The 59,878-nt window shown below is 44.2% G+C and overlaps 1 protein-coding gene and 1 pseudogene across 1 annotated transcript; one reads left to right on the forward strand and one right to left on the reverse strand.

Moving 5' to 3' along the window:
* Positions 1 to 18,522: 18,522 nt before the first annotated feature.
* Positions 18,523 to 22,720, reverse strand: LOC135571438 (putative nuclease HARBI1; annotated as a pseudogene).
* A 6,777-nt stretch (positions 22,721 to 29,497) lies between these two features.
* On the forward strand, positions 29,498 to 57,673 carry LOC115128517 (probable ribonuclease ZC3H12C). The gene is given in 9 exon segments (XM_029658417.2): positions 29,498 to 29,814; positions 37,509 to 37,777; positions 37,780 to 38,320; positions 38,460 to 38,599; positions 51,395 to 51,629; positions 51,746 to 51,852; positions 51,944 to 51,986; positions 51,988 to 52,610; positions 52,613 to 57,673. Coding segments are annotated over 8 exon segments (2,640 nt in total). The 5' UTR covers positions 29,498 to 29,814; positions 37,509 to 37,638; the 3' UTR covers positions 53,425 to 57,673.
* The last annotated feature ends 2,205 nt before the right edge of the window (positions 57,674 to 59,878 follow it).

Consider the following 59,878-nt stretch of genomic DNA (forward strand, 5'->3'; position numbering starts at 1 on the left):
TGATACAGAGAAGAGCAGTCTCAGTTGAATGACTAGTCTTGAAACCTGACTGATTTGGATCAAGAAGGTCATTCTGAGAGAGATAGCGGGAGAGCTGGCCAAGGACGGCACGTTCAAGAGTTTTGGAGAGAAAAGAAAGAAGGGATACTGGTCTGTAGTTGTTGACATCGGAGGGATCGAGTGTAGGTTTTTTCAGAAGGGGTGCAACTCTCGCTCTCTTGAAGACGGAGGGGACGTAGCCAGCGGTCAGGGATGAGTTGATGAGCGAGGTGAGGTAAGGGAGAAGGTCTCCGGAAATGGTCTGGAGAAGAGAGGAGGGGATAGGGTCAAGCGGGCAGGTTGTTGGGCGGCCGGCCGTCAAAGACGCGAGATTTCATCTGGAGAGAGAGGGGAGAAAGAGGTCAGAGCACAGGGTAGGGCAGTGTGAGCAGAACCAGCGGTGTCGTTTGACTTAGCAAACGAGGATCGGATGTCGTCGACCTTCTTTTCAAAATGGTTGACGAAGTCATCTGCAGAGAGGGAGGAGGGGGGGGGGGAGGAGGATTCAGGAGGGAGGAGAAGGTTGCAAAGAGCTTCCTAGGGTTAGAGGCAGATGCTTGGAATTTAGAGTGGTAGAAAGTGGCTTTAGCAGCAGAGAGAGAAGAGGAAAATGTAGAGAGGAGGGAGTGAAAAGATGTCAGGTCCGCAGGGAGGCGAGTTTTCCTCCATTTCCGCTCGGCTGCCCGGAGCCCTGTTCTGTGAGCTCGCAATGAGTCGTCGAGCCACGGAGCGGGAGGGGAGGACCGAGCCGGCCTGGAGGATAGGGGACATAGAGAGTCAAAGGATGCAGAAAGGGAGGAGAGGAGGGTTGAGGAGGCAGAATCAGGAGATAGGTTGGAGAAGGTTTGAGCAGAGGGAAGAGATGATAGGATGGAAGAGGAGAGAGTAGCGGGGGAGAGAGAGCGAAGGTTGGGACGGCGCGATACCATCCGAGTAGGGGCAGTGTGGGAAGTGTTGGATGAGAGCGAGAGGGAAAAGGATACAAGGTAGTGGTCGGAGACTTGGAGGGGAGTTGCAACGAGGTTAGTGGAAGAACAGCATCTAGTAAAGATGAGGTCGAGCGTATTTCCTGCCTTGTGAGTAGGGGGGAAGGTGAGAGGGTGAGGTCAAAAGAGGAGAGGAGTGTAAAGAAGGAGGCAGAGAGGAATGAGTCAAAGGTAGGCGTGGGGAGGTTAAAGTCGCCCAGAACTGTGAGAGGTGAGCCGTCCTCAGGAAAGGAGCTTATCAAGGCATCAAGCTCATTGATGAACTCTCCGAGGGAACCTGGAGGGCGATAAATGATAAGGATGTTAAGCTTGAAAGGGCTGGTAACTGTGACAGCATGGAATTCAAAGGAGGCGATAGACAGATGGGTAAGGGGAGAAAGAGAGAATGACCACTTGGGAGAGATGAGGATCCCGGTGCCACCACCCCGCTGACCAGAAGCTCTCGGGGTGTGCGAGAACACGTGGGCAGACGAAGAGAGAGCAGTAGGAGTAGCAGTGTTGTCTGTGGTGATCCATGTTTCCGTCAGTGCCAAGAAGTCGAGGGACTGGAGGGAGACATAGGCTGAGATGAACTCTGCCTTGTTGGCCGCAGATCGGCAGAACTTCTGCACTCAACAATCCGGTCGCATTTCGCTTCGCTCCACAGGTAGTATCACATTTTTCATTTCATTTCATTACAGTACAACGGCTTGATTTGTTTGATCGTAGCTAGCTACATAGCTAGCTACATAGCCGTCTTTGCATCAAAGATAATTGTGTAGTCTAGAGCGATTTCCTAGGTTAGCTAGCCAGCTATTGTCGTTCTTTTAACGCAACGTAACGTAATCAACACTGCTAACTAGCCAGCTAGCCCCGAATAGCAGCACAGTAGAAACTATTACACTCAACGGAACGACTTGATTAGTGTAGTGTCAACAACGCAGCCAATGCCAGCTAGCCTACATAGTCAACAACGCAGCCTCTGCCAGCTAGCCTACTTCAGCAGTACTGTATCATTTTAATCATTTTAGTCAATAAGATTCTTGCTACTTAAGCTTAACTTCCTGAACACTCGAGACGTGTAGTCCACTTGTCATTCCAATCTCCTTTGCATTAGCGTAGCCTCTTGTGTAGCCTGTCAACTATGTGTCTGTCTATCCCTGTTCTCTCCTCTCTGCACAGACCATACAAACGCTCCACACCGCGTGGCCGCGGCCACCCTAATCTGGTGGTCCCAGCGCGCACGACCCACGTGGAGTTCCAGGTCTCCGGTAGCCTCTGGAACTGCCGATCTGCGGCCAACAAGTGTGTGACATTTGTTTTGATTTAGAATGGACCATTATCATGCACCTGTCACGAAACAGGGGGCTATACTCCTGTAGTAAAGATAAGTAATGTGCTTAATATTAGGAAAGTTGAGAATTAATTAATTAATATACTAGGCCTAGCCTATAGAAAGCTGATGGGATCCTCCTCTTTTTAATGGAGGCCATCACTGTTTTCTCGTGCAATTGCATTTGGTAGGCTACTAATGACGGGTGAACCCTAGTGTGGCGGTAATAAGGTCACCGCAACAGCCTTACATGAACCTTATTTCTAAGGCTACATATATTAATATGAGCTATTTTCATCCCTTTCCTGGGTAGCTTATCAGAGATAGACATAATATGGAAAAGAGCAAACAAAGCAAGACAAACAAATATACATTCAGCAGTCCATTAATCAGTTGGTGTGTGTGCTGCGGTGTTGAAGCTATGAACCCATAGGCTTGGTTCTCTCATCCCTTCCAGGCTTTTGGGAGGGAGGAGGGACAATGAGCCTGACATAGCAGCCACCATCCTCCAGCTCTATATTAGCCTTCACTGCCAAGCTGCAACAAGTCTTTAACCACCCAGTCGGCGGACGAGAAGCGGCAAGCCGGCTGTTCAACCTCTGCCAAGGGGCCAAACCAGTGGCTGACTTCGTCATTGAGTTCCCCTCACCCTCGCCGCCGAGAGTGGGTGGAATACTGAGGCACTGGTCACCGCTTTCCACCAGGGTCTGTCTAACTCCATCAAGGATGAACTGGCAGCTCGGGAACTGGGAGAGGACCTCGAGTCCCTGATAATGCTGGCCATTATGATTGACAACCGCATCCGAGAACGTGTGAGACAGCGCCTTTTTGACACCACCCCTGTATCCCGGTTTCTAGAGCCCAGGCATCTGAGACGCACACGTCTGAGCCCACAGGAATGTGACAGGCACATGCGATACGGTTGCTGCCTCTACTGCAGAGGTCTCGGCCATCTCCGTTCTACATGCCCAGAGTTGACGGGAAACTCCAGGGCTTGTGCCAGGACAAGGGGAGACCCTGACGAGCTGTGCAGTTATACCCCAGCTACCCGGTCACCATCTGACACTACCCGCAACCCTCCATTGGGAGAACTGTCAGCATCACATTCAAGCCTTCGTGGACTCCGGGGCCGCGGATAATTACAGAGAATTACATATCCCCTGCGTGGAATGTCCCATCCCTCTGCAGATTCAAGCCCTTGATGGACGCTCCGGCCAGGTGGAATATCAGGCCAAGCCAATCTACTGTAGGTTGGAGTGAACCACTCAGAGACTCTTAGTTTTATTTTGATCACTGCTCCCAAGAACCCCCTTATCCTAGGGTACCCCTGGCTAGTGCTACGTAACCCACTATTATCCTGGTCCACGGGACACCTGCTAGACTGGGGGTAAGAACTGACAGACTAAATGACTAAGACTCCCACCAAGAGCCTCGCCATGTTCCCCAGCTTCCATTGAAGACCAAGACTTTTCCGCTCTCCCCCCTGAGATCTTCGACCCGGGAGCCCTTCAGTAAGAGGCAGTCCGCCACCCTCCCTCCTCATCGTCCATATGACTGCGCCATAGAACTCCGCCCAGCTCCACCCCTCCCCGGGGCTGTCTGTACTCCCTCTCGACCCCTGAAGCAGCAGGGTGGCGGTTCCAAACAAGTGGCGGTTCCTCGGGTATGGCAATTGTTACAGACGTTTTATACTCAACTTTGGTGCGGGGGCAACACCTCTCATGGCCCTACCCACAAGTGTCAGAATTGGTTTTTCTGGACCCTCAAGGCTGACAGGGCATTCGGGGAGCTCAAGGAATCCTCCTCGTCCGTCCTTTTGTGGTAGAGGTGGACCCGTCCCTTTGTGGTAGAGGTGGACGCCTCGGACACTGAAGCAGGGACGGTCCATTCACAGCAGAATGATGAGGACAAGAAACTGCACCCATGTGCCTTTCTCTCCAAGCGGTTCTCGCCAGCGGAACGCAACTACGATGTATGCAACCGGGAGCTCTTGGCAGTTAAGTGGGCCCTTGAAGGGGAGAGTTTTGTCCCCCTCATACTTTATGTTCCACGATCAGCCCATTCCCGAGTACTACAATGGGGACACTCCTCTAAATTAACTGGCAATCCAGGGGTTAATTGGACACTGGAGTTCCTGAGGCAGAAATTCTGGTGGCCCAACATGATTGAGGATGTGAGATTTTTTGTTACGGCCTGCTCCACCTGTGCCCAAAGCAAGTCCCCACGACAGCAATCGACTGGGTTGCTCCAACCTCTGCTCATCCCCAGCTTGCCCTGGTCCCACCTGTCCGTAGACTTTATCACAGGGTTGCCCCCATCCCAAGGAATTACCACTATCCTGGTGGTCGATAGGTTTTCCAAATCAGCCCATTTCCTCACCTTACCCAAGTTGCCCTCAGTGAAGGAGACCGCTGATCTCATAATTACCCATGTCTTTCGACTACACGGACTTCCCCAGGACATTGTCTCAGATCGTGGGCCCCAGTTTTTCACAAGGTATTGGAAAGCCTTCTGCTCCCTGTTGGGGGCATCGTTGAGTTTCTCCTCGGGGAGAAACCCACAGTTGAATGGACAAATGGAGCTGGCCAACCAGGAGCTGGAAAGGTTCCTCCACTGTTTTGTCTCCACCCAGGCCAGCAACTGGAGCAAGTTCCTTGTCTGGGCAGAGTATGCTCACAACACACTGCTGACCTCATCCACTGGACTGTCGCCGTTTGAGTGTCAGTTCATGTTCGCCCCCCCATTTCCTGAACAAGCGGGCGAAGTGGGGGTGCCATCAGCCGAGGCATTGATTCAACGATGTTGCTGGAACAGAGCGCAATCCTCCTGGATCTGCTCCTCTGCCCGAAACGAACACCAGGCAAACCGGCACCGGAGGCCTCTTCGGCTCCTCCGACCGGGTCAATGGGTGTGGCTGTCCACCCGTGATCTTCCCTTAAAGGTGGACTCGCAGAAGATAGCTCCACTCTACATAGGACTATTCAAGATCCTGAGTCGCATCAACCCGGTCACGTATCGTCTCCAGCTTCCCAGGTCTATGAAGGTCTGTCCATCCTTCCATGTCTCCAGTCTCAAGCTGGTAAGGACCAGTCCCTTCTCTCTCCCCATTCCTGCCCCTCCTCCTTCTCGACTTGTTGATGGCCTCCCGGCCTACACTCTCCGGCATCTGTTGGAGGCTCATTGGATCCGGGGCACCCTGCAGTATCTGGTGGACTGGGAGGGCTACGGCCCCGAGATGGTGGGCATAGTTGCCTGCCCGGGACATCCTGGATCCGTGACTTGTTTGGGACTTCAACCAACTACGTGGTGGTCACCTGGCTCCGCGGCTGGAGCTGCTCCTAAAAGGGGGGTACTGTCATGGTTCCACCTGTCACCAGAGGTTTGCAGAGACCACCTTAGAGACATTAACAACACATAGGTGTGTTGTATTTACTCGTTATGCTTTCCCTGTGAAAGAGGTGTGCTTTCTGCCATCCTTTACAGAAGCTTGAATTGTTAACCGTGTGCGTTCGTTTCCTGAGTGAGTTCGAGACTTAGCGTTTGTTGTTTTTTCAAGTGCACTGTGATCCTGCGGCTACCGTTTCTCAGTAAATTATTAGGTTTATCCTTAACCACTGATTCCTTGTCTGGTCTCTTCTGTGCACCTGCGTTCAACTTCAACATGTCACATCCATTGATCATCTTTGAGATGTTTATACAACTTGATTGGTCCACTTGATTGGACTTTATTTGGATAGGCACACACATGTCTATATAATGTTCCACAGTTGACAGTGCATGTCAGAGTAAAAACCAAGCCATGAGGTCAAATAAATTGTCCACAGAGCACCGAGACAGGATTGTGTCAAGACACAGATCTGGGGAAAAAAATGTCTGCAGCATTGAATGTCCCCAAGAACACAGTGGCCTCCATCATTCTTAAATGAAAGAAGTTTGGAACCCCCAAGACTCTAGAACTGGCAGCCCTGGCCAAACTGAGCAATCAGGGGAGAAGGGCCTTTGTCAAAAACCAGTTGCTCACTCTGACAGAGCTCCAGAGTTCTTCTGAGGAGAAGGACAGCCATCTCTACAGCACTCCACCAATCAGGCCTTTATGGTAGAGTGGCCAGACAGAAGCCACTTCTCAGTAAAAGGCACATGACAGCCCACTTGGAGTTTGCCAAAAGGCACATAAAGACTCTCAGAGAAACAAGATTCTCTCGTCTGATGAAACCAAGATTGAACTTTTTGGCCTGAATGCCAAGCGTCACCTCTGGAGGAAACCTGGCACCATCATGCTGTGGGGATGTTTTTCAGCAGCAGGGACTAGGACACTAGTCAGGATCGAGGGAAAGATGAGAGCGCTCAGGACCTCAGACTTGGGGCGAAGGTTCACCTTCCACCTGCCAAGACAATGCAGGAATGGTTTCAGGACAAGTTTCTGAATGTCCTTGAGTGGCCCAGCCAGAGCCAGGACTTGAACCTGATTGAACATGTCTGGAGAGACCTGAAAATAGCTGTGCAGCAATGCTCCCCATCCAACCTGACAGAACATTAGAGGATCTGCAGAGAAGAATGGGATGAACTTCCCAAATACAGGTGTGCCAAGCTTGTTGCGTCATACCCATTAAGACTCAAGACAGTAATCGCTGCCAACGGTGCTTCAACAAAGTACTGAGTAAATGGTCTGAATACTTATGTATATGTTCTATTTCAGTTTGGTTTTTTGCAATTTGCAAAAATTACTAAAATCCTGTTTTTGCTTGGTCATTATAGAATATTGTTTGTAGATGAGGAGAAAACAAACAATTTAAATCATTTTAGAATAAGGTTGTAATGTAACAAAATATGGGAAAAATCAGGGGCACTGAATACTTTCCGAATGCACTGTATGTCTGATTATTACAAGGCATAGTGAACATATTGTAGCTTGAACAATAAATCTCCTTTCCTTCATATAGAACTTTGGGGAATGTATGTTCATATTTGGCAGAATCCCCAATTAAGCCACTTGATAGCTCACACCCCATTGTAAATCAAAGATTAGAACTTTCAGCTATCTCCCTCTCCAAATTCACACAGGAATGTGTATTTGTTTCACGGATGTTTTCACGCCAAAACGAACACATTCTAAAGCGAATACTGGAACAATATTTCTAACATAGAACGTGGGGAATTGTCAGAGGCGATCTAAAGAATAATAATGTCATTTTGGTTGTTATTTTGTGATGTCATTAAAAATGTTATAGAGGAAATACTGTTACTTGAAAAGTATATTCACAATATGTACGAAGTCTCCATCCTCTACCTTGTGTATGAAATATGAACAATTATTCAAGTGTTTTTGTTAAGAGATGGATGTGATCTTAGAAACTGTAAGAGGAAATTGTTTCTATGACTTTGTACAAGTGAGTAGTCATCACCCCTTGTGTGAGGTCAGAGAGCGTGTCAGCCTCACGAACTGCCCCTTTTAAATTAACTGTATAAAACAGTGGGTTAAGATTTAACATATCAGACCAGAGAGGCGTGTAGCTGCAGTTCACATCCAACGTGGTTTGAACTCTGAAATCTCAACACGAGGTAGAGACAATGAAGTCACCTCCCGGACAATCACTGGTATGGCTGATTAGCTGTCCTAAGTAAAGTATCTAGAAAAGCGAATTTATGTGGGACCACTCTACTACTCTTCTTAAATCACTATACTACGCTTCTCTCATCACCCCAATGGGAAACGTCGACATTGCTGGCTAGTCTGTCTTTAAAGAGGCCGCTTCAGGAGTGAATGGAAAGTAGAATCAACTCTGTAGTTCTGTTCAGGACTACACGACAAGTCACCGGATACTGGACGACGGCAGAGAACAATAGCAGAAGACAGGTGGGGACCCCTTTTGAACAATCAGAGCCTTACAAGCGTGCCGCAGAAAGGCCAAACCAACCCCTTTCCAACAAGGCCCAGTTAGGAGAAATACACGAAAAACCAAGGCATTTCGACATAAATACAATACTGAAGGTGCAAGGAAAGTGGGCTGTGGCTTGACAACTGCTCTGTCAATCTGCTCAGCATTTGATTTATTTGATTGAATTTTTACTGGGATAAAGAGACCTCAAGATATCTGCAGGGTCACCAATTTTACAAATAAAATCACAAACGTGGAAACACAAGCAGTACATTAGGCTACATTTCACATATCACGAGTGGCCTTTGCAGCAACCAACTTTTTGAAAGTATCCAAAAGTATCTGATTAAACTCTGTGTTTGTCTCCTTCAGCTCCCTCTGCCGCTCATCCTCCCCAGATCAACCTGCCTAGACACGGAAGCACAGAAAACACTGACCTGTGTAGGGATCCCACCTGGCTCAAATACTTATGTTGTGTGCTAGATTTGGTTTGCCCGGTATATCTCTGTTTTCACAGTATGTCTCGTTCTTCATAGGCGCCACTAAGAAGTTGAAGTTTGAAACGTTTTGTGGGCAGAGCATCGAAGACAACTGTCAAGTGTGGTGGGAGATGAACGGAGAGAAAGTGTCCTAGTAGCAGCAAGGCTACCAAGGGAAATTGAACAGGTACACACATACGTGGACTCATTGATGTAGGCACATAACACGCACACACATACTTGTTTTTTAGAACAAGGCAACAGAATTGACACATTTCTTAGAAAACAAGACCGCAGATTCATTATTGATAATTCACTAAGGTGTGAGTTTTCTGTATGTATTTGTTATTGTAGCGACGTAGAGGTATCTTCAAGGCGGATCATCGTCACGGCTATCTTGACCATAGACACAGTGACTATGAAGGAACTCCAGTCAGAGTTCAAGTGTGGGGCCATGAATGGATATCTGCAGTGGTGACTCTCAAACCAAAAGGTTAGCGGAAACATACACATGCGCACCCCAACCCGCGCACATAGGCTACACACACGTCAGGGAAACACACTCAGACACACATCCACATGTCACACAAACACACACATTCTCTCTCTTTAACTTTGTTTGTGTTTTGTCTTCCTCCCACAGAGTCTATGCTGATGGTGGATGTGTGTGGTCTGCTGCTCTTCCTATTGTTGGCTGCTGTGGTCTTCATGGTGTTTGCCATTGATCTGGCTCTCCTCTCCCGTGGGGTTTTCTAAACACTATGGTCGTTCTGAGGGTTCACAAACTGAAGTTTACTGATGCTATTTTATATACAAATTACGTTGTACAGAAATGCTTATTCAGTCAATGCCGGTATGGTATTGGGAACCATGTAGTTCTTAGTCACACCACACAGAGGCACTATTACCCTGTACTGTACAGTAAATGTCTCAGTCGGTCCCTTACATTGTGCAGTGCAGTAGTCTGCGGTATAATTAGTCTTCTCAGCAGGTCCCATCTGGGGTCACTCCCACTGCTATTGTAGAACTAATTTATAAAACAAACAAAAAACTCAATTTCAGGTAAAATATTTAATTTAATCTCTAGAATCCACTCTTGACAGAATCCTCCTAGGCAAAGGCATGGAGGAGAGAGTGTCACTTTGTGAGCAGTGTTCTGCCCACTGTCCTGGAGCAGAAGTGTGGTTTAAGACTCTTCATCCACGGCAGAGACGACTTACCTGTTAAAGATTTGTTCTTTTAGACAGTGCCCTGCCCTCTAAGAGGAAAATGTAGAAGTAAAACTCAGGAAAAAAGGAAACGTCCTTTCTAAGTCAACTGCGTTTATTTTCAGCAAACTTAACATGTGTAAATATTTGTATGAACATAAGATTTTAACTAGGCAAATCAGTTAAGAACAACTTCTTATTTTCAATGACAGCCTAGGAACAGTGGGTTAACTGCCTTGTTCATAATGACAGATTTTTACCTTGTCAGCTCATAATGCTGTGACACACCGCCCCAGACCATGACGGATCCTCCACCTCTATCTCGCTCCAGAGTACAAGCCTCGGTGTAACACTCATTCCTTCGACAATAAACACGAATCCGACCATCACCCCTGGGGAGACAAAACTGTGACTTGTCAGAGAAGAGCACTTTTTGCCAGTCCTGTCTGGTCCACCATCTCCTGTCTGGTCCATCGACAGTGGGTTTGTGTCCATAGGTGACATTGTTGTCGGTGATGTCTGGTGAGGACCTGACTTACAACAGACCTACAAGCTCTTAGTCCAGCCTCTCTCAGCCTATTACGGACAGTCTGAGCACTGATGGAGGGATTGTGCATTCCTGGTGTAACTCGGGCAGTTGTTGTTGCCATCCTGTACCTGTCCCGCAGGTGTGATGTTCAGATGTACCGATCCTGGGCAGGTATTGTTACACGTGGTCTGCCACTGCGAGGTGGATCAGCTGTCCGTCCTGTCTCCCTGTAGCACTGTCTTAGTAAGGACATTACAATTTATTGCCCTGGCCACATCTGCAGTCCACATGCCTCCTTGCAGCTTGCCTAAGGCACTTTCACGCAGATGAGCAGGGACCCTGGGCATCTTTCTTTTGGTGTTTTTCAGAGCCAGTAGAAAGGCCGCTTTAGTATCCTAAGTTTTGCTAACTGTGACCTTAATTGCCTACTGTCTGTAAGCTGTTAGTGTCTTAATGACCGTTCCACAGGTGCATGTTCTTTATTTGTTTATGGTTCATTTTACGAATCTTTTACGGTCCTGATTAAGGGACTTTTCTTTTTTTGCTGAGTTTAGTACTTAAGTAAAACATAAGCTTCTCCCGCTCTTCTGTTGTGTCCCCAGACAGCTTGGAGCTGGTAGAGGCCTGCATGCAGCTAAACAGGAGGCTGATGGTCATCCTGACCAAATCTTTTTTCGCACTGAGCAAATTTCAACACTGAGTGCAAACTTGAACATTGTGAAGATGTTGTGCAACTTCCAGTGCACGTTTACTGTGAACACTGAGGCAGTACCCACTTTAAGTTATAGTTTCAGACAGTGGTCAAGTAGGTTACTGTGGCTATGTGATCATAATGTAGGCCTATCATCAAAAACAATGGAGAAAATGCATCCCATAACATTTTAACACGTAAATAGCTGTTCTATCATTCAGCCTACAGTAGCAGCCGATGTGTGGTGTTCAATGTAGGCCTACATTTCATGACACTTTTGAGAAGAAAACATTCAGGGCTTGACAATAACCGGTTTACATTTACATTTTACATTTAAGTCATTTAGCAGACGCTCTTATCCAGAGCGACTTACAAATTGGTGCATTCACCTTATGACATCCAGTGGAGCAGCCACTTTACAATAGTGCATCTAAATCTTTTAAGGGGGGTGAGAAGGATTGCTTTATCCTATCCTAGGTAGGTTTATCCACTTGTCCTTCAGACAAGGAGGTGACTGAAAATGTTGTTGTGTTGTTTGATGCAAGATAAAGACAAAAAAGCATTACTATTCCCATGCAATTATGACAAAGAATCAGATCAATTCTGCTACCCTCTGCCTATTGGCTACTTAGCTTCAAGCCTGTCTCAAAATACAACACTTCCCCTTCAAGACAAAAAAAACTCTTTACCTGACTGACTTTTCAAAGATGTCTAGAAATATACAGTACATGTTTTGTTCTCTTGTAGGAAGCAATCACTCCCTTATTGCTGACTATAAATGATCTATAACTAATAACTCACTAGCTAGCAAAGGATATGAACAAAATGTGCACACATGGCTACATGCAGCTCTTGCTTTGATCTCAAAACAAGCACCTCTACTCACGACAGCTTATGCTGTAAACACAGTCCAGTTCAAAGTAAATGGCACAGATCCATATATGGCAATGGTCTATTTGCATATGGGCCTACTGTTTTGTTTTGGTATGTTGTATTGAAAGTGGCTAATATTGCGTTGATTCGATCCTAATTGCCACAGTAAATGGAAGCGTTGATAGTGTTAACAGGGAAACTCTAGAACAGTCAATATCACTTTGAGTCAAAATGCAAGCCAAGATCTAGCGCTCTGATTTGGTGTGTGGTGGTCTGGAGCAATGAAGCTGTGACGCGGGGTACTCTAAGTCCCACGGTGTAAGCTCACAACTTTTAAAGGCGGAACCACTGTAGGTCCTGGATGGCAGGAAGCTTGGCCTCAGCGATGTATTGGGCCGTATGCACTACCCTCTGTAGCGCCTTACGGTCGGATGCCAAGCAGTTGCCATACCAGGCAGTGATGCATCCACTCAGGATGCTCTCAATGGTGTAGTTGTATAACTTTGAGGATCTGGGGACCCATGCCAAATCTTTTCAGTCTCCTGAGGGGGAAAGGAGTTGTTGTGCCCTCTTCACGACTCTCTTGGTGTGTTTAGACCATGAAAGTTTGTTGGTGATGAGGACACTAAGGAACTTGAATCTCTCAACCTGCTACACTACAGCCAGGTCAATGTGAATGGGAGCGTGTTCAGCCTTTCTTTTCCTGTAGTCCACAATCAGCTCCTTTCTCTTGCTCACGTTAAGGGAGAGGTTGTTGTCCTGGCACCACACTGCCTGGTCTCGGACCTCCTCCCTGTAGGCTGTCTCATCATTGTCGATGATCAGGCCTACCACTGTTGTGTTGTGGAGTTGTGCTTGGCCACGCAGTCATGGGTGAACAGGGACTACAGAAGGGACTAAGTACGCACCCCTAAGGGGCCCCAGTGTTGAGGATCAGCATGGCAGATGTGTTGTTGCCTACCCTTACCACCTGGGGGCAGAACGTCAGGAAGTCCAGGATCCAGTTGCAGAGGGAGGTGTTTAGTCCCAGAGTCCTTAGCTTAGTGATGAGCTTTGTGGGCACTATAATGTGAACGCTGAGCTGTAGTTAATGAACAGCATTCTCACATAGGTGTTCCTTTCGTCCAGGTGGGAAAGGGAAGTGTGGAGTGCGATTGAGATTGCGTCACCTGTGGATATGTTGGGGCGGCATGCGAATTGGAGTGGGTCTAGGGTTTCCAAGGATGTTGGTGTCGATGTGAGTCATGAGCAACCTATCAAAGTACTTCATGGTTACCGACGTGAGTGCTATGGGGCGGTAGTCATTTAGACAGATGGTCTGCTTGAAACATGTAGGTATTACAGACTCGGTCAGGGAGAGGTTGAAAATGTCAGTGAAGACACTTCCCAGTTGGTCTGAGCATGCTCTGAGTACACGTCCTGGTAATCCGCCTGACCCCACGGCCTTATGAATGTTGACCTGTTTGAAGGTCTTGCTCACATCGGCTATGGAGAGCGGGATCACACAGTCATCTGGAAAAGCTGGTGCCCTCATGTATGCTTCAGTGTTGCTTGCCTCGAAGCAGCATAAAAGTCATTTAGCCCGTCTGGTAGGCTTGCGTCACTGGGCAGTTCGCCTCTGGGTTTCCCTTTGTAGTCCGTAATAGTTCGCAAGCCCTGCCACATTCGATGAGCATCAGAGCCTGTGTAGTAGGGTTCAATCTTAGTCCTGTATTGACGCTTTACCTGTTTGATGGTTTGTCTGAGTGTATAGCAGGATTTCTTATATACATCCGGATTAGTGTCACGCTTCTTGAAAGCGGCAGCTCTAGCCTTTAACTCGATGCGGAAGCACAGCTGAGTCAGCATACATTTAAATAATTTGGCAGAGAGCCATGTCCTGGTCATGCGCATTTCACATGATAGCGACCTGCATTCCATGGCGTTTCTACAGACAATGGAATTCTCCGGTTAGAACGTTATTGAAGATTTATGATAAAATCATCCTAAAGATTGATTCTATACTCAGTTTGAAATGTTCTACAACCTGTAATATAACTTTTTGAAGTTTTCGTCCGACATTCGGCTGGACCTGCACGAGCGTTTGGATTTGTGTACTAAACGCCCTAACAAAAGTAGCTACTTAGACATAAATAATGGACATTATCGAACAAATCAAACATGTATTGTGGAACTAGGATTCCTGGGAGATCATCAAAGGTAAGGGAATATTTATAATGTTATTTCTGATTTCTGTTAACTCCAACATGGCGGATAAAAAAAAGAAAATTCTGAGCACTGTTCACAGATTATTGCATTGTTTGCTTTTTCCGTAAAGTTTTTTTTAAATCTGACACAGCGGTTGCATTAAGGAGAGGTATATCTATATTTCCATGTCTAACAATTGTATTTTCATTGACATTTATAATGAGTATTTCTGTAAAATGATGTGGCTCTCTGCAATATCACCGGATGTTTTTGGAACTAGTGAACGTAACGCACCAATGTATACTGAGATTTTTTAAATATGAACTTTATCAAACAAAACATACATGTATTGTGTAACATGAAGTCCTATGAGTGTCATCTGATGAAGATCATCAAAGGTTAATTTGATCTCTATTTGTGCTTTTTGTGACTCCTCTCTTCGGCTGAAGAGTTGGTGGTGTGAGTTGGTGGTGACCTAACATAATCATTTGTGGTGCTTTCGCTGTAAAGCCTATTTGAAATTGAACACTGTGGTGGGATTAACAACAAGATTACCTTTAAAACGGTATAAAATACATGTATGTTTGAGGAATTTGAATTATGAGATTTCTATTGTTTTGAATTTGGCGCCATGCACTTTCACTGGCTGTTGTCATATCGATCCCGTTAACGGGATTGCAGCCCTAAGAAGTTTTAACATGATGAGTTTAATCGATTAAGATCTATAATCATTTTAAATTAATGTGTGCTTCCCGTTTAACATTATTATTATTCTGCTCTTGCTCCTCATTATGTTCCTAGTAGTGGAACACTAGCTAAAGAACACTGAAAATGTGTATGTGTGTGTGTGTGTGTTTAAGAGCAGATGGTAAGTATTACAGATGAGATAACTGAATGCAAGTAGTCACTTGGATTGACTGCTTTTTTGACCAGGTCCCCTATAACCGAGATTCCTTGTAAAATGAAATATTAAAAAAGTCAAAAACATGGTGGGGATGTTTGGCCTAACAGCTGGCACAAGGCCATAGGGGACCTGCTTTGTTTCCTTCTGGCCCCAGTGACATGGCACTCAGCCTGCTGTCTCACCACCCACACCTCTCTCCTCCTCCTCCACACCCTTCTCTCTGGACTCCTTGAACCCAACAACCTCCCGTCCGAACCCCACCCTTTCAGGGGCTAGACCAGCAGGGGCCGATCCATCACGATTTAATCAGAGTGCCAAAAACATACACCAGACGCATAATAAATGATCACTATATAGATACATACTGTAGATAGCCCAGGCAGGAATCGGTGATATGAACCTTGTGATACACCATGTAGTCATTACCACTACTAGGGATAGTTAAGGTCTGTCCACCACAACCTATTTGAATGCATTGTGTTTAATAGAGAAAGTATATTGATAGTGGTTAAAGTGAATTTATGGGAATAGTGTGGTGGTGGCACACTTGACCTTGTCTCTGTGTCATAAACCATTGTGGTGACGGCAGCAGCACCATAGAAATAACTAGGGAGGTCAGTGTAGGACTTGTCCTGCCAGAGTCTCAGTTGATGAGTAGGCTATACACTGTGTGACGACCCTCCCACTCTGTCTGCCGTATTCTCTCTTTGTTCTTGTTTCCTTATTAGGATGCCAGTGGGCGGAGTTGGGAGGGTCGTCAGCTACATGGGAAACACCTGGGCCCGGTGTGTCCCAGGATAAATACACCACTTCCCCATTCATGGCAGAGACTCTCTCCATGCAGACACCTTTATAGATTTGGTTGTGTTTCTTAGTGGTTTTTTGATTGGTTGCTTTGGCACCGTTCAACACCCTGCATTATCACATTCATGCATGCAAAACACTCACACTTACACTACTGATTACACACACCATTGTATATTATACTTAGTTACTGTATTTAATAAATATATGTTTTGTTACTCCTTATCTCCATGTTGTCCCCCTTTTGTTACGGGCTTTGAGCCGGTTCGTGAAAACTGGGATTCCTATTGTGCTAGTCTGGCTGCCACATTGTTTCCTGGATGATAATGAAAGCGTAGGTGAGTTAGACCAAAGCATCTCAGTGAAGTTTTTCCTCATTTCCTCAGGGTTTGTATGGGGAGAAATCCACTCCATCACTATTACCCAACAGTTCTGAGTGAACAGCAGGTGGTTAGGGTGTGTGTGAGGGGGGGGTTACAGAGGACCTAGGGTACAAAGGACTGACTGGCCTAAGGATCACTTAAAGGCAATGCGTACACACACATGCGCACACACACCCACCCACCTCCCTCACACAATACTAACAGCCCTCACACATGCTCCCCCCTATGGTGAGGACGGCAAGCCTGAGGAATCTAACAGGGGCACATTCTGTGTGTGTATATATATATATAAAAGTTGACCTATAAGGACAGAACATAAGCTGGGCTCCTGGACTACCTCTTCCCCTTTCGAGGCCTGGGACTCGAGTGCAGGCCCAGTAGCCTGGGGCTGAAGTAATCGCCTTTGCCTTACAAGGTGTTGACACAGTGGGGTTGAAGAGGAGGCATTGCCTGGCCATAGGAACTATTCTTTTCAGGCAGTCTTTTGGTCAATAGGATTAGAAACTCTATCCCTTTTTCCTACCCATCCCCCCTATGTCCACTCCCTTCCTTCCCTCATTGACCACCAGCTCTCTGTCCATCTTTTTTTGTATCTTTTTCTCTGTCACTTTCTTGTGGCTAGTCCTTCATTTATGTCAGCATTGATGGGATGGAGCATCTCTCACTTTCTTTTTCGCTACAGTAGTTTGTTTCGAGAAGGAGCTGAGTCTAGTCAGTTATTGGGCTTTACAACAAGTAAATAGTTTCACTTCCTTTTATTAGCACCTCAAAGCCAATGGTGCTTTATTTCTACTGAAGTAGCTGCACAGCAGCCCATTATTATTAAAAAAGCTCTGTCAAATTGGTTGTTGATCATTGCTAGACAACCATTTAAGTCTTGTCATAGATTTTAAAGCAGATTTAAGTCAAAACTGTAATTTGGCAACTCAGGAATGTTCACTGTCTTCTTCGTAAACAACTCCAGTGTAGATTTGGCCTTGTGTTTTAGGTTATTGTCCTGATGAAAGGTGGATTAATCTCCCAGTGTCTGGTGGAAAGCAGACTGAACCAGGTTTTCCTCTAAGTTTTTGCCTGTGCTTAGCTTCATTCTGTTTCTTTTTATCCTGAAAACTCCAGTCCTTAATGATTACAGGCATACAAATAACAAAGTAGCCATCACTATGCTTGAAAATATGCAGAGTGGTACTGTGCTGTATTGGATATGCCCAAAACACTTTGTAGTTACTCTACAATACTAACCTTGTTGACAGACTGAAAAGGAGGAAGCCTGTACAGAAAATAAATATTTGTAACGCTCTGGGCATAGTGGGTCCGAAGTCAGGCGCAGGAAGCAGAGAGTACAGGGTAGTGCTATTTATTGCACACATGGCGAACATAAGCCACCCCACGAAACACAGGGCGCGCACAAAACAAACAAACACGGGGACTCAAACAGTCCGGAGAAAAATTCAAGAACGAAACACGTCAGCATCGAATGTGCTCAGAGCAACACAAAACAATCCCGCACAAAGAGCAGGGGCCTGTTGCACAAAACTAGGATAAGGGATTAAGCCAGGATATCTTGGTGATCCTGGCTCAATTGATCCGTAATCCGGTTGCACTAAAGATGGATAGGGGGCAGGAGGATATGTTATGGTATAAATTACCATGGAGATTTATTCTGTGGAGCTAGCCTGCTCCAGACCAGGCTAAATTCCAGGATCTATTTAATCTCATCCCTAATGTCAGTCAGCAGTCACCACAAATGGAAACCAATAGTTATTTCACTGCTCACTATACATTGTTATCACATATAACTAGACCCACTGTTATTATTTAAACGTTTGTGATCATTAATTTCAATGATTTTGGATAAAAAATTATTTTTAGATGATGTTGCTATCATTAGATAATTTACAGTTTCCCATAGACTATAAGGCTATATATAAAATGATAGAATATTAGGGCCACAGAGGGAAAAAAACAAGTCATAATATTGTAACCAGTTGTTTTAAAGGAGGACAGTTGTTAAAATGACAGATGTGGGGCATTTCGTGAAATTGTACTTCAGTATGGTTTCATAAACAAAGACATGCTGATGTGCCAGAATATTAAGTATCACATTGTCATAAGTATCAAAACAATATGTAGCTTTTCTGCAGAAAGAACCAGCCTCATAAATTTATGACTTTATCCTTTTTCTTCAGTGTGGCCCTAGTACTCTGTCATATAAACAAATACACATTCCATATGAATATAAAAACACAATGTGTAACATTATGTTCCTTTATTGAATAAGGACAAAACAAAGCAGGTAAACCATCAGCTCCTTTCGAAACTGAAGTCACAGTGACTCTACAAGATGGAAAGCACAGAATCCAAGCATATTATACAAAATGATACATACACATTCAAAGGTCTGTATATAACACACCCTGCATGTCTGCACACTAAAATAAATGCAGGACAAATCCATACACATCAACTGAACAGACAAATGAATGGATGCAGTAGCCTCCCTGCAGCCTTGTATTACACACAGTATACCGCACAAACATCATAAGAGGCCAAATTCGTCCAAAAACGAACCCAAAAAAACCCAAATTCCTCTGCCACCGCAGGACATATTTAACCAAAATTGAAAGCACACATACTAACTAAAATAATTCAACACATATTGGTCCCTCAGCAGCCGACCACTGTCGTCATCAGGGAAGATTGCCGGATTGTCCCAGTCCATGGCTGGTGGCACTCTGGGGGCCCTCTCCTTCCTCAGGCAGGCCACATTGTGGAGGACAGCACAAGCCACAGTAATATCACATGCCCTAACAGGGCTGACCCTTAATTTGTGAAGGCAGTGAAAGCGTGCCTTCAGGAGGCCAAAGGTCATTTCAACTCTGGCCCTGGTCCTGGCATGGGCATGGTTGTAGGCCTGCTGTGCTTCCTGGGGGTCTGTGAAAGGTGTCAGGAGAAAAGGCTGGCAGCCATACCCCTGTCTCCCAGCAACACACCAGAGAATTCACCTGTCAACACAAAATCTCATCATTACTACCTCATAAACACAGTGATATTCTTGACACAGCCATGATGGTTATAAATAGGGGTTGTGTGGCTTACCTTGTGATAGGCACTGATAGATTTCAGAGGCCCGAAAGATTCTGGAGTCATGGACTGAGCCAGGCCATTTTGCCACAACATTGCTGATCACACAGTCAGCATTGCAGACCATCTGAAATCATAAGATGAGGAATATTACACCAATCAATGCACATCACTGGCAATGCAGAGTGTCCGTCAATGGACAATATCAAAAGTTATGTTCACCTGAACATTAATGCTGTGAAAGGATTTCCTATTCACAAAATCGGCCTCATGGGCACCTGAGGGGGCTTTTATCCTTATGTGTGTGCAGTCCACTGCACCAATGACATTGGGGAAACCTGTCACACAAAGTAATGAGTCTCCTACTATGTGTTAACAGTTGTCCTGTAATTTGTAGATCCTCTTACCTGCAATCCTATAGAACTCCTCTTTGATGTCACAGAGTCTTCTGTGGCCAGGGAAGGAGATGAAGACATCTGCTAATGCTTTGATAGCCAGACACACACTCCTTATTGTGCGGCAAATTGTGGCCTTGTTCAGCTGTTCTGCATCCCCACTGAGTACAGGAAGGCTCCACTAGCAAAAAAGCGCAAGGCCACACAAACCATTTGCTCCACACTCAGTGCATGGCTCCGTGCAGTGCGGTGCTTAATCCTGGGACCCAGTAGTCTGCATAGATACCTGATGCCATCTGCAGAAAACCTGTATCTTTCATATAGATGGTCATCAGGGAAGGCCAGTGGGTCCAACCGGTCCCTGAAGACCCTTTCTCGCCTGAAGGCTCTCCTCAGCACAAGTGCTTCTTCATCCACCACATCTCGCACGAATGGGCATGCCATTGTCAGAGCAGAAAGGAACACACAATTTTGGGCCTTCATATAGGCTAGTGGCCACACCTGGTGCTGGGGGGGGTGGGCAAAAGAGGGCGATGCCTTATAACGATGACTTGGTTGTACTGATTGCTGGGAAAATAAAAAAAACCTTAGAAAGATGCCACCGTCCTGTGTGCTCACAATAAGAGCTCATATGTCATGGCTCACTTGACGAGAATATACCTAATTTTTATTTTGAGCTGTGTCATCTTCTTGGAGCTGGGGGAGGAAAGAAAAATAATGATTAATACATTTGTGTTACAGTTAGCATACAGTGTACATTGAAGGCATATCTCACCTCCCTCTCAAGTTTATTTATTTCAAGGTCCAGTTTCCTAATTGTCCTCTTTTTATTTTCGACTCCAGTGCAAGATTTTCCATCTTTTTCTTCTTGTACTGAATGTCTATGTCTGCCAGTTCTATTTGGCGCCGGAGGTGGTTGCCATACAACTTTCTGATAGCTTGTGAGCTCTGTGAACACAATACAATTAGCGCAGCTGGAATTTGGCAGGATGTGGTGTCCTTTTATTAATACACACTATGTTGCCAGGCTGGTTTTCCCACTGTATAGCATCTGGGTCCTGTAAAAGAAATTAGATTTTTTGATTTTGATGAGGACTCCTCACCATTGTAGAGTAAATAGTACTTTCACAGTCTTAACATGATACCTCATGCCTTCTGGAATCCAGAGAGATGGTCTCCTCCTCATCATCGTCTCCATCATGTGCTGTTGCTGCTGCACTGGGGCCTTCACCCTATCACATTTAATCGGATTCATATTGAAGCTAGTAGACAAGACATGCCAGGCCTACAGTATGCCTTTGATGGAGTACTCACTGGATCAGCATCTTCTGGTGCTTGTGCTGGTGGCTCTAACAGGAACACAGTGCTGCCAGGCACTGCAAGGCAATAGGTAAACCAAAGTCAGACAGTCCAAATTGATTCAATATGAATGTGGTTGTATCCCATGTAGAGATGGAAGGACATACCTTGAATGAAGCGGGTGGCATCTTGGGAGGAACCTATGCTCGTCTCTTTCCCCCAGGGATCCCCTCTAAGACGGGCCTGCCTTTATTTAGCTCCAAGGCCATGTCCTCTGCTGGGGTAAGGTCAGCCTTTGGTGACCCACCACCCGTGCCTTGTCTGTGGGTATTCTTTTCACTGCTAAAACAGTACAGACAATGTGTGAGCAGGCACCTTCTGGGTACAATATATGCTTGTGCTTTGTTAAATATTAGTCAGGGACCATACCATTCTGCAGAATGTTCTTGTATTTGATTTTGACCTGCTGCCATGTCCGTTTTGGCCCGTTCATGTTTAATCTACACACACACACACACACACACACACACATTTAATGGAGTCACACTGCAAAAATTACTTGGTATTTTTGTCTTGTTTTCAGTAAAAATATCAAAAAATTTATCATAGCTTTATACAGTGTGATGGAGTTACTTTACACAATTTCACTCATATCTGCAGTGCATTTCAATTAAAAATTTAACCGTTTCATAATTACAGTACAACTGCATTTTTGGAGATGTGAATTAAATATTTTAATTGTAATTGTGATGTTTCAGCGGAGCGGTGAGTGTGTAATTGTGCACTACTTACGCATTCAGGCGGTCTGCAATACTTTGCCACGCTTTTTCTCTTTGCTTTATCACTGTGGCGGTGTTGCCTTTCTTCTTAATTATATCTTTTACCTCCTCGTATGCCTCCATGAGGATTTGTGCTTCCGACGGGGAAAAGTACGCGGCTCTAGTTGCCATGGTAAATCAGTTCATCTGTGATCTGTGGCGGGGTCTATTTGAGTGAGCCGTGAGCGCGCACCTATCCAGGATTGGTTTCACCTGGTTTAATGAATCCGTGTCTGCTCATCCTGGCTTGGTCTTTGTGCAACCAATTAAGCCTGGACGCACATGTGTTGGCTTCATTGAGCTCAGCTGAGTCATTTATCCCGGATGTCTTAATTCTACTTTTGTGCAACAGGCCCCAGGTCACAACGGGTAATCACACAGATATTATTCTTTCTTCTCCCATTCTTCATTACGCACTTTGCTCTCTCCTTACTCTGCCCCTTTGTGCAGGCCGCTTCCTCCTGCTTCCTTCTCACTCCCTGGTTTAACGAACCACAGCCTTGCCTCGTTGGGGCAGGAAGTCCATGTAAGGTCCGGTGGTGGAGCCAGCGGGCTGCCAGATATCTCCCCTCACTAACCACTCCCCTTGCCTCTCCCTGCCGTCTGCGACAGGAGTATTAATACTCCACCCAAAAATACAACATGCTATGAAAGGCACTGGGACGAAGCCCAAAACAAACACATATACAAAAACACAGGGAGGTAACCCAAACAACAGAGCGAGGTTAAACCTCTAATAAATACACGAGACGAGACCCGTAATAACCGATGCACCACAATACACGGGACGAGACCCATAATAGCGAGTACACAATACACGCAGCACGAAAGCCGAAACAACAAAGCACAGGCAACAAGCAACGGGAACAATAATCGATCAAACAATGGTGAACAGAGGGCACATATACAGTTGAAGTAAAAATGTTACATACACCTTAGCCAAATAAATTTAAACTCAGTTTTTCACAATTCCTGACATTTAATCCTAGTATAAATTCCCTGTTTTAGGTAAGTTAGGATCACCACTTTATTTTAAGAATGTGAAATGTCAGAATAATAGTAGAGAGAAGGATTTATTTCAGCTTTAATTTCTTTCATCACATTCCCACTGGGTCAGAAGTTTACATACACTCAAATAGTATTTGGTAGTATTGCTTTTAAATTGTTTAACTTGGGTCAAATGTTTCAGGTAGACTTCCACAAGCTTCCCACAATAAGTTGGGTGAATTTTGGCCCATTCCTCCTGACAGAGCGGGTGTAACTGAGTCAGGTTTGTAGGCCTCTTTGCTCGCACACGGTTCTTCAGTTCTGCCCACAAATCTTCTATAGGATTGAGGTCAGGGCTTTGTGATGACCACTCCAATACCTTGACTTTGTTGTCCTTAAGTCATTTTGCCACAACTTTGGAAGTATGCTTGGGGTCATTGTCCATTTGCGACCAAGCTTCAACTTCCTGACTGATGTCTTGAGATGTTGCTTCAATATATCCACATAATTTTCCACCCTCATGATGCCATCTATTTGGTAAAGTGCACCAGTCCCTCCTGCAGCAAAGCACCCCCACAACATGATGTTGCCACCCCCGTGCTTCACGGTTGGAATGGTGTTCTTCGGCTTGCAAGCCCCCCCCTTTTCCTCCAAACATAACGATGGTCATTATGGCCAAACATTTTACTTTTTTCATCAGACCAGAGGACATTTCTCTAAAAAGTATGATTTTTGTCCCCGTGTGCAGTTGCAAACCGTAGTCTGGCTTTCTTACAGTGGTTTTGGAGCAGTGGCTTTTCCCTTGCTGAGCGGCCTTTGAGGTTATGTTGACATAGGAGTCGTTTTACTGTGGATATAGATATTTTATGTACCTGTTTCGGCCAGCATCTTCACAAAGTCCTGTGCTGTTGTTCTGGGATTGATTTGCACTTTTCACACCAAAGTACGTTCACCTCTAGGAGACAGAGCGCTTCTCCTTCCTAAGCGGTATGATGGCTGCGTGGTCCCATGGTGTTTATACCTGCGTACTATTGTTTGTACAGATGAACGTGGTACCTTCAGGCATTTGGAAATTGCTCCCAATGATGAACCAGACTTGTGGAGGTCTACAATTTTTTTCTGAGGTCTTGGCTGATTTCTTTAGATTTTCCCATGACGTCAAGCAGAGAGGCACTGAGTTTGAAGGTAGGCCTTGAAATACATCCACAGGTACACCACAGGTACACCTTGGGGCCGCAGCGTAGCCTAGTGGTTAGAGCGTTGGACTAGTAACCGGAAGGTTGCAAGTTCAAACCCCTGAGCTGACAAGGTACAAATCTGTCGTTCTGCCCCTGAACAGGTAGTTAACCCACTGTTCCTAGGCCGTCATTGAAAATAAGAATTTGTTCTTAACTGACTTGAAAACGGCCTATATTTATTTAACCAGGTAGGCCAGATGAGAACAAATTCTCATTTACAACTGCGACCTGGCCAAGATAAAGCAAAGCAGTGCGACAAAAACAACAACACAGAGCTACACATGGGATTAAAAAACGTACAGTCAAAATGTGTATACAGTGTGTGCAAATGAAGTAAGGAGGTAAGGCAACAAATAGGCGATGGTAGTGAAGTAATTACAATTTAGCAATTAACACTGGAGTGATAGATGTGCAGATGAAGATGTGCAAGTAGAAATACTGGTGTGCAAAAGAGCAGAAAAAACTAAACAAATATGGGATGAGTTAGGTTGTTGGTTGGATGGGCTATTTACAGATGGGCTGTGTACAGCTGCAGCGATCTGTAAGCTGCTCTGAGAGCTGATGCTTAAAGTTCGTGAGGGAGATTTAAGTCTCCAACTTCAGTGAATTTTGTAATTCGTTCCAGTCATTGGCAGCAGAGAACTGGAAGGAAAGGCGGCCAAAGGAGGTGTCGGCTTTGGAGATGACCAGTGAAATATACCTGCTGGAGCGCGTGCTATGGGTGGGTGTTGCTATGGTGACCAGTGAGCTGAGATAAGACAGAGCTTTACCTAGCAAAGACTTATAGATGACCTGGAGCCAGTGGGTTTGGCAACGAATATGTAGCGAGGACCAGCCAACGAGAGCATACAGGTCGCAGTGGTGGGTAGTATATGGGGCTTTGGTGACAAAACTGATGGCCCTGTGATAGACTGCATCCAATTTGCTGAGTAGAGTGTTGGCATCGATATGAGTCAGAAAAGTGTAAATAAGATAATTTTGGTCGTAAATTGAGTTTGGAACATCTGTGCGTAACAACGGGTAAATGAAGGTTAGGTTTTAATTTGCCGATCTCTTTTTGCCCACTAACATGGGGTGATTGCTCTTTATCGCATAGACAGGGAGACAGACCTGCTCCGACTTTGTTTACATAAGACAACACGTCGCACATTTTCTAACTTGCGAAATACTAAACCAAACAACTTAGTTAGATGTAAAATTGCACAACTAAAACATCCTTGGCAAATACATCAAAATAAATGACAGATTTCTTGACCTATCTTAGATTCATTCTAAGACACATTGAGGAAGTGAAATAGGTGTCCGCATTTACAGTGTCTCATGGGGGACAAACATCATTAAGCAAACGTGGAATCAGTCAAGAAACACACCTCCAAGACTGAAATCTCATTTTTCTAATGACCAACAGAAAAACACGTGACAATCAGCGTGTTCAGTGACTCTTTAAGGATAGAATTCAAAGTAAGTGAGGCAAGCAGGTTGCATTCATTCCCTTTAGGCCGAGATAAGCCTGATGAAGAGAGGAGAGGCAGGGCAGGGCAGAGCTTGTTCTTGTATAAACAGACTAAAGCAGAGTTTGAGGTGCAGGGCCAGGCAGGCAGGCAGAGAGGCAAGCAAGAGGAGGACGAGGACACCCGTTTATATTGGCCTTAGCAGCAGATGGTTGTCAGTTCACGGCCCCCCAGGGGAAAGCAGTCAGATGAGCCTCAATTAGGAAGTCACCCATGCACCGCTCGGCAACGCAACTCAAACGGCTCAGTATACCTCGCCCGCCTGCCTACGTGCTCACACACACATATGGACCCACATAGGCATGCACATACAGCTCCTAGCTGCCCTATCACCCAAAACCTGTTATTACCTACAGTTACAAAAGCCCAAGCCTTCCCCCCAGCATACCACACATATACAACAGAATGGCATGAAGTATGCTACCTCCATATGCTTTTCACAAGTGGAAAATGTTCCAGTCGTAAGTCTGACATGACCGTGTTCAAGTGCTTTTGATGTCGGAGCAATTCTTCAACCAATACAATTTAAAATAGCTAGCTAGATGAGCTAACATAAGGTTGCTAATAATAAAGTTAGCTAGCTTGCTTTAACATTGACAATATGGGGGAATTTCCATGTAAAAGGACACCAGACTTCCATGGACATTGAAAAGTGACGTAAACTCTCTCACTTTTGTACATCCCCTTGGTCCGTACAATTGACCTTATTTTAGCCCCCCAAAAACGTAATACTTCCAGATCAACTGTAATGTCAATACCATTGTAAAGCACAATTTCTCCCCTTTCCAACAGAATCCATTACATGACCTAAACGCGGCCCGTTTCTGCATGATTCAAGCAGGCGATGAGCCCCGTCGGGTCTTTTTAAAAATGGCGGGTGGGGAAGCGAAACTAATGCGTGATAGTGAGAAGGAGATGTTGTGTGGGAAAATTGCTTTTTTTCCACTCGATCTGTCCAACTTATCACCTTATCGCCTCTAAAATGTAAATAAAACACTATAAAGAGTTTATATAATGTGTCATTACATACCTATTTGAAGGTTTGTGTCAAATTTGAATCAGGTTTTTAGGGCGGTGTTAAAGTGATCTTAGAAGTCAACAGCGGCTTTGAGAATGATGATCTCATGCAATGATGATGCAAAAAATGACTAGGTATCCCCCCTTACCTCCGTCACTGTCCATTTCTTGTTTTTAAAGGATGAGAGAAGTGCTACATCTGGTGGAGAGAGATTGTAAGACAGAAATAGTTGCTTTATGCGTGCTGTACGTTATGTTTTTCAACTTTTCTCCAATACTATAGAGCCATTACCATGTCGATCAACGCTTGAATAGAAACATAGTTCACACCCCAGATTTTGAAGTCAACAACACAGTCGCTACAGTCCCATTAGTTTTCTTTGTAGCCTCGTTTGAATATTGCGGTTGCGCACATTTGTAAGGAATGGGGTGAGTTTACATTAGTTGAAATTTGTTCAGTCCGCCCTGGCCTTGATTTCAACGTCCACAGATGTCGTTTTTTGGTACAGATCAGCTTTAATTTCAACTTCTACAGATGTTGATTTTTGGTCCTGTCCGTACAGGCCTTGATTTGATCCAAACATACACGTCCATGATTGGTTCAGATTTGGTCCAGTTCAGACCAGACCAAATCTGAACCAATCATATACGTCTATGTTTCACAAGTTTGACGGGCACAGTATAGTACAGTAGAGTACAGTACAGTAAAGTTTAAAAACAGTTGAGCCAAGTATTGTTCAGTACAGTACACTGTACAGTAGAGTAGACTAGAGTTCAGTACAGTACATAGTAGACCACACTAGAGTTGAGTACACTATAATGTACTGCATTGTACTGTATTGAACTACACTATTGTTCAAAAGTTTTAGAACACCTACTCATTCAGAGTTTTTCTTTATTTTTACTATTTTCTACATTGTAGGATAATAGTGAAGACATCAAAACTATGAAATAACACATTTGGAATCATGTAGTAACAACAAAGGGTTAAAAAAATCTAAACATATTTTGTATTTGAGATTCTTCAAAATGGCCACCCTTCGCCTTGATGACAGCTCTGCACACTCTGACTTGCCTAGTTAAATAAAGGTTAAAATAAAGCTGCTGCTTATGCTGTCTGACAAAATCACTATTTTAGTAGTTCTTCAAAGTAAATAAGGCATACTTTTTTGACTGCTGAATACCAACTATCAATCACTTTGATCAGGGATGGGCAACTCCAGTCCTCAGGGGCCTGATTGGTGTCACACTTTTGCCCCAGCCCAAGCTAATACACCTGACTCCAATAATCAACTAATCATGATCTTCATTTTAGAACGCAATTAGTTGAATCAGCTGTGCTTGCTAGGGATGGGGAAAAAGTGTGACACCAGTCCGGCCCCGAGTCGCCCATCCCTGACTTAGATCAAGTATTTTCAGGTAGAGATACCTCACAAAGAAATTGCTCTCTCTGTATCCCCTCTTGACCGTGCATTCTTCTCTCTTACGAGGCGTAAAAGAAACACAGACATGACAAGGCTAGCCACGCAATGGATTATGGTCATTGCAGTTAATTATCATGTTTTCTGCACTAAACGACAGTATGTAGTTTATCCATAGGGCGACGTACAATTGGCCCAGCGTCGTCCGGGTTAGGTTTTGGCCCGGGGTTGACTGTCATTGTAAATAAAAATGTGTTGGCCTGTTGGAAACTACAACTCCCTTCTACATCTCACAGTTCCGGCATGGGATCTGAATTATCTCTAGAGAAACTGCTGCGCAATGTGCGCATTGAGCTCACAGAAAAAAAACGAACAAAATAGAATTCAAATAAAACATTTTGGTGAATTGCTCAGCACTAATGCAAATATATGTAGTAAAAGACATCTGTTACTTGCATTGGAAATATTACCGCTACTAATGTTTCTGGATGGCAGCCAACAGTGGTGATGACCGGTGATAATGGAGGAGTAAGTATATAATGTCACCCTGGCACTCAGGGAAAGAGAGATGCCAACCCCAGTTGTTTAACTGTTGCCTCACACTGACTCTTTGTCATTGACAACCTCAAAGTCCGAAAGTAATCCCTGTCTGTCTCCGGTCCGATTCCATTGAAAAGAGCGCACCATTTTGTCGAAGTGTGTCCAAACAATGAGGGTTTTTGCTCCGGCCCTCAACCCCTCTCTCTCTCTCCATTCCTCCCTCCCTCTCTCTCTCTCCATTCCCCCCCCCCCCTCTCTCTCCCTCTTCCTCTTCTCTCTCTCTCTCTCTCTCTCTCCATTCCTCCTCCTCTCTCTCTCTCTCTCTATGGACCTCTAATTACACTGAAAGCTTTTCAGTGTCTCACTCCCAACCCCTCCTAACCTTCCCCCTCTCTTTTCCCTTCTCTCCCCTCTTCCTCCTTCCCGTCTCTTCTAACATCCTTTAGGAACACACACTACTTTTAACATAATTCAGCTCATTGTCTGCCTGGCCCCCTCCCCCCCCACCCTCCAGGGGACAAAGGGGCCAGGGAGACAGTGGTCCCCAGTGAGCCAGGTGTTCCTCAGGGCAAGGCCGCCGCTCTGTAATGGCTGCAGCCTGGTGCAGCTGCCCGCCGGCCCGGGACGCTTTTGTGTGACTCCCATTGTCAGCGCACACCCCTCGTCCATTCATAGCTCGAGCTAGAGGGAGGAGGGGTGGCAGCCACTTGCTTATCCTAGTGGCCTTTGGTGTGTGTGTGTGTGTGTGTGTGTGTGTGTGTGTGTGTGTGTGTGTGTGTGTGTGTGCGTGTGTGTGAATAAACACTTGCCGGAGGAGTGGGCTTGTGGTCACTGCTGTGCTCTTATTGGTCACTAGGCAGACTGTGTGTAATGTGGGAATGGTAGACACTGCAGCTCCATCTGTTCACACTCACATTGTTCAACCCTCCTGCCTTGGGACCAGACTGCAGCACTATCAAATCTAACATGCGTTGAGTTGAGTTGAGCACCACTGTGCTACAAGGAAGCTTGTTTCACTTCACCTCCCTTTGGATTTTTTGTCACTTTATTTATTCTCTGCTGGATACAGAGAACCTGGATTTTTATGTACCAGTGTCAACAAGTCCAAACTTGGAGAAAAGTTGACAAAGCTGAGACAGTCCCCCTGGCATGCTGGAAGGTTTTCTGTAAGGAGCGAATCTTTAGGAGTTCCTTCTGTCTTTGTATTGCTGCTTGACTTTTTCCTTGGAGCCTGTGGTAAGTATTTTATGCTTTTAATACATTTGTATATAGGCAGTTGCATAGGTTCATATTATAGTTATAGCAGGTGTAAAAATTACATCTTAAATCTCATTGTGTTTTTTTGTCTGGTCTTGCTGTAATCCACTGCAGTTTGGTGCACAATTGTTCATTTCCCCCTCAAACCTTTTCATACATTTTCAGAATGTATTATGTATGTTTGATTAAATGTTTTTGTTTTCTGAATTATTGGTGGTAAATAAAATCCTAAATTATCCCAGTTTGATGATTTGTTCATTTGATAACTCATGGATAAGTAGCCTATAATTGATATACTTTTCAATACAAGTATGCTATCAGTAAAACAGTAAGGACCTGCTGATTGTACTAAATGTAGCTCTATATTTCTCTTTGGAGCATAGCAAACACCAGGGAATACACACATAGCCATAAAACAGTGTCAGCGGAGACGACACAAGATGGAGTGTGTCGGTTTAGAAGCCTGTCATTTTTGGCTAAAGTCACAGTTTAGGATTGACATAGAATTATTGAATCCATCTAGTCAGACGCTTTCAGCGTCATCAGTCTTCATGTTTAATGACAGGGGAAAACAGGTCAGGGATTGCTGCCAATGACAATAAAACTGCACAAGTAATTGTTTTAAATTAGGGAACTTACTGTAGCTAAGTGTGACAGGCAATGAAAGTCAATTGGTGGATGAGTTTTCTAAGTAAAAACTCTGTCAAACTCTCGTTAAGGATTGTGACTCTATGTTTTATAGTTATAGAACTTATAGAATTTTACTTTCACATACAGTAGTCTATGATGCAGTGGATATTTTGGGAACTCATTGTCAAATGTTATCATCTTGGGGGAAAATTAGACAAGGAAAGGAAATATGTTCAGTGAAGTTATCAGTGTATTGTGCATATGAAACACACAGAGAGAGAGAATGGGGAGCAAGTCAGAATATAAAGTGAGTGAGTGACTGAGCATTATGGACATGTGCATGTCTGCGCTTACGGGTGAAAGTGAGGTCTACTCCCGGGTCACATGATGGTGGTGATATGTATCATCCTCTACTGTTCGCGCTCTGTAGAAGGATAAGCAGGACAGGACACCAGTTGCCGTGGTCCCCTGTGGTTTCAGAAGGCATCTGTTGCCCCTGCTGCCTATACACTCCCCCTCTCCCCATCTCTCTTTCACTCCTTCTAACTCCCCCCTTTGTCCCTGGCTTGGTGCAGACTTCAGAGTGGCATGGCTCAGTATCCTGAGTCTGACGTGGCCAAGGGGACTAGCCCAGGTCAGGTCTGCCCCAGCCCCAGGGGAGATAGCAGGGCCCTAGGGGGCTAACCCTGGCTCTCTCCCTCAGCAGGCTGGGACACTGAGGAGGAGCTGGAGGCTGCAGCATCTGCTCAATGTAGTAGGACCTTAACTTCCACCTCTGTCTTTATCTCAGTGGTCATTTTCATGTCTAGATCTAGCTTGCCCTGTATTCCCATATTTCCATCACATTCTTTATCTTCCTTTTTATCTATCTCACCAGCTCCAGCTCCAGCTGGAAGTCTAGAATTAACTCTACCTCCAAGTATTTGCTGGGAGTACAAGAGGGGAGAGCAGGTTTGGAGGTTCTAGGACTGCGAGTGCCTGTGGTTATTGTTTGCAGTTTGGCTAACAGTTGTGTAGATTTTGTGAGTCATTGTTTTTCAGGAGTGGAAGTAAGGGCATTTGGGGGAAATATTGAATAGAAACTAGTTGTATTAGCTGATGTATTAGAGATCACATTTCTTCTTTAGATTTGAGATTTTATTGATTTTATTTTTATAGTGTCTTACATCTTTAGGATACCAAGCACACATGGGATTATAAGACACTGTATTTGTGGTAACAAAATAAAATAATCATATGGGGGAGGAGCCACAAAAAAATCAGTTGCTTGCCGGTCTACGTACACACAGCTAATTTCCTGTTTTACAGCTAATTTCCTGAGAAATGTTTGTAGGTTTTAATGATATCGGAGTGAGACTGACTAACAAAATCAATGGGGACACCCCGGCCACTACTACACTTAAATAGTAGGCCGCTAGACTAACTTACCAATCTAATTAAAGTTATCTGATATGGGCTAATTGAGTGACTATCAGTGACTGACATAACAAGAGAAAAACTGCTGTTGCACAACCAAATTTCAAAATTGCACCTTGTGTATTCTACAATTATTTTTATTTTTTTCTCCCCAATTTCATGATATTGAATTGTTTTTAGTAGCTACTATCTTGTCTCATCACTACAACTCCCGTACGGGCTCGGGAGAGACGAAGGTTGAAAGTCATATGTCCTCCGATACACAACCCAACCACTGCTTCTTAACACAGCACGCGTCCAACCCAGAAGCCAGCCGCACCAATGTGTCAGAGGAAACACTGTGCACCTGGCAACCTTGGTTAGTGTGCACAGGAGTCACTGGTGCACGATGAGACAAGGACATCCCTACTGGCCAAACACTCCATAAACCGGACAACGCTGGGCCAATTGTGCATCGCCCCACGGACCTCCCGGTCGCGGCCGGTTACGACAGAGCCTGGGCACGAACCCAGGGTCTCTGGTAGTACAGCGCCCTTAACCACTGTGCCACCCGGGAGGCCGTATTCTACTATTTTAACTTGCAACAGTAAATTGAGACCCCGAATGAGGAACTCAGTCGGGGGAGGCCTTCAAAACGACTTCAAAATAGACTTCACCCTTGTCTATTCCTGGCCAGGTTCCCATCCCTGATATATACAGTGTATACATATTGTGTATACCAAACATTAGGAACACATTCATAAATATTGATTTGCACCTCCTGTTGCCCTCAGAACAGCCTCAATTGTTGATTCCAATACTTCCCACAGTTGTGTCAAGTTGACTGTATGTCCATTGGGTGGTGGACCATTCTTGATACACACGGGAAACTGGTTGTGCGTGAAAAACCCAGCAGCATTGCAGTTCTCGACATAAAACTGGTGTGTCTGGCACCTACTACCATACATTGTTCAAAAGCACTTACATTTTGTGTCTTGCCCATTCACCCTCTGAATGGCACACATACACAATCCATGTCTCAATTGTCTCAAGGCTTAAAAATCCTTCTTTAACCTGTCTCCTCCCCTTCATCTACACTGACGGAAGTGGATTCAAGTGACATCAATAAAGTATCATAGCTTTCACCTGGATTCACCTGGTCAGTCTATGTCATGGAATGTTTGTACACTCAGTGTTTATGTGCATTTATAAACAGGGTGGTTCGAGCCCTGAATGCCACGGGGTTCGAGCCCTGAATGCCACGGGGTTCGAGCCCTGAATGCCACGGGGTTCGAGCCCTGAATGCCACGGGGTTCGAGCCCATATACCACGGGGTTCGAGCCCATATACCACGGGTATGACAAAACGTTTATTTTTACTTCTCTAATTATGTTAGTGACCAGTTTCTAATGCCAATAAAGCACCTCGGGGGTTTGTGATATATGGCCAATATATCATGGCTAAGGGCTGTGTCCAGTCACTCCACGATGCGTCGCTATATACCACACGTCCTCGGGTTAAATTGCTTAAATAGACAGTGCATTCGTAAAATATTCAAACCCCTTGACTTTTACACATTTTATTACGTTAAAGCCTTATTCTAAAATAGATTCAATTGTTTTTTCTCTCATCAAACTACACACAATACCCCATGATGACAAAGCAAAAAAATGTTCTAAAGTTTTTAGAAATAGAAAAAACGGCAATATCTAATTTACATAAGTATTCAGACCCTTTACTCAGTACTTTGTTGAAACACCTTTGGCGGCGATTACAGCCTTGAGTCTTCTTTGGTATGACCCTACAAGCTTTGCACACCTGTATTTGGGAAGTTTCTCCCATTCTTCTCTTCAGATCCTTTCCAGCTCTGTCAGGTTGGATGGGGAGCATTGCTACACAGCTATTTTCAGGTGTCTCCAGAGATGTTTGATCGGGTTCAAGTCCAGGCTCTGGCTGGGCCACTCAAGGACATTCAGAAACTTGCTCTGAAGCCAATCCTGTGTTGTCTTGGCTGTGTGCTTAGGGTTGTTGTCCTGTTGGAAGGTGAACCTTTGCCCCAGTCTGAGGTCCTGAGCGCTCTGGAATAGGTTTTCATCAAGGATCTCTGTACTTTGCTCCGTTCATCTTTGCCTTGATCCTGACTAGTCTCCCAGTCCCTTCCCCTGAAAAACATACCCACAACATGATGCTGCCAACACCATGCTTCACCGTAGGAATGGTGCTAGGTTTCCTCCAAACGTAACGCTTGACATTCAGGCCAAAGAGCTCGCTCTTGGTTTCATCAGACCAGAGTATCTTGTTTCTCAGAGAGTCTTTAGGTGCCTTTTGGCAAACTCCAAGCGGGCTGTCATGTGCCTTTTACTGAGGAGTGGGTTCCTTCTGGCCACTAACATAAAGGCCTGATTGGTGGAGTGCTGCAGAGATGGTTGTGCTTCTGGAAAGTTCTCCCATCTCTACAGGGGAACTCTAGAGCTCTGTCAGAGTGACCATTGGGTCCTTGGTCACCTCCCTGACCAAGACCCTTCTGTCCCGATTGATCAGTTTGGCCGGGTGGCCAGCTCGTCTTGGTGGTTCCAAACTTCTTACATTTAAGACTGATGGAGGCCTTGTTCTTGGAGACCTTCAATCCTGCAGAAATAATTTGGTACCCTTTCCCAGATCTGTGCCTCAACACATTCCTGTTTCTGAGCTCTACGGACAAGTCCTTCGACCTCAAAGCTTGTTTTTTTCTCTGACATGCACTGTCAACTGTGGGACCTTATATAGACAGGTATGTGCCTTTCCAAATCAAGTCCAATCAGTTTAATTTACCACAGGTGGACTCCAATCAAGTTGTAGAAACATCTCAAGGATGGTCAATGGAAACAGGATGCACCTGAGCTCCGTTTTGAGTATCATAGCAAAGGGTCTGAATACTTATGTAAATAAGGTATTTCTGTTTTTATTTTGAATAAATTTGCTAACATTTCTAAAAACGTGTTTTTGGTTTGCCATTATGGGGTATTGTGAGTAGTTAAAAAAAAATGTAATCCATATTAGAATAAGGTTGTAACGTAACAAAATGTGAAAACGTCAAGGGGTCTGAATACTTTTTGAAGGCACTGTATATATACATTCATACAAAAAACAATTGGAAAACCAAAACCTGCCATTTTATTATATACTTTATCTTGTCGTATCTTCTTCCATGCTTTGAAAATACAGTTTGCAACAAGGATCTTATTTTCTAAATAATCATTCAAGTTTCTCTTTATATCTAATCCAGAATAGTTCTGGTTTCTATTGTTGCATTTGATCAAATAAGGTCAACCTTAAATCATCATATAAAGTACAGTAAAGTAAAGAAACAATGGACACAGTCCTCTATATACGAGTCAAAGGACCAAAGGGTGTTCATTGATCTGGTCGCAAAAGCCTTGAACCTCGCTACATTCTCATTTCAGTTCAGTGTCTATTCAGCCGTGGTCTTTCACATCTAACTCTAGTAACATCACTGGACTGTGCACTGCACTGCACTGCTCATCTCAAAGACGATTTTGCATCTTCTTACTGATACAATTTCTCTCATATTTATGCAACTTACAGAAAGAAGTCTGTCCCAGGAAGTTATAGGGAGAATGTGTAGATCTGACCTCATTATCCACTGGTTTGTGGAAGATTTTAATCGTGTCTGTGTTTGTTTGGAAGATTGTTTGTGTAAAAAATTGTAGGTTGTGTGTTTATGCTACAAAAGAGAATAGGAATGTGTGTGCTCGTGTTGGTATATGTGTATGAGTGTGTGTTGTATCATGTTTAAACACTTGCGAAATCAGACTGGTGAGCTGTGACTCGGGCTCACACCAGTACGTCTGTTCTGATTCTAACAGGGTCGTTGAGTGTGTGTGTGTGTGTGTGTGTGTGTGTGTGTGTGTGTGTGTGTGTGTGTGTGTGTGTGTGTGTGTGTGTGTGTGTGTGTGTTTGAATAGCACCAGCCTCTGTCTGTGTACGCCACACGGCCTGCGGAACAATGCTCCATCGGAGGAGTCCAGATTGGGATGGCAGCTGCTTTATTTGGGGATGGCAAGCCAGACATACTTTAGCCCCCCCATATCGCCCACCACCCCCAGCCCCTGACCCCCCTCACACACACATATGCACACACTGTCGCTTTCTTTGTGCCCCTTTTTGTTGTTGGAGGGTTAAATTATTCAATCTCTCTTGTGGCATTCATGAGGAGCCACAGTGAGGCAGCAGCTTGGTTCTGAGAGGCAGGTCAATAGGGGTACTGAGACTGGTACTGAGACCCTACCTTTACCCTACTTATACATGCATGCAGACACACACACACACTTACACACACTCATATACCAATCCAGAAATTGCCTCAAGCTTTGATGTGCAGTACTTTGGTGTAACTTAAAATACAGGGCTATAGGACAACTGCGCATTGATGAAATAAATCAACACAACTGAATCAAACAAGTGCTGGCCTCCTTATATGCCCTTATCATGGGATTATCCCTTTCATGTCTTATTATAGAACCATTTTAAACACTGTGTATTGAGGAAATAGTCTAAAGCACATTCCACCCTTGTCTCTTACCGTCCACATTCCACCCTTGTCTCTTACCGTCCACATTCCACCCTTGTCTCTTACCGTCCACATTCCACCCTTGTCTCTTACCGTCCACATTCCGCCCTTGTCTCTTACCGTCCACATTCCGCCCTTGTCTCTTACCGTCCACATTCCACCCTTGTCTCTTACCGTCCACATTCCACCCTTGTCTCTTACCGTCCACATTCCACCCTTGTCTCTTACCGTCCACATTCCACCCTTGTCTATTACCGTCCACATTCCACTTAGTCTGCAACACAGTGAACACAACACACACATCCTAGCCTACATAACATGCTTAGATATACAGTAGAATAGGTATTTTAATACAGTGAAGCCCATGCCTGTAAAGCAGGAGCCCTGGGCCCCCAGATTAGTGTGTCACTGTGCTCTGATGATGCTGGGACACATGTCCTTTTTAAAGGGGTCACTGAACAACTAGGAGGCAGGTCCATTAGAACAGTTCTTTCTCTCTTTCAGTCAATCACAAACCCCTGCTGGGACTGCAAGCGACACCTGTTCCTAGTTTAAATATCAGGTGGTTTATGGTAAGAGTTCCCCCCAAAAAAGCATTCATACGGCATTTTCCTGTATGGGTGTAGGTGCAGTGTAGAGTATATTATTGAGGGCCAAGTCAGCTATGTTTGTGTCTTGGCACGGTGTGTTGTTATCACCAACGTTGATTGAGAGCTTTTCTGACTGCTGAGCTTAGCACTGCAAAAATGCAAATCAGTGGAAGTGAACAATGGAGATTGTGGTTTTAAATGGAAATGCTTGTGGTGTGTCATTCAGCCTAATACTTGAGAAGCTCTATTACAGCTCAGGTTACTCACTAAGAGCAATTTTTCTCCACTTTTAAGGTTACCCCCTGCAGCATGGGTGTTGGAGGGGAGGGCTGGCTGTTATAAAGTAGCTCAACAAGTTATAAAATGTGACTTAAATCACTTGGGGGCTAATTGTAACATTACGAAATGTTCAGATAGAAAAGCACAGAAAATTCTCCAGATTTCTAGTTGGAAACCAGTCTGACCAATGGGGTAACTTTTTTGCCCAGCCCTCTCCACCAGGCTTCCGTCCCAGGATTGGTCAGAGGGCAGCCCATCAGCAGCAGTGACAGTGGGGTTGTCCAGGGTCATCTGAGGTCAGAGGTCCGGGGTCAGAGGCTGGATGTATAAGACGGCTTCATGGGCCTGAAGGACCATCTGGAGGATGGAACAGGCCACAACCTCAATCTGGGGCTGGATTTGGACTACCTCCATGTGGAAGGCACCGACCGCCAGGCCAGCTTGAGTGCCACAGCCGGCACTCACTCAGGAGTTTTGGAGGGGAAGAGGCACCGGTGGGAGGCACCCATAGCAGTGTCAGTAGTAGCAGCATCAGCAGTAGTAGTAGTAACTCCTCTGAAGAAAGTGCTGCGTCGGACAGCGAAGATGAGCGGGGGATCCACCATGGCACTGGTTCTGGCACTGAGACCCCCCATCCGCACCCCTGTCACCCTGCTGGACTGGGCCTGCCAAAAAGCCCCCCCCCTAGGGACCCCAAGCTCCCCACCGACCCCCTCACAGAGTATCGCTCCAAGATGGAATTTGCCCTGAAGCTGGGCTACTCTGAGGAGCTGGTTTTGCTGGTCCTGAGGAAGCTAGGGCCTGACGCCCTCATCAACGACATACTGGGAGAACTGGTCAAACTAGGCACCAGGACAGAGACGGAGGAGGAAGGGGAGTCTGCCGCCTCCCAGTCGTCCTCCTCCTCCTTATCCTCCCCCTCTCTGGACTCCTCCAGACTGGACTGCTCCTCCCAGCTTCTGTTGGATGACAAGGAGAACATCAGGCCTGTGGTGGTGGATGGGAGTAACGTAGCCATGAGGTGAGTCAACACAAACTGCTGCTGCATTCAGAAACACTTTACTCAGGTTCCTTTTCTATCTGCTCTCTTGATCTACAGTATTATACAAATAAACAAAAACACATGTCATGATCATGAATTTGTGTGCGTTTCTCCACAGTCATGGGAATAAGGAAGTGTTCTCCTGTCACGGCATCCAGCTGGCTGTTGATTGGTTCTTGGAGCGTGGTCACCGTGACATCACTGTGTTTGTGCCCGCCTGGAGAAAGGAACAGTCCAGACCGGATGCCCTCATCACAGGTAAACCAGCGCTTCCATGTCCACCCCCAACATTCCCCCTCCAAACCCCTACCACCTTATTTTGTTCAAACCCCACCCTCACATCTGTTCTAAATCACCCCTTTCTCCCAACATCTGGGTCTTCTTTTAACTGTCAATGACAATAACACCAATAATACATTTTTGGTAATTGAGGAGGCTCAAATTTAAGGTCATTAACCATTAAAAAAATATTTACTAAAGCGACATGATTAATCATTTTTCTCACAATGTAATTTCCCTTCATTTAAATGGAGTAACACCAATGAATCTTTGTATTTAGACATACCAAATGATCAATTGAATCCCTTAAATTCTGACATACTTAAAAGGGTCTAAGGATTTGGTAGGTTACTTTCTAACTTACAGTTACTAGTAACAGATTACAGTTATTAGTTTTTTATCAGTAATGTACACAAACTCAGTAACGTAATCTGATTACTATCAGTTACTTTTAGATTACTTTCCTCTTAATAGGCGCAGGTTAGTAGCTGGCACAGCCACAAAGTCATCAAATCTGATTTTAAAGCTAACCCTAACCCTGACCTTAACCACACTGATAACCTTAATGCCTAACATTAAATTAAGACCAAAAAGCTAATTCTGCTTAAGAGGCATTAGAATAAGACAAAAATGTATATTACCAATTGAAAATCTATTGCAAGATAAATCAATGTTAGAGTTTACATAGTTGCCAATACATGGATGTTCCGTTTAACTTTATGGGTTGGTTATGTAGGCTTCTACTTACCCATTGCTGTCTACTACTGGGATAGATCTTTACATAAAAAACAACAACAGAGTCTGTCAGATTTTCAGTCATTCCAATTGATTTAATAGCCTTTTATCTTCAAAAATAGGACCTGGAAATATGGAAATCTTGATTAGACAAATTGTTTTACCTGAGCATAACCCAAAAACGAAGGACTATTTAGTCTAGCCTTTTGTTTATGATTTATTTTGTCATGGACGACTCATTGGGCTCATTGCTTCAAGTTGAAAAATAAATACTGCTCTCAGATTGGCATGCTTTGAGCACAACAGAAAAGTGCTATTTGCCTGTGAAAAATGTATTCCATATGTTGCATTTGCTATAGGCCTATTGTTTATGTTTCTGTTGGTGATCATTTGCAGCTGTTTAAAGGAGTAGTTCACTATTTAAGCTTGTAGTGGCTTTTTAAAGAATATTGAACCATGGATTACAGTTTCTCCCGAGTGGCACAGCGGTCTAAGGCATTACATCTCAGTGCAAGAGGCGTCACTACAGTCCCTGGTTTGAATCCAGGCTGTATCACATCCGCCTGGGATTGGGAGTCCCATAGGGCGGTGCACAATTGGCCCAGCGTCGTCCGGGTTTGGCCGGGGTAGGCCGTCATTGTAAATAAGATTTTGTTCTTAACTGATTTGCCTAGTTAAATAAATGTTCCATTCTCCTGGCCCATAGACTACTTTCAGGGTGAGGAACCATCTAACATCAAGTTTTAAATAGTAAACTACTCTTTCAATCCCATCAAAAGTGTGCAAGTTTGAGAATGTCAGTTAGGTTAAGCAAATTTTCTTTTTGAATCAGCATTGAGAATCAGCATTAATGAGATTGAGCAATAGGCTAAAAGCCCCTTCTTAAATGAAACTTGTTTTTGACCGTATGGAGCACAATACCACGAGGGAGTTTAGAAGGGAGGAATTCAAATTGTTATTCCATAGGCTGTGATCCATACTATACAGCTGTTCCAAGAGAACATTTTTCACTGGCTGTCCACAGGCTCGTAGGCTATTCATTACGTCGATTCTGTTGCAAAACATTTCTTAAATGGAAGCAAATGTAACGAAATGTGGAGGGACCTACCTGAATTTGTCCAATAGAAACTCTTGTTTTGCTCTGTTTGCTTCGATTTGGTTCTTAAACGGTAAACGGTTTCCGTAATTAATACACCCCTGGTCATAAAAACAATGATTGATAGGCAGTTTATATTTCTTCAATTCAACCATCATTGGGTTAAAATACACATATACTGTACGTACATTTGTGAACAGCCATCCACAACAACCACAATCCCTAAGGCGCAAATAGCTAAATGAGAAAGCAGCAGTGTGTTTCACATCAAAAAAAAATATTTTGGGGTTTTGCTATAGGCCACCAAGTGCTAACAGTCAGTATCTAAATCATATGTGTGAAATGCTTGATAGTGTATGTGATGTAAACAGAGAGGTCTACTTTCTTGCATGCCTGAATTTTGACTGATTTTCATCAAGCTGTCCAGTCAAGAGGAAGCTTCTCCCTGTAACCGGTGCATGTAATCTGGTTCAGGTTATTAATCAACCTACCAGGGTGTTCACAAACACTACAGGAACAAGATCATCCACATGTAACATTCACATTTGTACTAATACTGTAGAACATAGTTCTAAAGCTGTATCCGTAACCATTGAATGCAGTGATCACAATATAGTCTATATCCAGGAAAGCCAAAGTTCCAAAAGTTGGGTCAAAATAGTGTAAAAGAGATCATACAAAATATTTTGCTGTGACTCTTATGTGGATGATGTAAAAAAAAAATGTTTGTCTGAGGTGATTAATAAGGAGCATCCAGATGCTGCACTTGAGGAATTTATGAAATTGCTTCTTCCAATTATTGATAAACATGCACCTGTTAAGAAACTGACTGATAGAACTGTTAAGGCTCCATGGATTGATGTGGAATTGAAAAACTATATGGTTGACGTACCGATTTCATGGCACATGGTTTATGAACTTCAACGCAAAACGACGTTGGATTCAAAACTTAACATTTTTTAATTTTAATTATTATACAGAATTTTTGCAACCAATGTAATGTTATTTATATGGGGGATACAACCTTTTCAGCTCTACAGATTTTGCTGCGAAGAGGCAGAACCATTAGATAATTTGTTTTGGTACTGTCCATATGTAGCTTGTTTTTGGTCACAGGTCCAGGAATGGCTGAATAATTGCAATATTTACTTGGAGCTAACTCTGCAGATAGCACTACTGGGCGATCTAAAAAGTCATAGTCAATTGATCAACAATATAATAATACTTTCAGCAAAAATGTTTATTTTCAATTTACAATCTGTAGAAACAATAAGAATAGAAAGTTCACAGCACAGTTGAAAAATATATGGCAAATAGAAATCCAATGTGGATGGTGTTAAGAGATAGATGGGAGAGGTTGGGATTAATAACAACTACTAACAACAAGATTACTAATGTAAAACATACTGTGCCCGTAAAACCTATATAGGCTAAGAACCTTTTTGAAAGAGCACAGTTTGAAAGATATGGCAAATAGAAATCCAATGGATCGTCATCATAAATATATGGGAGAGGTTGAGGGTAGAGGAAGGACAAGAGTAAAAACAAACAAAATAAAACTATTATAAAATAGACTGTGTCCATAAAATGTACCTAGTATGTATAAGCTGGAAATACAGGCCTAAGCGTTGTTTTTCACTATTTGCTCCAATTGGGGGAGGGTGGTATGGTTGGAGGGTAGTAAAGGAAATGTATATTTTTTTAAAGATATGTATACAGTATGTATATGTATTTATATGTATGTGTGCATGTGTATATGTATGTATTTATGTATCTGTATGTATGTATTTATGTATCTGTATGTATGTGTATGTATATGTATATATATAGAGATTTAATATTTAATATTGCAGATAGATTGTAGCCTCCATCAATGTTATTGTCTGCATTACTGCCAATCCCCCATTGATGGAAGCTACAATCTATCTGCAATATTAAAGCTGATCTACCCCCTAAACTTTTGGAAATTATGTGACCCCACTTAACAAAAATAAGAAGAAACTGTATTGTGAAGCCAAGACCAATGATATAAAGAATGATGGAAAGAACTTAGGAGTACTTTAAATAAAATTATGGGCAGAAATACAAATTCAACTCCATCTTTCATTGAATCTGATGGCTTATTCATCACAAAACCATTTGATGTTGCCAATTATTTTAATGATTACTTCATTGGCAAAGGGGGCAAACTTAGGCAGGAAATGCAAACTAATGAACAGTGAGCCATCGTATCCATGCATAAAAAAGAAAGTTGGAATTTTGTCAAGTTAGTGTGGGAGAGGTAGATTTGTTTTTGTTATCGATCAATAATGACAACCTCCTGGCATTTACAACTTAGATGGAAAGCTACTGAGGATGGTATTTGACTCTATAGTCATATCTTTAATCTGAACCTAGAGGAAAGTCTTTGTCCTCAGGCCCGGAGGGAAGCCAAGGTAATTCCGTTACCCAAGAGTGATAAAATGGCCTTTACTGGTTCTAACAGCAGACCTATAAGCTTGCTGGAAGCAATTGTGCTTGACCAAATACAATGATATTTCTCTGTAAACAAATTAACTACAGACGTTCTGCATGCTTAAAGAGAAGGGCACTCAACATGTACTGCACTGACACAAATGACTGGTTGATGATTGGTTGAAAGAAATTGTTAATAAGAAGATTGTGGGAGCTGTACTGTTAGATTTCAGTGCAGTGTCAAACAGTGTGGTGTGTGGTGAACCGCAGGGCAGCTCTCTAGGCCCTCTGCTCTTTTCTATTTTTACCAATGACCTGCCACTGGCATTAAACGAAGCATGTGTGTCCATGTATGCTGACGATTCAACTATATACACATCAGCAACCAGAACTAATGAAGTCACTGAAACCCTTAACAAAGAGTTGCAGTCTGTTTTGGAATGGGTGGCCAGTAATAAACTGGTCCAGAACATCTCTAAAACTAAGAGCATTGTTTTTGGTACAAATCATTCCCTAAGTTCTAGACCTCAGCTGAATCTGGTAATGAATGGTGTGGCTGTTGAACAAGTTGAGGAGACTAAATTACTTGGTGTTACCTTAGATTGTAAACTGTCATGGTCAAAACATATAGATTCAATGGTCGTAAAGATGGGGAGAGGTCTGTCCGTAATAAAGAGATGCTCTGCTTTTTTCACACCACACTCCAAAAAGCAATATCTTGATTATTGTCCAGTCGTGTGGTTGAGTGCTGCAAGGAAAGACCTAGACTAGTTAAGCTGCAGCTGGCCCAGAACAGAGTGACACGTTTTGCTCTTCATTATTTGACCTAGATAGTTTGTGTGTGTATATTGATATGTAGGCTAGGTGTGCCTTTTGTATTTTAAAAAATGTATGTAGTTCTGTCCTTGAGCTGTTGTCTATTACTGTTCTGTATTACAATATGTTATGTTTCATGTTTTGTGTGGACCCCATGAGGAGTAGCTGCTGCTTTTGCAACAGCTAATATGGATCCTAATATGGGGATCCTAATAAAAATACCAAATACCAATACCAATGTGTTATGTAGCCTATAATAGGTCTGTGATAGACCGCATGGCCAAAAGTATGTGAACACCTGCTCATCGAACATCTCATTCCAAAATCATAGGCATTAACATGGAGTTGTTCCCCCCTTTGCTGCTATAACAGCCTCCACTCTTCTGGGAAGGCTTTGCACTGGATGTTCGGAAATTTCTGCAGGGACTTGCTTCCATTCAGCCACAAAAGCATTACTCAGGTTGGACACTGATGTTGGGCGATTTGGCCTGGCTCGCAGTCTGTGTTTTATGGCTTTGAGGTCAGGGCTCTGTGTGGGCCAGTCAAGTTCTTCCAAACTGATCTCAAAAAAACATTTCTGTATGGACCTCCCTTTTTGAACGGGGTCATTGTCACAATGAAACAGGAAAGGGCCTTCCACAAACTGTTGCCACAAAGTTGGAAGCACAGAATCATCTACAATGTCATTGTATGCAGTAGCGTTAAGATTTCCCTCACTGGAACTAAGGGGCCTAGCCCGAACCATGAAAAGCAGCACAAGACCATTATTCCTCCTCCACCAAACTTTACAGTTTGCATTATGCATTCGGATAGCTAGCATTCCCCTGGCATCCGCCAAGCCCAGATTTGTCCATCGGACTCCCAGATGGTGAAGCATGATTCATCACTCCAGAGAACGTGTTTCCACTGCTCCAGAGCCCAATGGAGGTGAGCTTTACACCACTCCAGATGACGATTGGCATTGCACATGGTAAACTTAGGCTGGTGTGCAGCTACTCGCTCATGGAAACCCATTTCATGAAGCTCCCAGTTACTGTGCTGACGTTGTTTCCAGAGGGAGTTTGGAATACGGTAATCAGTGTCAGAACAGACGATTTTTACGTGCTTCAAACGTGTGCAGACAGGAAGACGCATGAATCTCAGTTAAAGCATCCGAGCGAGCGAGACAGCGCCCCTCTCTCTCAATATGTGTAGATCATGTATTTGATGCTGTCTGGACCAAAACAGTATGGCATGTCATACTATACTGAACAAAAATATAAATGCAACATGTAAAGTGTTGGTCCCATGTTTCATGAGCTGAACTAAAAGATCGCAGAAAAAGCTAATCTCTCTCAAATTTTGTGCACAGATGTGTTTACATCCCTGTTAGTGAGCATTTCTCCTTGGCCAAGATAATCTGTCCACCTGACAGGTGTGGCATATCAATAAGCTGATTAAACAGCATGATCATTACACAGGGGCACTTTGTGCTGGGTACAATAAAAGGCCAATCTAATGAGCAGTTTTGTCACACAACACAATGCCACAGATGTCTCCATTTTTAAGGGAGCGTGTAATTGGCATGCTGACTACAGGAATGTCCAACAGAGCTGTTGCCAAATAATTGAATGTTAATTTCTCTACCATATGCCGCTTCCAACGTCGTTTTAGAGAATTTGGCAGTACGTCCAACCGGCCTCACAACCGCAGACCATGTGTAACCACGCCAGCCCAGGACCTCCACATCTGGCTTCTTCATCTGCAAGATCATTTGAGACCAGCCACCCGGAGAGCTGATGAAACTCAGAAGTATTTCTGTCTGTAATAAATGTTGTCGGGAAAGACTCATTCTGAATTGACTGGGCCTGGTTCCCCAGTGGGTTGGTCTGGCTCCCAAGTGGCTGTGCCCCTGCCCAGTCATGTGAAATCCAGAGATTAGGGCCTAATTTATTTATTTAAATTGACTGATTTCCTACTATGAACTGTAACTCAGTAAAATATTTGAAATTGTTGCATGTTGCATTTATATTTTTGTTCAGTATATTCCTGTCCAGACAACATGAGATATATGGGCTAAATATAGAGGGGGGCTGTTTCACATGCTCTGATACTTTCTCCGGTGACATGGTTTCAGTAGAGAAGAAGAGGAGAATTGAGAGGGTTCACTCTCGCCAAAATCTTTGCAGAATAAGCCCAATGCGTTTCTATGGGCATAATTTGCACACTTAAGCTTGTCGCCTGCCTTCCGCTTTTGGTCCAAAGACTCCAATTGTTAGGGAGGAGACATCTCGTCATTATATACAGATCTCTGGTTTCAGCCTCTTGCAAATTGGAAATGAAAGTTGGCAGGATTACAGTGCTTTGTTAGGATGCTGGATTCCCATAAAGTAAATTGATGTTATGACATAAATGATAGGCTATAATTACTCCTGTGTAAATAATATAATTCAAAATACTTCACCAGGGAGCATGACTTAGCCACAGATGATCATTAGCTTATTTTTTAATTGGCTGTGGATTGTTTCAAATCACAAGTGTGTAGGCCTATGCATATTTGGGAAGCCCGCAATTTGGGTGTTGTGCATGGCAATAAGTCTAGCTGATTGAGTTGCAGCTTTCAGTGATAAGTATCTAAAATACGTGTGAAGATAATGTGTCTTGAGTATAACTTAAAATGTTGCAACAAGTGGAATGGGAGGTGTGTGTGGCAAAGATATGGCGTGTCTCTCTCCAGAATGCATCCACTCAGTTGTCTCCTGCCAATTCTTGGGCATTCATTGTGTGAATTGTTTGCCCTTTGATTTGGATTTTTATCAATTTCCCCTTACGTATATCACCAGTAGGCCTAATAAACGTACCGTTCATCCCCCATCATTTGGTTATATTAATTTCTGTTAATGCATGTATTAATTACTGTCATTTATCGTTCTCATTCTCGAACTGGAAACGTTGTTCACGGAGTTCACAACCTGCTACACTTGGTGAGAAACAAGTTTTGGTTTCTTTCATAACCATTATGAGTTTTGTAAATGTGTTCATTGTCTATTGTTTGGAGTACTCCATGTGAGCAATGAACATGTGTCTGAGCACGCCTGAGCACACACAGAAGTAGGCCTACCTGGCATTCTGCGTGCAAAAGTAGGAAAGTTCCCATTTGGCAATGTCTGATTTGTGATTGTTATAATTCACCACGTCCACCACTAATAAGTTGAGCTTCTCAGTCATTTTGACTTCACCTCACACAGTAAGTCAACAAAGTCAGTTATTTTTAACATTTATTGTGAATGATAGTTCCTCAGTACTTTAAAATATTTTCAACACTTCCAGACTCGATAACTTTCAAGTCTCGGGTGTGATAGAGCAAAATAATTATCTGATGATTCCATATATCCAGTGGAAATGTCATAAAAAAACAGCTGTCTGTTCTGAGGGCCCAGAATAGGCTAGTTGATATAATGTTGCATGTTTGCTAGTGACAGCTTTGGGCTGACCCAGTTGAGGATTTGATACAATGTTGAACTTCACTATAAATAGCTCAAGTCAAGACAGAAAGAAAGGGAGGCAGACAGGCGGAATAGAGGGATGAATGTGAATAATTTTCGACTGGTTTTATTTGTGGGCTTTAGGCCTATGTATTTTACTTAGCTGACGAAGAAGTTTTAGGCTTACTGCTCTGAGTTCTCTGAGTTCTCTGAGTTCTATGCGCTCAGATCACAGTACATCAACGTGCCCATATTGCAGAGGCTGATGCTCTCGCCTTAGTTACATTTGAACTTTTACATTTTTAGCGCTTTACTTCGGGCTTTTTGGATTAACCCCGTGATAATGATGTTGAGAAACAAAAACGATATTTCTAAAAATGAAATTGTTCCACGAAAATGTGCATATAATAATAAATAATCATAGCTGGCATGCAAATCTGCTGAAATGTTAGGATAAATTGTACGCTTCCTCAAACTTGAAACTCACAAGCTGCCTATGATCTTTACTAAAAAATAAATAAAAAATGCACCTTATGGAACAGTGGGGACTGTGAAAAGACACACACAGCCGCAGACACACATACACATGATAAGACACATACTATACACACACGTACACATGGATGTTGTATTGTAAATATATGATAGTGGAGTGTCTGAGGGAACACACTAAATGTATTGGGTAAAGTGTTATGAAATGTAATGTCATATAATATTTTAAATTGTATTTAGCTGCATTAATGTTGCTGGACCCCAGGAATGGGGATCCTTAATAAATACAAATACTATAACACCCATTTAAAAAATTGTGAACATGCAAGCGTACATAGGAGGTCCCTTGAAAAAAAACGTGCCCACCTATAGAAATGAAAGGCCCGTCCAACAAGGCCCGTTTGTTCTGGTTCCAGCCCTTCATAGTGGTCTCTGACTTGTGGTCAGACTTGCTCAGCTGGGAACAAAACGTGTGCCTTTTTTCAATGCTGATTTGAATGTCATTAAGAAAACAGAAAGGTGTTCAATATTTTTGGGGCAAACGTCCTTTACTAAATGTAAAAGTAATCTTATAAGTAATTTTTTGTTTAAAGTATCTGTAATCTGATTACAATATTTTTGAATGGTAATGTAACGGATTACATTAGCTGTTTTTTTTGTAATTCGGTGCTCCGCAACCCGGCTAATTAGAAAATAATTTTCCTAAATATAGACCCCAATAACAGTTTGCCACTGGAGGGAATGCTGAAGGTCCTTGTCTTTGTAATTACTAACACCAATGACATAAAAATGTATGGCTCTAATTGATCTGTATGGTGGAAGTTCAGCATCACAGCTTAATTGAAATTTAAAGGCAATGTTCCCACGATATACTGCATGCAATAAACGCTGCATAGGTCTACAGGTATGTTGGCTCAATCTGAAATGACTTTTGCATTTCTAGCTTGCAATCTGTAAAACTTCAGCGATACAGATTGAGTAGAGCCCTTAGGTACACATGTTATAGTCGTTGACTTTCTACTTACCTACGGGGCACAGACATCAGTTCAACGTCTACTGTAGTTTTGATTTACATTTTGTTGAGTTGTCAACCAACGTGAATTCAGCGTGAAATCAGACAAAATGTCACCCTGTAATTGGATTTAGGTTAAAAGCTGGGTGCAAAAAACACGAAATTCTCTTACGTTGATGACTTTTGCAAATCCAATCAGTTTTCCACGTTGATTCAATGTCATCCCATAAAATTTGGGGGTTAAAATAGACTAGACTGTATAGACTTGTCTAACCTTTAACCTATATCATGGCTGATTTTCATATTGGTGGAAATTACATTAATCTTTCTAAAGGCAAAAGTAGAGTCTGGTTTTAAATATTTCTTAAGAGACACACACAAACCTTAAATGCTAGAGGGCTTGGCTCATGAATTCATAGGTTTTACATGTCTTACCCTTACCCATGTCTTACCCTTACCCATGTCTTACCCTTACCCATGTCTTACCCTTACCCATTTCTTACCCTTACCCATGTCTTACCCTTACCCATGTCTTACCCTTACCCATTTCTTACCCTTACCCATGTCTTACCCTTACCCATTTCTTACCCTTACCCATGTCTTACCCTTACCCATGTCTTACCCTTACCCATTTTTTATCCTTACCCATTTCTTACCCTTACCCATGTCTTACCCTTACCCATGTCTTACCCTTACCCATTTCTTACCCTTACCCATGTCTTACCCTTACCCATGTCTTACCCTTACCCATGTCTTACCCTTACCCATTTCTTACCCTTACCCATGTCTTACCCTACCCATGTCTTACCCTTACCCATGTCTTACCATTTCTTACCCATGTCTTACCCTTACCCATTTCTTACCCTTACCCATGTCTTACCCTTACCCATGTCTTACCCTTACCCATGTCTTACCCTTACCCATTTCTTACCCTTACCCATGTCTTACCCTTACCCATGTCTTACCCTTACCCATTTCTTACCCCATGTTACCCATGTCTTACCCTTACCCATGTCTTACCCTTACCCATGTCTTACCCTTACCCATTTCTTACCCTTACCCATGTCTTACCCTTACCCATGTCTTACCCATTTTTATCCTTACCCATTTCTTACCCTTACCCATGTCTTACCCTTACCCATTTCTTACCCTTACCCATGTCTTACCCTTACCCATGTCTTACCCTTACCCATGTCTTACCCTTACCCATTTCATTTACCCTTACCCATTTCTTACCCTTACCCATGTCTTACCCTTACCCATTTCTTACCCTTACCCATGTCTTACCCTTACCCATGTCTTACCCTTACCCATGTCTTACCCTTACCCATTTCTTACCCTTACCCATGTCTTACCCTTACCCATGTCTTACCCTTACCCATGTCTTACCCTTACCCATTTCTTACCCTTACCCATGTCTTACCCTTACCCATTTCTTACCCTTACCCATTTCTTACCCTTACCCATGTCTTACCCTTACCCATGTCTTACCCTTACCCATGTCTTACCCTTACCCATGTCTTACCCTTACCCATGTCTTACCCTTACCCATTTCTTACCTTTACCCATGTCTTACCCTTACCCATTTCTTACCCTTACCCATGTCTTACCCTTACCCATGTCTTACCCTTACCCATGTCTTACCCTTACCCATTTCTTACCCTTACCCATGTCTTACCCATTTCTTACCCTTACCCATGTCTTACCCTTACCCATGTCTTACCCTTACCCATGTCTTACCCTTACCCATTTCTTACCCTTACCCATGTCTTACCCTTACCCATGTCTTACCCTTACCCATTTCTTACCCTTACCCATGTCTTACCCTTACCCATGTCTTACCCTTACCCATTTCTTACCCTTACCCATGTCTTACCCTTACCCATTTCTTACCCTTACCCATGTCTTACCCTTACCCATGTCTTACCCTTACCCATTTTTTATCCTTACCCATTTCTTACCCTTACCCATGTCTTACCCTTACCCATGTCTTACCCTTACCCATTTCTTACCCTTACCCATGTCTTACCCTTACCCATGTCTTACCCTTACCCATGTCTTACCTTACCCATTTCTTACCCTTACCCATGTCTTACCCTTACCCATTTCTTACCCTTACCCATTTCTTACCCTTACCCATGTCTTACCCTTACCCATATCTTACCCTTACCCATGTCTTACCCTTACCCATGTCTTACCCTTACCCATGTCTTACCCTTACCCATTTCTTACCTTTACCCATGTCTTACCCTTACCCATGTCTTACCCTTACCCATGTCTTACCCTTACCCATTTCTTACCCTTACCCATGTCTTACCCTTACCCATGTCTTACCCTTACCCATTTCTTAGCCTTACCCATTTCTTACCCTTACCCATGTCTTACCCTTACCCATGTCTTACCCTTACCCATTTCTTACCCTTACCCATGTCTTACCCTTACCCATGTCTTACCCTTACCCATTTCTTACCCTTACCCATGTCTTACCCTTACCCATGTCTTACCCTTACCCATGTCTTACCCTTACCCATGTCTTACCCTTACCCATTTCTTACCCTTACCCAGATCTCCAAATACAAATACACTGCAGGTGTCAGGTATATTCCTGGCAGCAAAATGCATACCCCATCTCTCTCTCTCTCTCTCTCTCTCTCTCTCTGTCTCTCGCCCTCTCTTCCTGTTCCCCCCCTCTCTTCTCTCTCTAGACCAGGAGATATTGCGTCGTCTGGAGAAAGACAAGATCCTGGTGTTCACTCCGTCTCGTCGGGTCCAGGGCCGCCGAGTGGTCTGCTACGACGACCGCTTCATCGTCAAGCTGGCCTACGAGTCCGACGGCATCATCGTCTCTAACGACAACTACCGGGACCTGGCCAATGAGAAGACAGAGTGGAAGAAGTTCATTGACGAGCGGCTGCTCATGTACTCATTTGTCAATGACAAGTAAGGTCCCACCAAGCCTATAACTATTAGTGTCTGGAGTTGTTTTTCCCGGGGATTGATATGTGGATGTTGAGTGGTTATCTGACCGTGTGTCTGGTATGTGGTTGTGTGTCCAGGTTCATGCCTCCTGATGATCCTCTGGGTCGCCATGGTCCCAGTCTGGAGAACTTCCTGAGGAAGAGACCAGTGATCCCAGAACACAGGAAGCAGCCCTGCCCCTATGGTAACACCTAGCCATCCTCTTATACATTATTCATCCAGCCTCCTCTGGCTTGTCTCATGATTGAGAGTTAACCACCCTGTATTCTCTAAAGGGAAGAAGTGCACTTACGGCCACAAGTGTAAATTCTACCACCCTGAGAGGCAGTCAACCCCAGCGCTCTGTGGCCGACGAGCTGCGTGCCAGTGCCAAGAACTCCTCTTCCTCCTCCACCTCTTCCTCCAAGAGCCTGGGCTCTGCTCCGCTGGTGAAGAGCCACGGCATGTCCAGCAGCTCCAGTGCAGGCGGGCTCCCAGAACCCCACCGAGCCGCCCCAAAGAGGCGGTCGGACCCCGGCCTGTGCACCCCCCCCTACAACGACCTCCTGGAGGAGCGGCTGGGCGGGAGGACCAAATCAGAGGCCCGCAGAGGTAGTAGCAGCAGCAGTAGCAGCAGCTGTAGCAACAGCCTCCTGGTTCCTGCCTCTGGGGGTCCTCCTTCCAGCCAAGGCTTCTCTCTGCAGGATTGGAGGGACCACAACGCAGGGAGGAACGGCTCCTGCAGAGCTCCAGGGCTGTTGGAGCTTGGTCACTCTGAGTCATATCCCACCTGTGAGTCCCCAAAGCCGGGCTACAACTCCCTAATGAGGGCGTACTCCAGCCTAAACCTGGTGGTGCCACTGATACCCGAGCGGCTGTTCCCAACTGACCTACGGACAGGCTTGCTGGCATCTGACTGCAGCAGCGAGGGCAGCATGAGCTCTGACTCCTTCTCCCCTGACCCCTATTGGAGGATGGCCTCAAATGCCACCACCCCCATCACCACCACTGCTCCAGCCGCTACCCACACCACACCAACCACCCGCCCCCTGGTCTGACACTGCACCCACATGGAGGCTCCCACCATAGCTACCCCCTATCTCAGAGCATGGGGAGGCCACAGGTTTTCAGCTTGGAGGATCATCCCTCCTCCCTTCACCACTTCAAGGCCCATCTCACCTACCTTCCTCCCCATCTTCAGCACCCATCTGTGGGGAGCAGCTCTGGCTGTTCGGAGGACTACCCACCCCAACCTCCACCCCAGACCTCCGGCCCCCACTGCCACTCTCACAGCTCAACTCTGGGGCATAACCTGGGGGGCTCCACCTGGCAGGACAACAACAGCCTCCAGAACTCCTGGCTTTACGAGCACTCCCCTGTCCGCCCACGGAGGACCTACCCTGGGATGGGACAGGAGCAGCGGCTGGCCAGCTGGGACTCCCACTACCAGCAGCTCCTCCAGCCCTGCTACGAGGCCTTCAACTTCCAGTCCCAGCCTGAGGGCCACGAACAACCCTGGCACTCTTCCTGGCCCAGGGGGACACACTCGCCCCATCCTCAACCCCCTTCCTCCTCCCATCCTCCACCCCACCCCTCCATGGACCCCCAGCACCAGGGGGGAAGATGCCAGGATGTGAGGGATAAAGTGTTTGTCAATCTATGTAACATCTTTCCTCCAGAGCTGGTGAAGGTGGTGATGGAGAGGAACCCCCACGTGATGGACGCCCAGCAGCTGGCTGCAGCCATCCTGGCTGAGAAGTCCCAGGCTCGCTACTGAGTACTAACACTACTGTAGTAGAGGAAAGAGGTGACGTGCCCAACTCTATAGTCCTCCCAAAACATCTATGATACAGGGGGAGATGTTTTTTAATTATATTTTTTAAGGAGAATCCGAGCTACCTTATTGTTGTCCGTTACTGTTGTGCGGTATGAGACCACCTCAAGCACTTAAGGTCAGGATTGTTTATGGTGTGTGGGTAGGAGTGAACATGTGTGTCAGCATTATTTCAGGAGACTCTTTGAATGGGATGTGTTGCTTAAATGTATTTATTTTGTATGTTTTAAATTATTTTTATTGTCTTTATATTTTGTTAAGGCACTTTTCGTTGCTTTTTTAATCAACATTTTGCCAATCATATCATATCCTGAGGTGTTAACACGGGGTGAATTCTGGGATTCCAAATCGAAGGTATTGTTTGTTGTCATAAACATGTTACTTCCAAACATTTCAAACTAAAAGACAAAGCAAATTCATAAATCTAAGCTACACTGATTTAGTTGCATCCCTGTCATTTGTTCATTAACGATTCATAAAAGCAGGTGGTGAATTGAATAACGTCATTGAAATAATTTGATGAACTTCCCCTTTAGAGAAGTGAAGAACTCCAGCTGTTAAAGGCCTGGTAAAGTCCATGTGAAAACCCCAGAGCATTGTTTACTCTCACAGACAGCAGCTAGTTCCTCTCTGGGGAAAGCTCTGAAGCTTACTTCACAGCTTGAGAGATTGCGATATTGATTTTCGCTTTCTTTTTTAACCACTTTTTTGTCCTCCAACAACCATTCTGGACATTGAAATCAGATGGTTCTTAAGGATATGCAAACTAGTGCAGGTGCAGGTGTTTATCTTAACGTTTTTATTTAAATGTATGAATGTGTTAATTTATTATTGTCCCTTTGTCCTTTTTGTTGTGTGAGATTATTTTAGTTGAAGGGGGTTTCTGTTGCTAGGGTTTCATTACAAGAGAAGACATCAGGTGTAACCATCCAGACAGACAGACAGATGGTGCTGTACTGTAACTGTCTATGTACTTAACTCTGTGGACAAGGTAATTCTCTACCTCCTGCCTTAGAATCCATTGTAAGTTGCCACAATCGCTCAGTGAATAGGAATAGTTAGGCAATGACACCGTGTTGGGAAATGCCTTGCTCACACACAGCAGGGACTACATTTACCCGTTTACAGTCCAAAACACTGGACTTGTGTTGCCAAGGTAACCTGACCACAACAAACTTTAGTGGCCAAGAGAATCCCTCTCCTCGTTGATACAAATTGTATCCTATTAACTTAAACCAGATCATTGTTTTATATGAGAATATGTATACAAAAAGTATTTTGAGATTCATGTGCCGTAATTGGTCACATTTGTTAATGTTCTAAAATATATTTTGGGAAATGTTGTATTGTGTTTTTAAGAATTATTTGGGAAAGAAAAGGCATCAAATGCAATTTCTTCCAACTACTGTACTGTGATTGGTGATCAACAGACACATAGGACAGAAAATATTGGTTGTTTTATTATCATTCGTCTGAAAGTGTGTTTTCTCGTTGGCTGGTCACAATCTAACTCAGGTCACAGTCATGTGAGTGTGACTGTGGGGGTCAGCTTTATGGGGAAGCAGAGAATTTTCTCTTCCCCATCAGCCCCTATTGATGGTCATGATCTTTCACTTAACATGTTTTTGTACCGTGGTTCTCAGCTCTCTCATTAAACTAAGCCTATCCCTTCAGAGGATCAGTGGAACACTGCTGACTTGACAAAGACAATACTTCCTCTCTGGAACCAGTTTCTTAACATGACAACAGCCAAAAGGTTCAAATGTTGTTGTTGTTTTTTTACATATAAGAAACCATGTCCATTCACACAGTAGTATTACATGGCAAGTCACTGAATAGCAGTGTTCTGTTCTGGTCCCCTGAGTTGGTTGGCATATTAGCTTTGAGCTGAGCGAGCATGTGACATTGTGGCCGAATAAAACCGCCACCCAAGACTTGACGTCTAGCACCTTTCTAAAAAAAGAGCCTTCTCGGTAGCTGCAGGGCACTGTGTGCCAGTGTGTGCCAGTGTGTGTGCCAGTGTGTGTGCCAGTGTGTGCCAGTGTGTGTGCCAGTGTGTGTGCCAGTGTGTGCGCCAGTGTGTGTGCCAGTGTGTGCGCCAGTGTGTGTGCCAGTGTGTGTGCCAGTGTGTGCCGGTGTGTGTGCCAGTGTGTGTGCCGGTGTGTGCCAGTGTGTGTGCCGGTGTGTGCCAGTGTGTGTGCCAGTGTGTGCCAGTATGTGCCGGGGTGTGCCAGTGTGTGCCAGTGTATGCCAGTGTGTGCCGGTGTGTGTGCCAGTGTGTGTGCCAGTGTGTGTGCCGGTGTGTGCCAGTGTGTGTGCCAGTGTGTGTGCCGGTGTGTGCCAGTGTGTGCCGGGGTGTGCCAGTGTATGCCAGTGTGTGCCGGTGTATGCCCGTGTGTGCTGGTGTATGCCAGTGTGTGCCGGTGTATGCCAGTGTGTGCCGGTGTATGCCAGTGTGTGCCGGTGTATGCCCGTGTGTGCCAGTGTGTGCCGGTGTATGCCAGTGTGTGCCGGTGTATGCCAGTGTGTGCCAGTGTGTGCCAGTGTATGCCAGTGTGTGCCGGGGTGTGCCAGTGTGTGCCAGTGTATGCCAGTGTGTGCCGGGGTGTGCCAGTGTGTGCCAGTGTATGCCAGTGTGTGCCGGTGTGTGTGCCAGTGTGTGTGCCAGTGTGTGTGCCGGTGTGTGCCAGTGTGTGTGCCAGTGTGTGTGCCGGTGTGTGCCAGTGTGTGCCAGTGTGTGCCGGGGTGTGCCAGTGTGTGCCAGTGTGTGCCGGTGTATGCCCGTGTGTGCCGGTGTATGCCAGTGTGTGCCAGTGTGTGCCGGTGTATGCCCGTGTGTGCCGGTGTATGCCAGTGTGTGCCGGTGTATGCCAGTGTGTGCCGGTGTATGCCAGTGTGTGCCAGTGTGTGCCAGTGTGTGCCGGGGTGTGCCAGTGTGTGCCAGTGTATGCCAGTGTGTGCCGGGGTGTGCCAGTGTGTGCCAGTGTATGCCAGTGTGTGCCGGGGTGTGCCAGTGTGTGCCAGTGTATGCCAGTGTGTGCCGGGGTGTGCCAGTGTGTGCCAGTGTATGCCAGTGTGTGCCGGGGTGTGCCAGTGTGTGCCAGTGTATGCCAGTGTGTGCCGGGGTGTGCCAGTGTGTGCCAGTGTATGCCAGTGTGTGCCGGGGTGTGGGCAGAGTAGTAAATGCCTCTACTTTTTTAAACACATCCGATGATAGTCTGAACCATGTTCAGTTAAACATTTATTTTTCCATGTCCTGATTTTTTAAAGAGGTGATATTGGAATTATATGCGATGTATTTTTTAAATCAGCATTAAGACATTTTAGGGAAATTGTTTGGGTGGTTTTCCTCACCGTCTCTGGATATATGCTGTACGGGACCGTTCACCTTTTGTATAATGAATCACCGTTTGATGACGTGAGGTTCAGTTTGAAGACAGTGTATGTACATGTGCTGGGTTTTGGATACAGTACTGGGTTGAATCTCTTCCACCATGGCCATTTTTTGGTCATTTTGGAATCTGGATAGTAATTGGTTTTATGTCATTGGTCTGACTGGTTGACTTCTAATTCTATTTGACTGCTAACTGTTTGTTTAATTTCGCCAGTCTGCATCCAGGGCCTAAAATTCAAGCAAAACAAATAGATTTTAATGTGTCAAACTTTCCAACGTCAAGTATAATTATTTTCATATTCATCACTGCTGTGCTTTAAATCCAACCATTTGTGCTACAATAAAACTGTTAAATATAATAAATGTCTTAAAAATGATTGTTTAAGAAAAAATTATCCACAAAAATAAGGTTGGGATTCGGGTATTCTGTCAGGGACCAAAGCAATTGGCAAAATAATTAAGAGTTAACTTATGTTTCTGAATTATGATGCTGCTTTCTTCACAGGTCAACATGGGTCATTTCAAGCCAAAATAGAATCTGGGGAAAGGAGAACAAGAACTGTGGCCTGATGTGATGTTGATGTTTTGCCTTGGTGACTGTACTGTATGTGAATGGGAGAACACATGTTGCAACAATAAGCTTTAGGTACTGGAACCCCAGAGCATGTGACTCTCTATGACACTCTGGCCTGTAGCAGACTTACATGCCAATTCAGGGAACTGTGGCCAAGTGGTACATGTTGACTCCTTCATGTTAAGATGAATAATAAGAGCAATAAAGACCTATTCAAGCTTTCAGATGATGACAATGTGTCTTCTTTCTTGGGGATGGGATGGGTGTGCTGCCAAAATGGTGCTCAGGTTCATTAAGATAGGATGTTGATGAGGCAAGTGTGTATCATGTGACTAGGATAGTTCAATGATCTAGGGTGTATGTCAGATAAGTGTATTGTAGCCTACAGTGAATGGGTTGACAGGGAAATAGTCATTAACTAAGGAATTTAAATAACACTTAAGAAGCCTGTCATGTCAACATCGTTGTTTCGATAACAATGCTAGGCTTTACTGTAACTTTAAATGTCAAATCGAACCGGCCTAACTCAAATATTTTTTATTTCTTCCCCCCCATAAACATTGTCATACTGAAAAGAATGTCAGAAGATGATGTGTACATACAGTGCCTTCGGAAGTACTCAGGCCACTTTACTTTTTCCACATTTTGTTACAGCCTTATTATAAAACACACAATACCCCATAATGACAAAGCGAAAACAGGTTTTTAGAAAATTTTGAAAATGTATAAAAAATGAAATACCTTACAGTACTAATCAAAAGGTTGGACACACCTACTCATTCAAGGGTTTTTCTTTATTTTTACTATGCTCTACATTGTAGAATAATAGTGAAGACATCAAAACTATGAAATAACATACGGAATCCTGTAGATAGCAAACAAAGTGTTAAACAATTCAAAATATATTTTATATTTGAGATTCTTCAAAGTAGCCACCCTTTGCCTTGATGACAGCTGTGCACACTCTTGGCATTCTCTCAACCAGCTTCATGAGGTAGTCACCTGGAATACATTTCAATTAACAGGTGTGCCTTGTTAAAAGTTCATTTGTGGAATTTCTTTCCTTCTTAATGCATTTGAGCCAATCAGTTGTGTTGTGACACGGTAGGAGTGGTACACAGAAGATAGCTTTATTTGGTAAAAGACCAAGTCCATATTATGGCAAGAACAGCTCAAACAAGCAAAGCGAAACAACAGTCCATCATTACTGTAAAGACATTAAGGTCAGTCAATTCAGAACATTTCAAGAACTTTGAAAGTTTCTTCAAGTGAAGTCGTAAAAACCATCAAGAGCTATGTTGAACTGGCTCTCATGAGGACCACCACAGGAATGGAAGATACAGAGTTACCTCTGCTACAGAGGATAAGTCCATTAGAGTTATCAGCCTCAGAAATTGCAGCCCAAATAAAATGCAGAGTTCAAGTAACATACACATCTCAATATCAACTGTTCAGAGGAGACTGCATAAATCAGGCTTTCATGGTCGAATTGCTGCAAAGAAACCACTACTAAATGACACCAATAATAATAAGAAACTTGCTTGGGCCAAGAAACACGAGCAATGGCCATTAGACCGGTGGAAATTTGTCCTTTGGTCTGATGAGTCCAAATGTAAGATTTTGGTTCCAACTGCCGTATCTTTGTGAGACGAAGAGTAGGTGAACGGATGATCTTTGCATCTGCGGTTCCCACCAGGAAGCATGGAGGAGGAGGTGTTATGGTGTGGGGGTGCTTTGCTGGTGACACTGTCAGTGATTTATTTAGAATTCAAGGCACACAACCAGCATTTACATTTACATTTAAGTCATTTAGCAGACGCTCTTATCCAGAGCGACTTACAAATTGGTGCTTTCACCTTATGACATCCAGTGGAACAGCCACTTTACAATAGTGCATCTAGGTCTTTTAAGGGGGGGGGGGGGGAGAGAAGGATTACTTTATCCTATCCTAGGTATTCCTTAAAGAGGTGGGGTTTCAGGTGTCTCCGGAAGGTGGTGATTGACTCCGCTGTCCTGGCGTCGTGAGGGAGTTTGTTCCACCATTGGGGGGCCAGAGCAGCGAACAGTTTTGACTGGGCTGAGCGGGAACTGTACTTCCTCAGTGGTAGGGAGGCGAGCAGGCCAGAGGTGGATGAACGCAGTGCCCTTGTTTGGGTGTAGGGCCTGATCAGAGCCTGGAGGTACTGAGGTGCCGTTCCCCTCACAGCTCCGTAGGCTACCACAACATTTTGCAGCGATTCACCATCCCATCTGGTTTACACTTAGTGGGACTATCATTTATTTTTCAACAGGACAATGACCCAATACACACCTCCAGACTGTGTAAGGGCTATTTGACCAAGAAGGAGAGTGATGGATTGCTGCATCAGATGACCTGGCCTCCACAATCACCCGACCTCAACCCAGTTGAGATGGATTGGGATGAGTTG

The sequence above is a fragment of the Oncorhynchus nerka genome, linkage group LG1, assembly GCF_034236695.1.
Source record: "Oncorhynchus nerka isolate Pitt River linkage group LG1, Oner_Uvic_2.0, whole genome shotgun sequence".
Taxonomy (NCBI): Eukaryota; Metazoa; Chordata; class Actinopteri; order Salmoniformes; family Salmonidae; genus Oncorhynchus; species Oncorhynchus nerka.